Source organism: Electrona antarctica (assembly GCF_951216825.1).
Source record: "Electrona antarctica genome assembly, chromosome: 3".
NCBI lineage: Eukaryota > Metazoa > Chordata > Actinopteri > Myctophiformes > Myctophidae > Electrona > Electrona antarctica.
Genome location: NC_136808.1, coordinates 25,364,547 through 25,431,832, shown reverse-complemented (window position 1 = coordinate 25,431,832; position 67,286 = coordinate 25,364,547). Strand labels below are relative to the sequence as shown.

At 42.8% G+C, this 67,286-nt stretch overlaps 2 protein-coding genes across 3 annotated transcripts; one reads left to right on the top strand and one right to left on the bottom strand.

Moving 5' to 3' along the window:
* Positions 1-6,850: 6,850 nt before the first annotated feature.
* Positions 6,851-18,602, bottom strand: LOC306920931 (cilia- and flagella-associated protein 53-like). Its single transcript, XM_079497922.1, has 9 exons — positions 18,438-18,602; positions 17,884-18,057; positions 16,733-16,964; positions 15,112-15,183; positions 14,224-14,442; positions 12,769-12,985; positions 12,139-12,241; positions 9,222-9,460; positions 6,851-8,179 (listed from the first exon to the last, which is right to left on the bottom strand). The coding sequence occupies exons 2-8, from the start codon at positions 18,045-18,047 to the stop codon at positions 9,226-9,228; spliced, it is 1,242 nt and encodes a 413-aa protein (XP_079354048.1). The 5' UTR covers positions 18,048-18,057; positions 18,438-18,602; the 3' UTR covers positions 6,851-8,179; positions 9,222-9,225.
* Positions 18,603-26,149: 7,547 nt separating this feature from the next.
* shcbp1 (SHC SH2-domain binding protein 1) lies at positions 26,150-59,228 on the top strand. Of its 2 annotated transcripts, none has more exons than XM_079497724.1 (13): positions 26,150-26,510; positions 27,117-27,290; positions 27,835-27,950; positions 28,707-28,915; positions 33,335-33,430; positions 37,489-37,719; positions 41,278-41,455; positions 41,887-42,007; positions 47,304-47,435; positions 49,505-49,623; positions 54,549-54,635; positions 55,065-55,176; positions 57,751-59,228. In XM_079497724.1, exons 1-13 carry the CDS (start codon positions 26,381-26,383, stop codon positions 58,086-58,088), a joined length of 2,043 nt encoding a protein of 680 aa, XP_079353850.1. In that variant the 5' UTR covers positions 26,150-26,380; the 3' UTR covers positions 58,089-59,228. The 2 variants fall into 2 exon arrangements, with proteins under 2 accessions (XP_079353850.1, XP_079353849.1); XM_079497723.1 differs by having other exon boundaries at positions 57,748-59,228.
* Positions 59,229-67,286: the final 8,058 nt, after the last annotated feature.

Sequence of the window (67,286 nt, the reverse complement as noted above, 5' to 3'; positions counted from 1 at the left end):
ATCCTTAAATGTTATATTATATCACACCCGAGTCAGTTTTCTAAATATTCTCTATACGTTTGAAAACTTGAAACGAGACATTCTGCATAATGAGTATACTTGTTGGTACTTTAAGTACATTTTGATACCAATACTTTTGTACTTTTACTCGAGTACTTTTTCCATCACTTTTTCCAACCTCCCCCATCTCTCCCCCCATTTCCTGTCAGACTAGCGTAATCTATCAATAAAGGCAAAAGCCCCAAACAATTAAAACTGGGGCTCCTATAGGACCTGAGGCCGATTGTAAAAACACCTTCTGAATACTGAACTAAGTTTTCTGAGGAAAAATAAGAAAATAAGAAAGAAAGAAAGAAAATGTAAAAAAATGTTATGCTGCTAATATACTTATACATATAGCAACAAGAACCCCAAAAGGGGTTCCCGTCCTGAATGGGTTAAAAAAAGAAGAAAGAAAAAACTCCACTAACCGGATCCAGGTAGACGCCTGTGGGCAGCTTGCATATGTAACACTCGCCAGTGCCGGTCTTACCATATCTGCATCGAACCTGGTCCCCATCAGGATCAAAGGCGGTCAACATCATCTTGTATGACCTTGGGCAGTTAACAGGAAATCTATAACACACATGCAGTATGAACAGAAAGTAAGTTAACCTCTTAAACCAAAAAGTGTGCAGTGCAAGCATATTATTTATTTAGATCTACAGTAACATACCCCACTTCACATTCCCGTTGGATATCTGACATACTATACTTTTTAAAATTGGAAAGAAATTAAATACACATTGCGTGGCTCAATCTCCAAATTCAGTAAAGCATGGCAGCCTTTTCTATCTCATGTTGACCGCCTTACACTCGTGCCCTCGATTGAACCTGAATAGCTGTCACCTGACTAGCCAACCTGTCTTGTCTGGATGATGTTTGTGACCATGAACTGATTTGTATATTGACTATATTGGAGTTGTTATTTTATTTTATATATATATATATATATCTTCTTTTTTTCTTTTTTTTTATGTTCTTTGGTTGTCTTGATTTGAAATTTGTGTTGTTTTGTTGTTGTGTGTGTTTTTTGTATTTGTATTACTCTGTTTGTATTTCTCAATTTACTACTTACTATTTGTAAAAAACTAAAAATGAATAAACAGAACATTAAAAAAAAAGAGATCTACATATACAGTATAGGTAGTAAACTGACCTCAGGAATGGCAGACTGTTAATGACTGGAGAGCTGTTTGGTGTTCCAGTGTCAGACCTTGTTCCCAAATCCACCAGAGTCAGCAGTGACCACATACCAGAATACCTGGCATATCGAAACAACAGCCATTGTGAGTGACTTGCACTTGGAAGTGATACCAGTGGTGTAAAGTAACTAAGTACTTTTACTTAAGTACTGTACTTAAGTAGGCTACAAATTTGAGGTATTTAGAGTATTTCCAATTTCCAATGCTTTTACTTCTACTCCACTACATCTCAGAGCCAAAATGTGTACTTTTACTCCACTACAATTATTTGAAAACTTTGGAGATTTTAATTTTGATTAGAAAACATACATTAACCACTTCAACCCTATACATTTCGGCCATTTGAAAATAGCCCCAATTCATTTCCAATGGAAGTCACATGGTTTGTAGTCCACATTTTGGACTACAAGCTGTTGTATGGCGTTCGGCTGTTTTTCGACTGCCCCCCTCCCCCTCATACAATACAAATGTTGTGTCAAACCATGTGACTCCCATTGGAAATGCATTGGGGCAAGATGTGTCACACACACCTTTACAACAGACTGATGTATGCTTGTTGTATGAGATGTATAGCTCGCAATGCATTTCCAATGGGAGTCACATGGTTTGACACAACATTTGTGTTGTATGAGGGGGAGGGGGGCAGTCGAAACACAGCCAAAAGCCATACAACACAAATGTTGTGTCAAACCATGTGACTCCCATTGGAAATGCATTGCGAGCTTGCATCAGCTATACATCTCATACAACAAGCATGCATCAATGTTGTATGCTAGATGTAAAGGTGTGAGTCGGGCCTAAGCAAACTTATGTTGGACCAGTGAAGGTCATAATAAGTGGAATAAAACATAATTTGAGTAAAATAACTCACCTCATTTGAAAAGGTTCGTTACTTGAGACATCTGTTGATACGACGGTCGCACTTTCGGTGTATTTTTGTGTGTATTTTTTTGAAGTGCCATTGTCGATTCTGCCACTGTGAATAACGGATCTGTTGCCACAGTCACCACTGTAACATTTCAAGTTGTCGAGGCCAGAATTAATGGCACAATCATTAGGGTAACAATCATTTGTTACTTTAGTGCGAATCACCACCTGTGGAAGAAAGTCATACTATATGTAGTGAATATATACTTTACATGATACATGCTCTCCACATAACCAAACAAACAAATACAACCTTTTTATGTCCTTGGTCAGCAAGGACATAAAACGTTTTATTTGTTTGTTTGGAATGTACAGCAAGGCAAGGAATGTACAGCAAGGCAAGGAATGTACAGTAGGCCTACAGTCTTCTGTCTAACTAATGAACATGTAACCGGGGCAATAGTACACTGAGGCACGTTTTCCACCGAAATATAACCGTGGTTCTAGAACTGGTTCTGTTCTACATTCTTGGAACCCTTGGTGCTTTCACAGAACCGGCAGCTATCTTTTTTTTAACCGAACCGGCTCAACCTCGGTGGAAAATGGGCCTTCTTTGCTAGTAGTGTGTGTGTGTGTGCGTGTGTGAGTGCGTGCGCGTGCGATTGCGTATGCCCCCATGTGCGTTTACCCTAAACGCGTGCGTTGAATTTACGTTTACCGTAAACGCGCGTTCCTTGCGTGCGTTTTTTAAAATAGGACTGGCGGCCAAGCTACACCGGGCATGTGTGCGTTTGACGTAAGCGCACTGCGCGCATGAAGTACGCGTGCGAAATGCCCCGGCTACACCAGATATGTGGCGGGCGGCGGATTCGTGCGGGACCTTCCGGGAGGATATGTAGATACGCGCACATGGGGGCATACGCACGTAAAAAAATTAGAACCGATCCTATTTTTAGAGCACGCGTAGGATGGCCCGCGGTATCCGTGCGTCTGGTGTAGCTGGTATCATTGACATATATTGGTCCTATCCAAAAGAACAAACAAAGCCTTGTGTGTGATTGATTGATTGATTGATTGATTGATTGAGAATTATATTAAGTTTGTAGAGTGGGACTGGGTGATCCATGCCCGTTGGGGGGTGATCAGGTGTGATCATCATTATTGGCTAATAAAGGGCGAGGTCGCGCATCATTGTGATGTCTGAACATCATTGTGATGTCTGAACATCATTGTGATGTCTGAACATCATTGTGATGTCAGAACATCATTGTGATGTCAGAACATCATTGTGATGTCAGAACATCATTGTGATGGCCCAATTTTATGTGAACACCACGGTGTGGTCATACTGATACAAAAACAACACTTAGGACAACATAAAGACAAGTAAAACCAGACACAATGACATAGCGAAAGAAATAGATACGATGAAGAGAAAAGGAAAAAAAGGACATAGCAGTAATATGTCACAGGTTACCTATCAATATAAAAACAAAAGGAAAACAAAAACACCGTAGGCATTATGCATGGGCCGAAAGCCGAAACCCTTATTTAAATTAATTGTCTTTATCTAATAATACATTTTTGGTTAGGTTGTTCTGTGTGTGTTGTTCTTCCTTAATACATTTACTGTTCGTTGCTCAGCACCTGCCCAAACCTGGCCCAATAATTGGGGTAGGGATGAACTGCACACATCATGTGCATGCAGTACTCATAGCCCTCTTTTCCAGTTAATTGATCGCTCAACCTGCTCTGCCGGTCTCGCGCCTATAGTTGAATAGCCAGCACACACGAGACGCACACACGCACGCACGCACGCACGCACGCACGCACGCACGCACGCACGCACGCACGCACGCACGCACGCACGCACGCACGCACGCACGCACGCACGCACGCACGCACGCACGCACACATCCATTTTGAAATAGGACTAACGGCTGACGGCCAAGCTACACCAGGCTTTTCTCGCACAAAATGCGTGCGTTTACCCTAAACGCGTGCAAAAAACACACACGCGTCCCGCGCGTGTGTTTTTTAAAATAGGACTGGACCTAAATTAAACGCACGCGCGGGGGTAAACGTGGCCGTGTAGCGTGGCCGTTAGGTCCAGTCCTATTTTTAGGACTGGATTTTTAAGGTAAACGCGCAAGTTTTTTTGATTGATTGATTGAAAAATGTATTAACACTTAACAGTTTGCAGAATTACAGTACATTTCAAGCACAAACTCAATACAAAGGCTGTTAACTGTGAGTGGACGACCCAATTAAGCATTACACTTGTTTCCAATAGGGTCCACCATGTTCAATTCATCAAAAACATTTAGAGACGTACAAATAGACACTTCTATATAGACAAAGGACAGAACAGGAATTAATCATAAAGGAGGTAAAAAGGGAAAATAAACATATACAGTGAGGGAAAAAGGGGGGCGGGGGGGCGGTGGGGGGGATTCAGATTTTACGGGGGCCAGAAAAGCCTGGTGTAGCTTGGCCGTGAACAGTCATCAAAAGTATGGGTTTTCGGTGAAAATTCTCAGTTTTTGTCTTTAGTTAACTGTTGTTTAATCGACTTTTCAGTTTTTAAATGTCAGCTGACTACTTTGAAGGGCTTGCCGCCGCTTGCGCCAAGCTCGTTAGCTCGGTATGAACAAAGGTCGGCGACACACTCCCCGGAGATGCCCCGGGCCACCCCTGAGTTAAAACATATCTTCACGCCCCCCCCCCCCCCCCCCCCCCCCCCACCCTGTCTGTTGCAGGTTAAACTATAGGCTATACTAACTACTTTTTCACTGAAGGATACTCCCTTGAGTTGCAGCAACTCGTTTTCAAGGGGTTCCTCAGGGTACAACAAAACAATACAGCAACAAAAACAAACAAAAGACATTACACAAAGGCTCTTCCCCATCACAAACCCACCACAAACCCACTACATCAGTATACTCGAGTCGTAACCCCAGAGTTTCATTGGAGAAAAAAAAATACATTATACAACATTAATACAAGAAATAAGACATTCAATGCAAATAAACAAGTATGATGCCAATAGGATATAGTCTCAAGACAACACAAAAGAGCAATCAAAAACAAGAATAGCTAGATATAAGATGAACTAGTAATGCATTCTTGAAAGCATCAACAGAAGTAATTGATCTAAGAGACAAGGGCAGGACATTCCAGTCTGCTGGTGCTGTGAAATTAAAAGCACGCCTACCTATCTCTCTAGAGATTATGGGCAAATAAAATAAAGATGTTGAGTATGTCTTAGAGAATAAACATATGAGAATCGGTATGTGGGATAATTAAAATAAAAACATTTAAACACAAAAAGCAACCAATGGAATTGTCTCCTAGCTTGGCGTGATAACCAGTTCAATGACTCATACATAACACAATGGTGCGTACGGTATAAGCACACCTCAAAACAAACATATATATATATATATAATTATATATTAGTAAAGAGGTGTTCTCGTGAATTATGTCGCCATAGTCCAGTATAGGAAATAACAATTGTTGTGCAATTCGTTTTCTTGACTTGAAAGAAAAACAGTTAATTGATCTGTACATTATTTTAAGACTAATATTTACCCTAGTTCTAATTAAATCGATATGAGGCCTATAACTGATGTGATATCTGGAATTTTAGATGCAATTTGCAAAAGTATTAAAACAAAATGTACAGTATTCAAAATTAAATCCCATGACACACACAGAAATATGCAACGTATTATGAAATTAGGCACATATAGGCCATACCAATAGTATAATGCAGCCCAAGAATGCCACTCCATGGATCTCCCCTTATATGCCAACCGCATTCCACAGTCAACACATAAGAGTACTGTGACAGGCTATATCTTATCAGCCTGATTTATTGCAACTTAAAGAAGAAAATACTTGGCACGCCAGTTACAATAACACAATATCATCTGTGGGAAGTCTGTAGCCTGCAGGTCGATCACCTCGCAGAACGGAATGAAATGTATTCAAGGTGGAGTGCAGGTTAACCAGGCTAGCAAGTCTCATTGGTGACAGAACAAACAAAGCCTTGTGTGTGATTGATTGATTGATTGATTGAGAATTATATCAGGTTTGTAGAGTGGGACTGGGTACAGTTCAAGGAAAGTACAAGCAAACTGAGACCAATTTCATTGGTCTCAGTTTGCACTGCAATGCAAATTTACATTCATATAAATGCCCAAAATGTATTCCACATTGTGATGTCAGAACAAGCCAGCTCCATATATGGAGATCTAGGGGTCATCCATGCCCGTTGGGGGGTGATCAGGTGTGATCATCAATTATTGGCTAATAAAGGGCGAGGTCGCGCATCATTGTGATGTCAGAACATCATTGTGATGTCAGAACAGGCCAGCTCCATATGCAGATATGCTGCTCTGCCGGTCATGCATCAACAGTTTAAGCCTTTATTTTTGAGTGGTGTAAACCACTCCTACAACTGGCTTTGTTAGTTTACGTGTCTGTCTGTCTGCGCTCAAAAAATGAGCACGGTTGCTATGGTCACCCAGTTCACACGGGTGTTATTTCATTACGTCAGACATTACATCAGACCACAGCTGATCAGTCTATATAAGACCTTACACCACTCAGTTCACACGGGTGTGATTTTTTTAAATACTAAAATACTGACAGACAGACAGACAGACAGACAGACAGACGTGTGTTTCTTTGTTTTCTCTGGCCTCATTTGATGATAACAACATACTTCACATAAATACATATAATTATCTTTTAATTAGTACAGTAGTACACTTCAGGGAATTTAAACGTGAAACACCACAAATGAAACAATACACTGTGAAATAATTCACACAGATAGTCCAAAAACTAATAGTAATGAGACCTGTTTTTGACATCCTTTTTAATTCCTCTTATATGAGTATGGAAAATATTGAAATATTATCAGCAGTATATCAGAATTAGTACACAGATTGGAAAAATGAAAGCCTAGGATTGTTGGTTTATGATCCTTGGAACGTGGTGGAGTCACACTGCCACCTCCTGGCTATAACTAATAAAAGTAGTGCTTTTTTTGTCATACAGATTCTGTTACAGAGGGCACTACATTTAAATCAGGGAATCTAAGGGGGGGAAAGGGGTCAACCTCAAACGAATTGCAACAGAAACTCATTAAACTTTGTTTTGTTTCATAAATATGTTAGTAATAACATAGCAAAAGTCCTAAGAAATCCAAGTAGGGGATCATATTGAAAAATGCTGAAATAGGCACACAAATTTCACAATTTCCCATTGACGCCCATGTTAAAAACAAGGTTCACTTTTTGTTTTAAAGCCCTAAATATGACGACGTAAGATAAATATTTGTTAGTAATATTAGTGATTTGCTGGAGTTAGATGATTCTGCGGGAAAAATGTATATGTTTTCTAGGGCTAGGACTGGATTAAAAATAATCTAATTAATTAGACTTTGTAATTAATTAATTTCATGTTTAATACCATATCAATATTTGACCTGAGAAATTATACATTTGTTTTTCCCAATTAAAACATATTTTGGTAGCCTACACGAGTGAATCAATGAGTGAGGTTTTTTGAGGTGAGGTTCCTTTTGGTGTTTTAAGCATTATGTTATACTTTAGCTATTGAAAAATAGCAGATCTACAAGCTCATAGCCTGGCACCGAGTGCCACGCTACGAGCTTGTAGATCTGCTATTTTTGAAAAATCGTGAAAATGTAGTGCAAATCTTTGAATACATATTCTTTAACTCAAATCTTTGCTTCTGGGAGGGGTCCCTGCAGGAACAACATATTTTCAGATAGGGTCGGTGGCCAATTACATATAATTTCTGGGGTCCTTGACATAAAATATTGAGCACCACTGATACAGAAACATAAGTATTTCAGAAAACTGTCAGGATTTAGAAGACATTTTTTAAATTTCAGGCCTAAATGTATTTCCCATCATCAACTGGGCTAAGCAATGCGGCCTGATCGGTTTCTTCTCCTGTTGCGTGTACTGGCGGTTTGTTGTCTGTTTGGTTGGTTGTTGCACCAGTATTCTGATCGGTACGTGGGAAAGGTTCTGTAAAAAAAAAACAGAAAATGTACAAAACTATGGCACGCCATCTTTAAATATCGGTTCAATCTATTTGTGAGTTATGTGACTGAACTAGAACACTTAGAGAACCACTTTCACTCACAACACAACACAGTCACATACCAATGTATTTATTAATTTATTTTTGGTTCTTATATGACACAATCTATAAGACTTCTCCGTGGGGATTTTCAATAGAAAAGTGAGCTTGCAGATCTGCTATTTTCAAATGGCCGAAATTAAGCGTGTATTGTAATAATGATGAAAAACCAAGTAACTATAATAAGTAAAGATTTCAAATAAATGCAATGGAGTAAAAAAGTACAACATTTGGATCTGAGGTGGGAGCAGTAAAGTAAAAGTACTGGAAATAGTTAAAGCACCTAAAAACAGTAAACGCAGTTACTTTCCGCCATCGCTGCAGTGTTTTAGTCAAACTATAAATGTTCGTCGACTACCTTATTTACACTGACGAAAACTAAATGGAAACCACATGAAAACTAAGCTATGATCACTAAAAGTACTAAATATATCTTAAAAATAATAATAATAATAATGTAACCCATTTTTCACCCCCTCTGTCAATTATCTAATGTGATCCCGGGCTCTACACGCCCTCCACCAACCTGGGGAGAGCAACGGACTTGAACTCATGCTTCCTACATGCATGAGTGTCCAAGTCGCTCCTTTACACCTGACAGGGGGGAATTTCCCTGGTTGGACGTAGAGCGTGGAAGGAACACGTTTTTCCAACCAGTTCCTTTCCCCTCCATCAGGCGCCCCGGCAAGGCCAGGGGGAGGTAGTTTACAGACCAGGATTACTGTTTTGTGAGGGTACCTACACTAGGGGACACGGGAAGAACATGCAAACTCCACACAAGAAAGGCCCTTTCGCCAACCTTCGCCAAGGCCCGCCAAAATACATTGTGGTCGACAATGATATTTCGTCGACTACACGAACACTGAAACATTCCAGGTGAGTAAAATGACTATAAAATGACGCAAACTAAAATAAAAAATGCCTTACAAAATCAACACTGCACCGCTGAGCGTCTAAAGGGGTGGACAGACGTGACAGCGGAGGAGGAGGAGGAGGAGAGAGGCTGAGACAAGATGTCGTCCATCTTGTGGCGGTAGCGCTCCTGGACCAGAAGACCCTGCTGGTGTTCCGTCTCCGTCTGAGCCCGGTCGGCCTCCAGCAGACCCTGGCGGTGCTTCATCTGAGCCAGAAGATCTTGCTGGTACTGCTCACAGCTCTGCTTGTGACTGGCGGGGGGGGGGGGGGGGGGGGGGGCAAAGAAATAATGTCAAGGCCCATTATTTATTCGGCATTTGAGCCACGGACCACCATTTGATGAGATTCAACCTCTCAGACCCAAAACGAAAGAATATTTTGTTATCGATAACATTTTGTCCACAACAAGCAAAATAACAGTTATTTGATATTCTCTAATTGTGTAGAGTTCTTGAAAATTAAGTAATGCAGATGTTTAACAATATATTTTTTTTTACTCTTGAATCACAAAAAAACGAAAAATAGATAGGGGGACAAAATCAGTGAAAAATTAAGTTGGGAACTTCTCCTTTGGTCCACCCATTCCTAAGACATGTGAGAATGGTCCAGTGAAGAAAAATTAAATAAAAAAAGTCCATTGTGGGTGTATAGGATTTTCCTCTTTTCTCACTAAACGCGAGTGAAATTCACCCAAACACCTGCCTGTAGAAATAACCAGGAATGTGGGCAGGAAAACAAATATACCTTCTACGATGTCACTGAGCATCATGAAGGTACTGAAAGACCCACCCACCTCAGACATCAGCAACATTATGATGTCACAGAGCATCATGAAGGTACTGAAAGACCCGCCCACCTCAGACATCAGCAACATTATGATGTCACTGAGCATCATGAAGGTACTGAAAGACCCGCCCACCTCTGACATCAGCAACATTATGATGTCACTGAGCATCATGAAGGTACTGAAAGACCCGCCCACCTCAGACATCAGCAACATTATGATGTCACTGAGCATCATGAAGGTACTGAAAGACCCGCCCACCTCTGACATCAGCAACATTATGATGTCACTGAGCATCATGAAGGTACTGAAAGACCCGCCCACCTCTGACATCAGCAACATTATGATGTCACTGAGCATCATGAAGGTACTGAAAGACCCGCCCACCTCAGACATCAGCAACATTATGATGTCACTGCCGCCCACCTCTGACATCAGCAACATTATGATGTCACTGAGCATCATGAAGGTACAGAAAGACCCGCCCACCTCAGACATCAGCAACATTATGATGTCACTGAGCATCATGAAGGTACTGAAAGCCCCGCCCACCTCTGACATCAGCAACATTATGATGTCACTGATCATCATGAAGGTACTGAAAGACCCGCCCACCTCTGACATCAGCAATATTATGATGTCACTGAGCATCATGAAGGTACTGAAAGACCCGCCCACCTCAGACATCAGCAACATTATGATGTCACTGCCGCCCACCTCTGACATCAGCAACATTATGATGTCACTGAGCATCATGAAGGTACTGAAAGACCCGTTCACCTCAGACATCAGCAACATTATGATGTCACTGAGCATCATGAAGGTACTGAAAGACCCGCCCACCTCAGACATCAGCAACATTATGATGTCACTGAGCATCATGAAGGTACTGAAAGACCCGCCCACCTCAGACATCAGCAACATTATGATGTCACTGAGCATCATGAAGGTACTGAAAGACCCGCCCACCTCTGACATCAGCAACATTATGATGTCACTGAGCATCATGAAGGTACTGAAAGACCCGCCCACCTCTGACATCAGCAACATTATGATGTCACTGAGCATCATGAAGGTACTGAAAGACCCGCCCACCTCAGACATCAGCAACATTATGATGTCACTGAGCATCATGAAGGTACTGAAAGACCCGCCCACCTCTGACATCAGCAACATTATGATGTCACTGAGCATCATGAAGGTACTGAAAGACCCGCCCACCTCTGACATCAGCAACATTATGATGTCACTGAGCATCATGAAGGTACTGAAAGACCCGCCCACCTCAGACATCAGCAACATTATGATGTCACTGCCGCCCACCTCTGACATCAGCAACATTATGATGTCACTGAGCATCATGAAGGTACTGAAAGACCCGCCCACCTCAGACATCAGCAACATTGTGATGTCACTGAGCATCATGAAGGTACTGAAAGACCCGCCCACCTCAGACATCAGCAACATTATGATGTCACTGAGCATCATGAAGGTACTGAAAGACCCGCCCACCTCAGACATCAGCAACATTATGATGTCACTGAGCATCATGAAGGTACTGAAAGACCCGCCCACCTCTGACATCAGCAACATTATGATGTCACTGAGCATCATGAAGGTACTGAAAGACCCGCCCACCTCTGACATCAGCAACATTATGATGTCACTGAGCATCATGAAGGTACTGAAAGACCCGCCCACCTCTGACATCAGCAACATTATGATGTCACTGAGCATCATGAAGGTACTGAAAGACCCGCCCACCTCAGACATCAGCAACATTATGATGTCACTGAGCATCATGAAGGTACTGAAAGACCCGCCCACCTCTGACATCAGCAACATTATGAAAGTACTAAAATATAATCGTCCGGGTGAAAATCACCCGTGTTTAGTGTTAATTATTAAACATCTTTTTAACCCATTAAGGGCGAGAACCCCTTTTGGTGTTTTAAGCATTATGTTATACTTTAGCTATTGAAAAATAGCAGATCTACAAGATCATAGCGCGGCACCGAGTGCCGCGCTACGAGCTTGTAGATCTGCTATTTTTCAAAAATCGTGAAAATATGTGCAAATCTTTGAATATATATTTCCCAGTGAACGTTTTTTAACTCAAATCTTTGCTTCTGGTTTAAAACGTACCATCTCTTCTGTTCCTCGTCCAACACTTTGACCTCCTGGACAGTTCTGGTCAGCTCAGTCTTCTCTGCATCCAACTGCAGCTGCTGTTGCATGTTCTGATCCACTGACGCGCGCGCGCACACACACACACACACAGGATTGTTATGAAGAATAATAATACATACTACATACATACGTATGACACAACAATATACAGAAAAACATGACATACATATTTTGGACATAGTTCGAATGGTGATTAATCATGATTCATTATTTTTTAAGCTGTGATTATCCATCCAACCATCTTCAACCGCTTATCCGTAGTCAGGATGCGGGGGCAACAGCTCCACCAGAGAGCTCCAGACTTCCCTCTCCAGAGCAACATTAGTGACTTCCTCCTGGGGGATCCCGAGACGTTCCAAGGCCAGTGAGTCGATGTGATTCCTCCAAATGCGCCTTGGTCTGCCCCGGGGTCTCCTCCCAGTGGGACGTGCCTCGAGGACCTCCATAGGTAGACGCCCGAGAGGCATATAACCAGATGCCCGAACCACCTAAGCAGGCTCCTTTCCAGGTGAAGAAGCAGCGACGCTACTTTATCGTTTGACAGCCCTAAGTATTATTATTATCATATTAAGTTATCATAATTACATCGGTGTTGGATCTGAAGACGTCTCACATCCGTCACGTCTCTCATCAGCCTGCTCCTTGCTCGCCCCTCCAGATGTTTCCGCTCCGCTCTCTCTCTCCAGATGTCATGGAGCTGTTCTCCAACGCGGAGCTCCTCCTCCTGCTCATCTCTCCTCTGCTCGTCTCTCTCCTCCTGGAGGTAGTCGCGGTACTGTCTCTCCTCCTGCTGCCGCTGAAGCTGCGTGCACGCACCACACACGCACCACCACGCACCACACACCACGCACGCACCACCACGCACCACACACCACGCACCATGCACCACGCACGCTCCACCACGCACCACACACCACACACCACGCACGCCATTTAGGCATGTATTAGCACTTGCCGTAGCACTTGCCCTAGCCTTGACGACCTTACAGGCGTATGCAAAGGCTAAACTCATTTAATTTAGATACACTTCGACACTAACTCTGGGGGAGCCCGGGTTCGAACTGGCAACCTTGCATCCAGCCACTCTACCCCTGAGCCACCGCCGCTCATAGTTTCATTATACAGATATAGACAGATGTTAGGCTCTTAGGTTGCTTATGAATATCACTGTTGTGACGACACAGAGACACCTCCCTGACAATATCGCTGAGACAGTTTATTTATTTTTAGACCACAATGCTTATATGAGCCAATTTAAAATGAAACTTCTACGGCCCTGAGCGAGTGACATCAGGACTTTGGTAGAGATTTTACCGTCTGTCCGCTCCGCTGTAGTGCTGACATAATGAATTGACATTTTCCGGTAGAGTGTCTCAGCCCTGCGGTCGCTTCTCGCCTGAGGCGTCTTACTGGTGACTCTTCCTATGTATTTGATGTATTACCATGTGTTGTTCTTGCTTTCTGTAAATCGCTCTCGAGAGCGTCTGCTAAATGCCTAAATTGAAAGTTGTAAATTAGTCTCGCACACCTAGACTGTTGTTGCCTCCCGCAATTTTCAAATGTTTCCAGTCATACAGTCTGGAGCAACGGAATCTCTGATCATGAACAAAGCGATAACGCGGAAGTGAAGCAGCTCCCCACTTCCGTTTCGTCTTTTCAGTCGTGCAAATCTATCAAAAAAATATAAATCAAAATCATCTAAGCATACATAGCTCGCTGCTTGTCTAAATCACATTTTTAGATTTTGCATAAGTCTGCAAGGTCTTCGAGGCTAGGGCGAGTACCACAGGCTAAGGTGGAGTCTGAAGAGTCTGACTGTACCTCTGTGTAGTTTACATACTTTATGACTAATAAACTATTGTGTTATCCTTTCAGCCTTAAAGGATACTTTTAATTTTTTTTAATGTTTTTTGTCCATCCGTCCGTCCGTCCGTCCGTCCATCCGTCCGTCCACCCATCCATCCATCCATCCATCCACCCGTCCGTCCGTCCGTCCGTCCGTCCACCCACCCACCCACCCACCCACCCATCCATCGTCACCTTCCTGCGCGCGGCCTCCTGCTCCTCGTCGGTGTCCTGGGAGAAGAGCGTCTCCAGGAGACGGGCGTCAACGGCCAGCTGGTCGCGCAGCTCGCGGGACAGACGGCGCGTCTTCAGGCGGAGACATCCGTCCAGCTGTCTGCGACGAGCCTCCTGGTCCCTCTGCTTCTGGACGCCAGCCTGCTGCTGCTCCGCGCGCAGCGCCTCTGTCTCTGTCCTCTGTGATGACACAACACACACACTCTGTCTGTCCTCTGTGATGGACACAACACACACACACATTGTCTCTGTCTGTCCTCTGTGATGACACAACACACACACTCTGTCTGTCCTCTGCGATGGACACAACACACACACACATTGTCTCTGTCTGTCCTCTGTGATGGACACAACACACACACACATTGTCTCTGTCTGTCCTCTGTGATGGACACAACACACACACACATTGTCTCTGTCTGTCCTCTGTGATGGACACAACACACACACTGTCTCTCCTCTGCGATAGACACAACACACACACACACTGTCTGTCCTCTGTGACACAACACACACACACACTGTCTCTGTCTGTCCTCTGTGACACAACACACACACACACTGTCTCTGTCTGTCCTCTGTGACACAACACACACACACACTGTCTCTGTCTGTCCTCTGTGACACAACACACACACTGTCTCTGTCTGTCCTCTGCGACACACACACACACACACACACACACACACACACACACACACACACACACACACACACACACACACACACACACACACACACACACACACACACACACACACACACACACACACACACACACACACACACACACACACACACACACACACACACACACACACACACACACACACACTCTCTCTCTCTCACCACACGTTGTGCTTCCTGTTCTTTGAGCTGCTTGGCTTCCTGTCTCTGTTGCTCCGCCTCCTCCACCTGAGCCTGCACAGGTGAGCAGAAGAGTTCATTAACACACTACCCCCTGGAGGTGAGCCAGGGTCATTACAGGTCAAACTAATCCAGTGGTTTTCAACCCTTTTCATCCTATTTTTAATACATTATTTATGCAGCATTATTTATTTATCCTCTCAGACCCATCTGAGCCACGGACCACCATTTGATGACATTTATCCTCTCAGACCCATTTGAGCCACGGACCACCATTTGATGACATTTATCCTCTCAGACCCATTTGAGCCACGGACCACCATTTAATGACATTTAGCCTCTCAGACCCATTTGAGCCACGGAGCACCATTTGATGACATTTAGCCTCTCAGACCCATTTGAGCCACGGACCACCATTTGATGACATTTAGCCTCTCAGACCAATTTGAGCCACGGACCACCATTTGATGACATTTAGCCTCTCAGACCCATTTGAGCCACGGAGCACCATTTGATGACATTTAGCCTCTCAGACCCATTTGAGCCACGGACCACCATTTGATGACATTTAGCCTCTCAGACCCATTTGAGCCACGGACCACCATTTGATGACATTTAGCCTCTCAGACCCATCTGAGCCACGGACCACCATTTGATGACATTTAGCCTCTCAGACCCATCTGAGCCACGGACCACCATTTGATGACATTTAGCCTCTCAGACCCATCTGAGCCACGGACCACCATTTGATGACATTTAGCCTCTCAGACCCATTTGAGCCACAGAGCACCATTTGATGACATTTAGCCTCTCAGATCCATTTGAGCCACGGACCACCATTTGATGACATTTAGCCTCTCAGACCCAAAACTAAAGAATATTTTGTTCTCGTTGGATAACGTTTTTTATTTGTCCACAATTCCATGCTGTATTGATGTTGCTATACCATTAGGAGAGATAACAGGTTCAAAATAACAATTATTATTCTACATTCTCTAACTGGGTATTGTGTAAACTTCTTGTAAATTAATTAATGCAGATGTTTAACAATAATTTAAATGGAACGGTAAAAGGGTCCATTTCGTTTCATTTTACACCTTTTAGTTATCAACTCTCCATCAGCTGCTATTTTCTCTGCTTTTTGAAGTTACAATATAAAACAAAACTAACCCTTTCAACAAAAAAAAAGAAAAAGAAAAAATACAGTTAAAACTAAACTAAACTTTTAGGTTTTATGACCTCAATTACACCCACACAACCTGCACTTTGAATGTTCAGTGGATTTTCTGTGGTTTTCTCTGTGTGTTCTGAAGCCTTTTGAGCTGCAATGAAAACAGGCAAAATGCCCTCAACAGTGACATCTGCTGCGCGTCATCTGCTGGCGCATCATGTCATATATGGGATTTGTGGACTATCACAGTTCACAGGCAAATCAGAGCTCTTGTTTGAGCCAGAAATCCCCAGACCACAGAAAATCAACTGAATGTTAAAAGTTCTGTTTCTTTTGGTGCAATTGAGCTCAGAAAACCTAAAACAAATATGAAAAAATGTCACGATCTGTTTAAGTCACAAAAGAAAAAAAAATGAAAAAAGTGATAACGACCTGCAGGTGAGCCAGGTCCTCCTGGTTGCTCCGCCTCTGTCTCCGCCCCTCCTCCTGGCTCCGCCCCTCCTTGGCCAGCCGGTCCGCCTCCCACAGGCCGGCGTAGAGCTCCTCCTCTTCCTGCCGCTGGCGGTGCTCTTCCTGCGCGCTGCGCAGCTGCACGGCGCGCTCCACGCACACCTGGTCCTGACGGCGCTTGGTCTGCGTCGCGCGAAGCTCCTCGCTCTGCTCTCTGGAGCGGAAATGACAAAAAAAAATCACACCCGTGTGAAGTGAGGGGTGCTCTTATCATTATACATCATCATACATTATCTCATGAACAACTGAATTTATGTGATTGGGTTGGTTAAATTTACATCATATTTGGCGGACATTTGACCTAATTTCTCCTTTCATTGTCATTGGCAAATGTCGAGACGTGTGGGGGACAAAAGCTGTATATAGGAGGGGCTAGCACCCCTCAAAAATAATCATACCCGTGTAAAGTGAGGGGCGCTCTCATCATCATACATCATCATGACGTAAAATAGACACTATGCCTGTTTGCTGAGACACTATGATGTAAAATTCTCCATTCATTGTCAATGGGAATTTAATGTTTGTTTAAGACATGGTTTGTGGGGACAAAAGCTGGATGTAGGAGGGGCTAGCGCCCCTCAAAAAAACCCACGCGCGAAAACAAAAATAAAATGCATAGCAGAGTGGCGTCTGATCAGCTGGGACCCAAGAGGGTCGCCAAGGTGCGTTTCCTCCTCAAACATCACACACAACAAATTAGCGACACCCCTTCTGTGACGGACACGGAACTACCGCATTAAATGACTCCCCAAACCCCTTGCTACCACCAGATGGCAGCGTGATGTCGCCGTTTATTTTAAACGTCAGGCGTATAGGCATAGTTTTATGACTTTTTTATGGCACTCAGCTCACTTGGTGAGAAAAGACTACGTCGCTAATTGTGCGTGATTACGGGGAGCACAAGCCCTGTGTTCCTATTGGCTGGGCTTTTCAACAGCCACAACTCCAGTTCACAGCATGCTAAAGGCCCCAAAGTGCAGGGGAGCTCTTAGACGACCAATAGGGACGGGCTGAAATTACTTAAGCCTCTGTCTTCCTATTGGCTGGGTTTCCAAAAGGGACGCCCCCTATACCTGCACAGCTGCTCCATCTTGTCCTCCACCAGCTGCAGCCTCTCTCTCTCTCTCTGCTCCTTCAGAGTCCGTGCTCGCTCTCTCATCCGGGCCTGTCTCTCCAGAACTGTCTCCTGCTTGGCCTCCATTTCCCTCTGCAGGTCCTGCTCCTCTGTCTGTAGCATGAAGCGCAGTCTGGAAAGGGTTAATATTAGATTCATTATATTAGATTAACATAACGTTATATTATACTATAACCGCTCCTAAAGCTCTTCAACCAGCAGAATGACAACGCTCCAACTGATATTTCAAGGCAATTTATTATAGCCCAAGACAACGTGAAAAGCTGCAACACAAAACAAACAATATCCTTTTTAACACAATTAATTATTAATATGAAATATGAATCATGAATGTCCTCTTTGACAGTCGAGCTGTCCTTTTAAAGTGTCCATAATCATGAAAATACTCCACATTCACAATACACAATGAAACTTCCATTACATTCACATGTTCAAACAAACGATGAAATGACAATAGGCTACTGTTTACAAACAAAACAACATGTAACATACCGTGTTGCGCCTTCTGCCAATTATTTTAGGAGAGTTACGTTATCTGTATCTTATATTCTTTATTTTAAGGAGTCAAGGACTCTTTTTTTGTCGTAGGAAGAGCTCCTTGCACCACTGAAACTCTGTTCTGACTGAGCTTAGCTCACACAGGTGCAATCAATGCTGCTCAACACTAATCACATAGGACCATACCTGCATGCCCTTACAACAGGTCATAATGAAATGAGCAATAGAAGCCAAGGCACCACACACCATACAAATTCAATATGTTACCCAAAACAAAAATACATACAATGTTCACATATTACACATTTTTAGAAAGGTAAACAATAAAATAAAATATTACAAAATACCCATTGCTGGGACAGCTACATACTATATTATATCAGATCTTTTTTCACCCTGTGCCAATTGCCTAAACTGTAATCCTGGAGGGATCCAAACGTAATTCCGACGGAGCATTAGTCCGACATGCGGAAACAACGGTCGGACTAGCGCTCGAACATGCACTGCTCCCGTTGCTGCTCTGCCGACCTGGGGAGAGCCCCGAACTGAGCTCATGCTTCCTTCAATGCATGAGGAGAGAGCAGGCCGCTTCTTATCACCTGACAGGGGGGGAGTTTTACCGGCTGGACGTAGCATGTGGAAGGAACACGTTATTCCGAACAGTTCCTTTCCCGGCTGGCCAGGGAGAGGCAGTATAGACCAGGATTACTGCATGTTTTTTTTGTGAGGGTACCTACCCTAGGGGACATGGGGCGAACATGCAAACTCCACACAGAAAGGCCCTTTCGCCAACCCCGCCTCGGGTATGGGCACTGATGACGCGGAGGAGGGAACACGCCCCCAGCGCCCACAGCGTCCCCAGCAGGAATCGAACCCAGGACCTTCTAGCTGTGAGGCGACAGCACTACCGACTATGCCACCGTGCCGCCTATTTACTTATTTCTAACCTGATTCTCAGTAAAACAAAACAAAGAATACATGAACCACCGCACCGAGCGGTCGGTGTGAGATCGGCGGGGGAAAAAATGAGGGCGAGATGGATTATGGGCGATGGTACCTGTTAACCAGAGTAATCTAGTAAGAGAGTGGCGACATGGTTGACTCCCATTGTAACAATGGAATGCAGAAGTGCTCATTCTATCTCAATGGGATAGTTCCAGGCATAGGAGCAATGTTTGGAACTATAGCCCATAGGCACCCGCTTTGCGGCGAGATCAAAGCGTGTCGCTACTCTCCTACTCTACACTCTGCTGTTACCTTCCTCAGTGGTCATGTGGTCATGTGGCACTGACCTATCACGTCTCTCCTCAGTGGTCATGTGACAGCGCTCCAGGGCCAGCTGGGCGTGTCGGTCCACCGTCTCGCGGACGAACCTCTGGCCCGTGCTGCGCTCCCACTCGTTCTTCAGCTGCCACGCAGCCTGCTGCTTCCTGCAGAAGTCTGCCCCCTGGTGGCGGGAGGCCTCCTGTCGCCTCCTCTCTGCGAACAGGTGGTCTGGGGAGCGGGGCCGGGATGAGGTCACCGCTCTCGCCCGCTTTTTTATTAACACATTAAAAAGAAATGTTTTAATTAAAGGGATACTATAAGCAAGTCTCTGTGTGTGCATGTGTGTGCATGTGTGTGTGTGTGTGTGTGTGTGTGTGTGTGTGTGTGTGTGTGTGTGTGTGTGTGTGTGTGTGTGTGTGTGTGTGTGTGTGTGTGTGTGTGTACAAACACTCTCCCCCCCACCTCCTCTCTCTGAAAGGGAACACGGGGAGAACATGTGAGGGTACCTACCCTAGGGAACACGGGGAGAACATGTGAGGGTACCTACCCTAGGGAACACGGGGAGAACATGTGGGGGTATACCTATACCCTAGGGGACACGGGGAGAACATGCAGGGTACCTACCCTAGGGGACAGTGTGATCCAGGGACTCTCTGGGTTCCTTGAGGGGGTTTAAATGGACCCTTGCAGGTCTGTAACTCTGAGTGTACAAATGGAACCAAATGGACCATTACAGGTCTGTAACTCTGAGAGTGTACAAATGGAACCAAACGGACCCTTGTCTGGAACCAAATGGACCCTTACAGGTCTGCAACTCTCAGAGTGTACAAATGGACCCTTACAGATCTGTAAATCTGAGAATGTATGGAACTAAAAGGACCCTTACGGGTTTGTAACTGTCTGAGGGTAAGAAATGGAACCAAATACTCTCAGAATCTGGGGTTCCTTGGAATTGGTTAACAAACAAACAAACAAACAAACAAACAAACAAATTAAATGAAATGAAATGTTTCTTTATAAATAAACTCACCACAGCTCCAGAGTGAGGCGTTGGTCCAATGAATTCCTTCTGAAGCTTTGTCTTCTGATACGTGGACATGTTCAAATTAAACTCATTCATATACAAACTAAACTAAAACTAAACCGCAGAGGCAGAGCAACGCTCGGTCGGCAACGCTTTTAAGTTGCTGTGGCAACCGTCAAACAAGGACTTCATATCATCGCTCTGTTTACATCTCGCGGCCTCTGTCTCCCTCCAGTGGAAAACGTCGGTAACTGTAAAACTGTCAGAGTATCAAATTAAACCATTGACGACTGATTGCTTGTCTGATTGATTTAAGTATTTATTAACAGTTTGCAGAATGGGTGCATTCCCTGTGTGTGTGTGTGTGTGTGTGTGTGTGTGTGTGTGTGTGTGTGTGTGTGTGTGTGTGTGTGTGTGTGTGTGTGTGTGTGTGTGTGTGTGTGCGCGCGCGCCTGTGTGTCACAGTGCATAGTGCTTTTGTTTTGTTTTTTGTGGTTGTTTGTCACTCCTTTTATATCTTATTCAATGTATCGTCCCTCTTATTATTTAACTAATGTTGTGCACTAGCATAATCTCGCGTTACCAGACTGTTGCCTCTCGCAATCGAGACGCTAGCGCTAGCACGGATAAGATTTCCGGTTTGATTGATTGATTGATTGAAGAATTTATTAACAGTTTGCAGAATTACAGTACATTTCAAGCACAAACTCAATACAAAGGCTGTTAACTGTGAGTGGACGACCCAATTAAGCATTACACTTGTTTCCAATAGGGTCCACCATGTTCAAATCATCAAAACATTTAGAGACGTACAAATAGACACTTCTATAGACAGAACAGGAATTCATCATAAAGGAGGTAAAAAGGGAAAAGAAATATATACAGTGAGGGGAAAAAAGGAGGGGGGGGGGGGGATTCAGATTTTACGGGGGCCAGTTTCGAATTGCAGCCATCCGTAGGTGCCCTTTGAGAGCGGTTTTGAAGGAGTCAAGGGATTCGCATGTCTTAATGACAGTTGGTAGGGCGTTCCACATTTTGGTGGCATAGGAGCGAAAAGAATTTAGTCCCTTGTTTGTGCCGAATCTGGGTTGTACATGGTTCGTTGCACTCCCTCTGGTGTTGTGGGTGTGGACTTCGTTAACATTAAGGAAGTATCTAGACAGGTACATGGGTATCTTGGTGGTGTATCGAATCTTGTGGACCAGACCCATTGCAAGATGCTGTACTCTGTCGTCGACCCTAAGCCATTCCAGCCTGTCGAAGTGGGCAGGGGTGAGGTGGGTTCGGGGGGCTAGATCAAGTAGGAGCCTGACCAGTTTGTTTTGGGAAGTCTGGAGCCTGGTTTTAAGGGCCTTTGAGGTGCTGTGGTACCAGGAGGTGCATGCATAGTCAAAGAAACCCTGTACAAGGGCTCCTGTTAAGGTCTTCAAGGTGTTTTTGTTGACCAGTGAGGAGATCCTGTAGAGGAATCTTGATATGGTTGACTTTTTTGATTACGTTGGTGGCCATTTTATCACCGGAAAGATTAGCCTCCAGGATGGAACCTAGGTAGGTAATTTCATCTTTACGTGTGATAACATTGTCACCCACTCTAACCAAGAAGCCATTTGCCTTGCTGAGATTACTAATAGAGCCAAAGAGAATGGATTCAGTTTTTCCCAGGTGTAAAGATAGTTTGTTATCAGCGAGCCAGGTGCAGATTCTACCGAGTTCAGAGCTGAGGGCATTTTCAACCTGCAGTTTGTCCCTGTCCGAGACCAGCAGTGCTGAGTCATCTGCGAACAGGAACAAGTTGCAGTCACAAGCTGAAGTCATGTCGTTTACATATATTAGGAACAGTAGAGGCCCTAGTATGCTTCCTTGTGGAACGCCACAGCTCACTGGGAGGGGGGGGGACAGTGTTCCGTTCACTTCCACCATCTGTTCTCTCCCCTCCAGGTAGGATTGCATCCAGCTCACTGATGTGCTATCGAAACCAATTGCTTTTAGCTTGTTAACCAGTATGGAGTGGTTCACGGTGTCAAAAGCCTTTTGGAGGTCCAGCATGACCATGCCGCAGTATTTGCCAGCGTCCACCTCTTGTTTGATGTGGTCGCTCAAATAGAGAAGGCATGTGTCAGTGGAGTGGGATGTTCTGAAGCCAGATTGGAACTCGTACAATAATTTATTAGTGGCAAGATACTTTTCAACCTGTTCATAGACTATTTTTTCCATCACTTTCGAGATGGAACTAAGAATAGAAATAGGGCGGTAGTTGCCGGGGTCTAATTTACTCCCTTTCTTGTGCAAGGGGGTTACTTTGGCCAGTTTGAAATCTTGGGGGACCTGTCCCTGTTTGATGGAGAGGTTTACTATGTGGGTGATGATTGGAGCTATAGAGATGGCTGAGTCTCTGAGAAATTTGGAGGGAATGTTGTCATGGCCTGTGGCCTTGTGGGGTTGGAGGGCACTCAGTTTCTTAATTACCTCATCAGTTGTTACCATAACTAGTTTAAAATCGTCTTTACAAACACCTAGGTTTCTGTAGAAGGTTGTAATGTGCTCTACACCAAAGAGCCCAGAGTGGGAGGGCAGTTTGTTAACCAGAGTTGTTGCTATGTTTGTAAAGAAGATATTCAAGTAGTTGGCCACATCAAGGTTGTCAGTGATGAGAGTGTTGTCCGATTTGATGTTTATGTTCGAAAATCTGGTTTTTAGTTTCTGACCATAGCTTAGTTGATTGTTTAGTAGCTTCCAGAGCTCATGAGGATTGTTTTTGTTTTCCTGAGCTTTATCATTAATGAAGTTACTTTTAGCTGATTTGGTCATGGCAGTTACACTGTTTCGTAGCTTGATTCGTTGTGTATTTAGGTTGTTCAAACGAGCTTGGCGAACACTGTCGAAGCGCTTGGCTAGCTTTGACTTGCATTTTAGAAATTCAGAGCATTTTTTGTCTCTGGCTTTCATTGCAGCCAGTATGTCCGAATTCATCCATGGTTCCGAGCGGGTTTTGCCCCTGGTGGTTCTCAAAGGAGCCATGTTGTTCAGTACTGATGTAAATTTGGTTTTGAAGCCAAGCCAAGCTTCTTCGACAAGTGTGCTTTTAAGCTCATCGGACCAATCCAGATTCTCCAATACTTGGTTAAAAACCTCACTAGAGTAGGTTTTGAGGTCCCTTGATATGACTGTTTTGTGGCAGCCGGTCTTAAGTTTTTGTATTTTGCGGGTACAGAATATCATAAAATGATCACTAAGCCCACATACAATAACCCCTTTCTTGGAGATTCTGGATTTGTCCGAGGACAGAATGAGATCAATGACAGTTTGAGTAGAATCACACACTCTAGTGGGTTGGGTAATTAGCTGACTGACACTATGTAGATAACAGAACTTACTGAATGACTTAAACACAGGTGCTTCCTTACGTTGCATGTCTGTATTGTAGTCGCCAATCAGGATTTTCTCTACACATTCCTCCTCAGCTAAGCACCCCTCAAGTATATCATAGAACCCATGTTGGTCAGGCGGTCTGTAGACGGTGCCCACTAATACTGATTTAGCCTTTTTGAAAATTAATTCAACCCACACAGTTTCAATTTCATCATGCTGTAAGTCAGTACGAGTAACATATTCAGTGTCTTTGTGAATATACATACACACGCCACCACCATGCCTGTTTCTGTCGTTTCTGATCAAAGAATAGTTCTCTATTTCAACTTCTGGGTCTTTGGTTGACTCATCAAGTTTGGTTTCAGAGAAGCTAATGATGTTCGCCTTACCGCATTGAAACATATGCCTGATTTCAGCCATTTTGGGTCCAAGGCTGTTGACGTTCAGGTGAAAGATATGAAGTCCGTTGGCTCTGACTATGGTGCTTATTTCCTCCGTGGTGAAGTAGGGGAGCGGAGGGCCATTGTTGATGTCTGTAGAAGCCGCGGGTTGCCGTGGGGGGAGGGTGGGGGGTGCGTGGGGGTCGTCGTGGGGTGGCGGGAGTGGGGGATGGGGTCCCTCGTCCAGGTTTGTTGAGGACTCTGGTGGGGTTGATTGAGCCATGGTGTCGACTGGAGAAATAGCAGGTAAAGTATCACGGTGTGGCCGATTTGGTCCGTCTCCAGCCGCGTTGTCCCCCGTGGTTGGATGTGGAGATTCTTCACGCCTGTAGATGGTGGTGTTGTCCGTGTCTTGTGCCTCGACTGCCGCCGATGATAGATCACTCCTCCGCAACCTGCTGTTGTCTGGGACGCGCTCGGCTCTTGCGAATATAGTATCCACAATCGGGACGTCAGCGTGTATATTCAGCATGGGTGTGCAGGTTGGCTGGTGGTGAGGAAGGATGCCAGCGGTGTTGTTGTTGTTGGTCGTCGCCTGGCTGGTCGACATTGGTGTTGTTGTGTCGATGGTGATTCCTTTGTTCTCCCCGGTTACTTGTCCACTCCGGAGCAGTCTTGCCATTTGTCGTGTGTTCACGGGACCAGGGTTACTTTCAATGTCGCCAGACAGTAACAAAATAATGAGAAAGAAAGATCTCTTCCCTTTGCTAATCTGGAGCTTGTTTCTTTGGGCTAGTAGGGATTGAATAGCTCCTAAGCCGTATCCAGGCCGCTTTCCATTGTTCCCGTTTATTTCGTCACTGACCAGGTAAAAGTCGCTGTGAGAATCCGGTTGAAAATCCTCTTTTTCGGTTTTGTTTTTCTCCATTTCACCTCGATGTGATCCCCTTGGTATATTAAGATAGGAATCCGTACACCATAGGAGGAGAAAGAGAAAATGTGGGTTAGATTGCTAATGGCTGAATAGGAAAGACACACCCTCATTAGGAAAGACATGCCCTCATTAACATACGGTTCATGAAATACACCCTTGGGAAAAGCTGCTTGAAATACACATTTAAATGTGTATTTAAATGCGTATTTAAATTCATATTTAAATGTGAATTTAAATGTGAATTTAAATGTGAATTTAAATGTGTATTTAAATGTGTATTTAAATCATAAATGCATATTTAAATGCGTATTTAAATGTGTATTTAAATGCGCATTTATATGTGTACATAATTAAAACAAATAAATACATTTAATTATTGATTTATATATTTCTTTGAATATATATTTATTTATTTTTGCATTTATTTATTATTGTATGTATTCATTTATTTTTTAGATATGGCAGTTTTGGCTTAGAGTTTTGGCCCTCCATAAATCACAGGATGCGGGGCGTTACCATGCCTATGCTATGCTCGGACACAAACGGTCAGACAGTCAACGCTAGTGTCGCCCAGTGTCGCCCTTAGGTGTCGCCACTCTCTTACTAGATTACTCTGGCACTGACATCATCAGCGACGTCTGAAAAGGGAAAGCAGCGTCCCCGCTCATTGGCTCCCGAAGTCCCGACGTCTAAAAAGGGAAAGCAGCGTCCCCGCTCATTGGCTCCCGAAGTACCGATTGAACCGGGGGAAGATTTTTGAAAGTATTCGGGTGGAGCTGCTGTAGGCTGTACTGTCAGTGTAGCTTCCCTTCAAGCTTGTGCTTCACGGTTTGTTTGTTTGTTTGTGTGATCCAGCGAAATAATACACAAACAAACGGAAACAACACACGTTATAGTTTAGTAGTTTGTTTGTTAATCTCTTGTATTTGCTCCCATTTCCATTCGATCCCCCCGGGTCTGTTTCATGGCTCCGGAGACGATGGCGACCGAAGTGTTGGAGTTGTTTAACATGGACTCGTACGTGAACGTCGAGCTGGACACTGAAGACAGCGAGGCTGTGGTGGAAGAAGACGCACTAGTGGGAGGAGCGCAAGGTTTGTTTTACAATCCATTATTTTATTTTATTTTAAATATTTTTTATCCCACGATTTTCTAACCCATTTTCCACCCCTGTGTGACTGTCACTTATCTAATGTGATCCTGGGCTCTACACACCCTCCGCCAACCTGGGGAGAGGAACGGACTTGAACTCATGCTTCCTTTATAATCCATTATTATTATGATTATTATTACTACCGGTATACAGTTAGTTTACATGATTTTAGCTGGTTCTTTTTGGTACGTTGTTTACTTGACCAACACAACAACAACAACGTCTGTTGCATTTGCTGGTTGTTAACCTCATTACATCATGACGTCAGTTTTGTGACACGACGGTTGTACTTGTAAGTAACGTCGAGTTATTTTAGTTTTTTATGAAAATGGGGTGTTCTTGCATTCTCTGGAGGCACATGTTGTTTGTGTGTTGTCATATTCTATTTTATTCACTTTTTTTGAGGGGCCCCTCCTAACCTATGTCATGCTTTGAGGGTTTGTGTAAACACAAACATTGTCCTAACACAATTTACACAAACATTGTGTGTGTGTGTGTGTGTGTGTGTGTGTGTGTGTGTGTGTGTGTGTGTGTGTGTGTTATGCAGGAGAGGAGGAGGATGAAGACAGTGGAACAGACTACCTAAACGTTGAAACGCCAGGCACTCGGTTGCTAAGAGCCGAGCGCAATGTCGGCAGCAACTCCTCGCTGCCTGACGTCTTCCAGACAAACAACCTTCTTTTCTACGAGCGATTCAAGGCTTACCAAGACTATATGCTCGGTATGTACCGTACGGCCCTCTCATCGATTTGAAGCATTTGATTGAAGTATTTATAAACAGTTTGCAGCAGCAGTTGTATGGGTGCAATACATTTCACATGAAAGCACAACTCAATACAAAGGCTGTTACTGTGGACGACACACTGATAAAGCATTACACTTGTTTACAACAGGGTCCACCATTTTCAATTCATCAGAACATTACAGATATACACTTCTATATAACATCTCTAAATCGATCTGTAAGTTGTACTGTAAATAAGTGGTATTCACCCCTACAAATTAATCTGTATATTGGCTGTGGATCCTGATCTGAAAAGATGTGCCAGAGCATACAATATTTGTAATTGTTAAAAATAACCACTGCTATAATAATAATTTCAGCACGCAATTTCAAGGGCTCTTTGGAGATTTTTCATGGCACATTGTTTTCTCCCAGTAGTGCCTATAAGTGTGAAAGCGTGATAACTACCGGTAATTGTACTTGTGAGGCTGGTGCATGCATGTATGACTTATAGAAGGTAATGTGAGTGTTGCTTGTGCAGGTGATTGCAAGACATCAGAGGTGTGGGCCTTCATAAGTGAATACCTGGATAAGGTTGTGGAGCCATGCGACTGGCAAGCCCTGTGGTCTACGCAAGTCTTTGACATATTGGTAGAAGTGAGTGTGCATTCCAAACCAGTCATATCATGTAATACATCACATAAGCAACCTTCATTTGTGAGTGATAAGATAAAAGCACTGAGGCATAAGCTTGCACTGAATGGTCAGCTGCCATGTCTCCCCTACGGGTTATACCACTGGTTCCCAAACACACTTCATTGATTTCGAACCCGCGACACACAGTGACCAGCATAGGTGCATGGACCGCTCGACAGTGGCTCAGGCCCCGCTATGGTTCTTGAAGCGTATCCTATCCAGTATCCAGCCAGGCAGCTGGATACTGGTGTTGTGCAGTGTTGATTTCGACTACCTTTTTCCACTGACGAAAACTAAATGGAAACTAAATAAAAAACAGCTATGATGACTAAAACTAAGACTAAATATACCGACAATTTTGTCAACAAATAAAAACTAGACTAAAATGTTAGGAAGGGACTAGGAAGAGATCCAGTATAAGTCATTTTACACTTGGTTGCATGCTGAAAATGGCAGATCTACGAGCTCATGACGCGGCGCGTTGAGAGCTTGTAGTTCGGATATTTTCAGCATCTGTAAAAAAGTCATTACGAGGGCATCAAGGCCAGCCAAAATGCATTTTAGTTGACTAAATCAACTAGATTTAGTCGACTAAAATCTTATATTTAGTCGACTGAAACTAGACTAACACTAACACATTCCAAGAGACTAACGACTAAAACTAAAATCAAAATTTGCTGCCAAATTAAACAACACTGGTGTTTGTGTTGTCCTCAGGTTGAAGACGTGGACTACAAAGAACTGAAGGCCAGCGTGAAGCTGGCTCTGCCTCTCCAGTTCGAGGCCAGGGGCTGTGAGCTGAACGAGGAGTCCATGAGGGTGCTGCTGGACGCCACGCAACACAAGGTGGCGCTGCAGGAGCTACAGGTGGTCTACGACGAGTCCGGGGAGTTTGACCAGACGGCCCTCGCCATTGAACATCTCAGGTAGGGACTGGGGGGGGGGGGGGGGGTCCCTGGAACTACATAATTTTAGATGGGGGTCGGCGGCCAAATACAGTTTTGGGGGTCCTTGACATGAAAATGTTTGAACGAATGACATAGAACACATTTGTAGAATCGTCCTCGGGTCTAAATGGGTTGAGCCCAAACCACACCAAAGGGTCGGGTTTGGACAAAAGGGTTTTTAAGGTAGACCACACAATGAGTTGCATTGGTAAAAACAGTTAACTCGACCCTTTGGTGTGGTTTGGGCTTAAGGCTTCGTAATCAGTAGCAGTCAACATTCAGACTTAAGTATGTGTAGACGAACAATAATAGATCTATTATAGTGATGGTAAATCTATCATCAAATATAAAATCAAATGCATATTTATCAACATATTCAAAACCCCAAATTGAGTAATACAACATCAATTACGTTTACTTAATAAAATTACAATTTGTTTTCATTTAAATCCTCTCCATATCATGCAGTCTTATTTATTATTATGTGTTACCACTAGATGGCAATAGGTGTTCATGGTAGCATGGTTCTACAAGTTAAGTTGAAGTGGCTGGCCACAGTGCAGTGTGGTTTTTCACAGCACATTTTGATTTTAGTTTTAGTCATAGTCTTTTGAATGATTTTCCTTTAGTTTTAATCACATTTTAGTCACCTGGAATGTTCTAGTGTTAGTCCAGTTTTAGTCGACTAAATCTACAGTTGATTTAGTCGACTAAAATGTATTTTTAGTCGACTAAATCAGCGAGCCTTGAATCGTAATGACTGATTTTACAGTTGCTGAAAATAGCAGATCTACAAGCTCACAACGCGTCACGCTGCAAGCTTGTAGATCTGCTATTTTCAGCATGCAACCAAGTGTAAAATGACTTCTACTGGATCTCTTGTCCACTAGTCCCTCCATAACATTTAGTCTAGTATGTATTTGTTGACGAAATTGTCAATATTATATTTAGTCTTAGTTTTAGTCATCGTAGCTTACTTTTTATTTAGTTTCCATTTAGTTTTCTGCAGTGAAAAAAGGTAGTCGACGAACATTTTTCCTTCCATAGTTTTAGTCGACGAAATCAACACTGTGACAGTGCCTATTAAATCTAATAAGAATAAAAAGCCTCATCCTTTTGGTACATCATCACACACATTCAGTCTAATTGTGCAGCCAACAATTGCAGAAAAATCAGGGTTTTTTTTGTGTAAAATCTCTTTAACACCTCAATTATATATAAACAAGAACATCTACATTACAATAAGAAACCAGAGTATAGTGTCTCTCAGAGGATAGTGCTTTTCTTTTTCTAACCATTATTTTGCTGTGTAGTGGTTGTTGGTCATTGCATGGCTTCAAGGCTCAAGCTGATGTTTTTTTGGGAAGGGAACAGCAAGAAACACGATGGAGAATAGGATGGTGTTGTGTAGGAATGAGGGGCGTCAGACACACTCCCCCAATAGAACAAAAGGTTATCAAATCTAAAAGTTAACAGCATGACATTTCCTTCCCAACATTTGGGGCTTAAAGCTGCAATCCGCAAGTTATTGACAATGTTAATAAAGTGAATTGTCACCATCTTGTAATTTGACATAGTTGCAGACAATATACATGAACCATACAGTTGTAGTCTAGATAAAGTTCATATCAAAATTATCTGAAGGTCATACAACCTTGAGATACATTTTTGACTGACAGAAATAACAATAGTTTATATTTGGGGTCCCTGTCCCAAAGGGGCATCTAATGGGGGTTGCGGGCCTAATGCAGTGGTTCCCCAAACGTTTTAGCTCGAGACACAAAACAGAACTTTCATGTCTCCCAAATTCAAATGGTTTGGGAATCGCTTTTAGATCAATGCAGTAGAGGCCTGGGTTTCATTTGACAGAGACTGTGTGTGCGTGCGTGCGTGCGTGCGTGCGTGCGCGAGAGACGGTACTGACAGGCAGGCACCCGGAGGGTGGTGGACGTCCTGGACAAACAGGCTCGACTGCCTCTGCTTTCGACTTTCACTTTGACTTTCAATACCCTGCACTTTGTTTAACCCATTAAGACCATCCAGTCAGGGTGATGCCTTCTAAACCAGTGGTTCCCAAACTTTTTCATGCCAAGGACCCCAAATTGACACTAATTAGCCTGCGGACCCCCATTGGAAAAGATATTCCAGGGACCCCCATGAGAGAAGGTTTTTTATGGCTCTAGCAGTGACTTTCAACCCGTCTAATTTGAAGGACCCCCAGTTTAACGCATTAGTCTACCGACGGACCCCCATTTAATGGCATTTCTATCTCTGGGACCCCCAATTTATATTGTAAAATCAATGTTAATTTAACTCTGAGAGTGTACAAATGTAACCCAAATGGACCCGTTACGGTCCATTCGGTTCCATTTGTACAGTTACAGACCCATAAGGGTCCATTTGGTTCCAAACTATAATTTAGCTGGGGACCCCCTGGAACTCCCTCACTCAAGGACCCCTGGGGGTCCCCGGACCCCACTTTGGGAACCACTGTTCTAAACGACTACTTCTCAGACTTGTTAAATGATATGCGGACCCCCGTCTGAAAATGTTTTGTGCCCGGGACCCCCGCCCCCAGGATGAGAAGATTTATTTGAAAAAAATTATTCAACATTTTCGAGAAGGACAATTCTATATTTTTTGTGGTCCTTGACATGAAAATGTTTGAGATTGACTGACATAGAAACAGGTTATTCAGAAAACTGTTTAAATTTAGGAGGCATTTGTAGAATCGTCCTCGGGTCTAAATGGTCGAGACACTATCCTGTCAACTAGCCTTTATCTTCTCACATGCCTAAATGCATGCCTACTTTGCCTAGTCATGTCTGTTTTGGCCACAATTAATCGTGACATGAAAATATCGTCATATCGTCAGACTGCCATAATGTTTTCAACATTTATTTGAGCATTCTTTTATTTTGTTTCTGAAACGGCACTTGTAGGAGTTTCCCGTTCATTGAATTTAATTTAAGATGTCAGCACAAGGCTTACCTTATACCTTTAGGTACAAGACAGAGACTAGTGTTAACCTATTCTGAACAGGAACTCCTTTTGGTGTTTTAAGCATTATGTTATACTGATGTTATTATGATCTGCTATTTTTGAAAAATCGTGAAAATGTGGCGCAAATCTTTGAATATATATTCTTTCAGAGCGAACATTTTTAACTCAAATCTTTGCTTCTTGGGGGGATCCTTGGAACAACATATTTTTAGATGTGGGTCGGCGGCCAATTTCATATAATTTTTGGGGTCCTTGACATGAAATGTTGAGCCACTGAAACATACTCGTAATGCTCTCGTTAGCAGGGCAGATCATGAACATGAAGAGGAAAATAAATCAGAGGAGCTCCCTGTTTAGTGAACTGATCGGTGAGCTCCCTGTTTAGTGAACTGATCAGTGAGCTCCCTGTTTAGTGAACTGATCAGTGAGCTCCCAGCTTAGTGAACTGATCAGTTTTTCTGAAAAACCCTATGTTTCTATGTCAGTTGTTCCCAAAACATTTTCATGTCAAGGACCCCCAACATTATATGTAATAGGCTGCCGACCCCCATCTGACAATATGTTGTTCCAGGGACCCCCCAGAAGCAAAGATTTGAGTTAAAAATGTTTGCTCTGAAAGAATATATATTCAAAGATTTGCGCCACATTTTCACGATTTTTGAAAAAATAGCAAACCTACAAGCTCGTAGTGCGGCACTAGGTGCCGCGCTATGAGCTTGTAGATCTGCTATTTTTCAATAGCTAAAGTATAACATAATGCTTAAAACACAGGGTTTCCTGCCCAGACTGGATTAGGCCACGTATCCCCATTTTGATAGTGTTTATCTCTGGGACCCCAATCATCAGTGCAAATTTAACTCTTGTCCGTTTGGTTCCATTTGTACACTGAGTTACAGACGTCCATTTCATTCCTAAAGATCAATCTTATTTTTTTGGGGGCGGTCCCCAGATTATTTTCAAAAAATTATAAATAAATCAAATATAAACATTGTTTTTTGGGGGGGTTTGTTTGAGGGGCAACAGCCACTCCTATATGTCCAGCTTTTGGTGTATGTAACCCAAATGTTCTCCCAACACAAACATTATATGCCATTGACAATGAATGGACAATTTTGAGTGTTTGTGCAAACACAAACATTGTGTAACACAAACATTGATGACTAAGGTGAGGACGGTGATGGTAATCTGGTTTATAGACAAGACGAGGGTGTCACGAGACAAGACATGGCCAAAGGCTGGGTTCCCCAGCCAAAAAAAACGTTGAACGAACCCCTGTTCTAAAACCACGATATGACCATGATATATTTACATGGCAAGGAAGAGACCTTGGGTCTGCAGCAGCAGAGAAGATAAATGTCATCTATTTATTCTCTTCCATTTCCGTCTTCTCCGCAGGTTCTTCTGCAAGCACATCTGGAGGAAGTGGGACGAAGAGGACGAGGATGACGAGTTTGACTACTTTGTCCGCAGTCTGGAGCCTCGCCTCAGACTGTGAGTGCAGCACCTGTGTGTTTGTGTGGCTGACCTGAGGGGTAAAAGCACCTGTGTGTTTGTGTGGCTGACCTGAGGGGTAAAAGCACCTGTGTGTTTGTGTGGCTGACCTGAGGGGTAAAAGCACCTGTGTGTTTGTGTGGCTGACCTGAGGGGTAAAAGCACCTGTGTGTTTGTGTGGCTGACCTGAGGGGTAAAAGCTGCTACCATCTATCCTTATATAAAATCATTGCTGTCGGGAGGACACCTCATAACTCAATCTTTAAGGTTTTTTTTTGGCATACATCGGTGCTATTGAACACCCTTTACGTCTGCGTGTTGTTTCGAAAATATTGAACCAATGGAAAGTAGTAAAAAGTGCTTTGGACAAAACCTCTTAACTGCATTGGACCCTCAAAATGTCTGCTAAAGCAACTAACTCCACCACCTCTCCCCCTCTCATGGAAGTAATTGACAATATATAGGGGCAGCGGTGGCCTAAGGGTTAGAGGAGCGCCCTTGTTGCCGAAAGGTTGCCGGTTCGATTCCCCTGTTTCTATGTGCAGGGTGCCTGAAAATGAGCACCTGTGCTCAGCTACTTCCCTGGGTAAATAAAGGATTAGAATATATATATATATATATAAAGTCACAACACCAACTTTGACAAGGCTGTATTGCTTTGTTTTAAAAATATAAGGTTTTCTTTATTTCGTGAAAAGTTTATTCCTGAAAAGTGAACATTTTGGAGTTATGAGGTTTCCTTCCGACAGCATATATATATATATATATATATATATATATATATATGAGGGGTATATATATATATATATATATATATGAGGGGTATATATATATATATATATGAGTGTGTGTATATATATATATATATATATATATATATATATATATATATATATATATATATGAGTGCAGTCAAGTTGCTGCAGTTCAGCCCCGCTTGATTGACGTTTTTGACGTATCGTTTTTACCTCGTGGACCAAAAGCACAAGAATATAAAACTACACCCGAATGAGGCAGTTTAGTTAGAGCTGTCTGTAGTTGTATATGTTGACCACTTGAGGGCACTATGTCCTAGGAGAGCACACATTATGACGCTGCAAAGTTATTTTTCTTTTATTTATGTTTTCTTTGAGCATTTTTTTCAGATGTTTGGTGCTAGGAGGTCGTGGGGGGTGATGATGACATAATGCTTACTAAGGCTGGTGATCTTCTTCTGGATGTGAACTTCCCATATGCTCCGTTTGAGCCAAGTTCAAGTTCTCAGTCGCCATGACTGATTTCAATCATTTGGATTCTGGAGATGCCAGCATTTCTTCTAATTAACCCATTCTGGATGGGAACACCTTTTGGTGTTTTAAGCATTATGTTATAGTTTAGCTATTGAAAAATAGCAGATCTACAAGCTCATAGTGCGGCACCGAGTGCCGCGCTACGAGCTTGTAGATCTGGAACGACCTGGAACAACATATATAGAAACACTGATATAGAAACAGAGATTTTTCAGAAAACTGTCAGGATTTAAAAGACATTTGTAGAATCGAGGTCTAAACGGGTTAAGGCTAAGAGGCACCACATTAACCACCGTATTCTTATTCATCACTATTCGCCGGAAAATAGCAGACGCGTTGTTGTAGATCAGCTAATTCTCCCTCAAAAGATTTGGTGTAGGGAGAAAATAGAGATGACCTAGTACAGAGCCAAATGTCAAAGTGTTTCCACATGCTGAAGGTTTAAGTGGTTGTGAAAATGCATATTAACATGAATCCAACATATTACTGTAATTGAAACGCTAGTGTATAAAAAATCAACATGAATTTGTATTGTCTTATGAAGTGTCTATAAACATGTTTAATCTACAACACAATTTTATTACAATATGTAGTGTGGGGGTGGGGGGTCCCTGGCTGCTTCATCTCTCTCTCTCAAGGGGTCCTTGACCTAAAAACGTTGAAGACCCCTGCTGTAGGTACTGTGTGTGTGCTCAACACTGGGATTAGATTCTTCACCTTGCCTTCCTGTTCTCTTATACTTATGATCTTGTCTTTCTCTCATCACTTGTTTTTTCCACTTCCCTGAGCATTCTGTTCCCTCTGTGTCACTTTTCATTTAAATCTGTTTTTCTCATTTGACTACTATTTTGTCTTTTCCCTTTTTGACTTTTCCTGTCATAACCTTCTTCTGTGCTTGTCAGTTGTCACACTCTCCAGCCTCTCTCTCCACTGTGCTGAACGTGCTTGGTCCTCACTGCTAGGGCTGTGTCACAATCACCAAACTTTAGTTGACGATTAGTTGTCATAGAAATAATTGTGTGATTTTATGTCATTGTGTAACTTAACAGTTAATTACTAATCGAATTAATCGAAACGTCTCTGCTTTTGCATGTAAGTAACAGACAAGACAGTGCACTTTCCATTTGATTCTATTTCTCATACAAAGATGCCATTGCCTGGCCCTGTATCGCAATTTCGCAAATGGTCAAATAACTATTTGATTATGGAATATAATATGCCTTTTGTATTCTTTTTGTATATCGGCAAAGTGTAGATTTTTATCTTAGACATTGAGGGAAATTAAGATTCTCCATTTCTTTTTCAACGCGGCTTATCAACTAACCGGTGAATCAATCGACTTATCAATTAACTATTGATGCATTAATCGATAATTCGGAAATTCCCATTCCTAATTTGCACCTTTTTAGGCTTTGTAAGCAAAAATTGCAGGTCAGATATATGACAAATAACGCAAATATATACAAAGTCTACAGAAATGTTCCAAGAAATTAAAACATAATGTAGGCAGGCTTTATATTAAAACATTTTATAGCCAATGTATAAGCAGAGCTCATATAACGCATTGCGACACATTGTCAGCTTAGGTGAGCTGTTAACAGAGAAAATGCCTGCAAGGCGAGTGCTGGATATCAGGGCAAGGATAAAAACACCCGCACACCGTTTTATAGCTCCAAAGAACGTAGGACAGAGGCCAGATTCTACAAAATGTCTTCCAAATCATTACAAACCTATGTTTCTATGTCAGTGGTTCTCAAACTATTTCATGTCAAGGACACCCAAAATTATATGTAATTGGCCGCTGACACTCATCTGAAAATATGTTGTTCCAGGGACCCAACCCCCCAGAAGCAAAGATTTAAATAAAAAATGTTCGCTGTGAAAGAATATAATTATGTTCAAAAATGTGCACATGTTTTCACGATTCCACCCACAACGTTTCGACCCTTAGGTCTTCCTTCATTCAATTATGATTCGTTGAGCCTCCCAGTTTGAACGTTTGTCAAAATCTTTCATATTTGTTGCCCACACATGCCCCAAAATAGACACCAGTTTTGTGGACGACCACGTAGGAAATAATTATGGAAATGTGACATTTCTGTTAATTTCCTCCCAACTGTTTTTAATACGGATAAATGGAAACTATTCTAATGATTATGCAAAATACTTTGTGTTACCTGAAATAATTGCAGTTGATTAATAATTGTGACAAGCCTTCTTCACTGCTCCCGGTAAGGTTCTGAGTCGAGGGATGTCATTTGGAAGCTTGTTGCACACTGAAAATAGACCATCTGCAAGCTCGGAACACGTGTTTATGTTGGGACTCGGAGCTTGTAGATCGTCTATTTTCGGTTATTTTAATATTAAAGACTATTTGAAGTAGTCAAACTAGCAATAGAATCCATGTTTAGAACGAAGCATCTTCGATAAACGTAATGATCCCAGATATTTCATAAAAGCAACTGTTAACACTTTTATTTTTTTCTAATGACGTGTTTAGCGTACTTCAAATAGTCTTTCCATTATACATTCTAGCCATTTGAAAATAGCCGATCTGCCATTTTCAAAAGATTTTTATACATTTGAAAATTTGTGAAATGGGACATTCTGCATAGTGAGTACTTTCTACTTTTAAGTATATTTTGATGCAGATACTTTGGTACTTTTTACTCAAGTACATTTTGAATTCCCAACTTTTACTTGTAACAAAGTAGTTCTACGTATTGATACTTTTTACTTGGAGTAAAACAAAAGTACTTTTTTCCCCAGGTACTATGACATCCTGGAGGACCGTGTGCCCACAGGCCTGGTGGCGGAGTACCACTCGCTGCTGTCGCGCTGCTCGCAGCGCTTCCACCAGTTCTCGTCGCTGCGCAACGACCTCAACAGCGACTCTGAGTCAGAGCTGGACAACGTGTCCATGGTGGAGGGCCTCCGGCTCTACGAGGAGATGGAGACACTCCGACGCAAGCTGCGCATCATCGAGAACCCGCTGATACGGTAAGGGTGAAAGAGCTGCGCGTCATCGAGAACCCGCTGATACGGTAAGGGTGAAAGAGCTGCGCATCATCGAGAACCCGCTGATACGGTAAGGGTGAAAGAGCTGCGCATCATCGAGAACCCGCTGATACGGTAAGGGTGAAAGAGCTGCACATCATCGAGAACCCGCTGATACGGTAAGGGTGAAAGAGCTGCGCATCATCGAGAACCCGCTGATACGGTAAGGGTGAAAGAGCTGCGCGTCATCGAGAACCCGCTGATACGGTAAGGGTGAAAGAGCTGCGTGCGTGTCAGGGGGGCGCCCGCTGGCCTAGTGGTCCATTGGCTAGATATTTATCAAATCCACATGCGGTACCCACTTTCACTTGAATATAAATAGCAGATCTACAAGCTCACAACATGTCACGATGCCCCGTGTTGTGAGCAAAATTATTGGAAAAACACAAAATGATGGAGATGCAAGGTTTCTGCTGGACAACGTTCCGCCACAAGGAATGTAATTACCTTCTGCTCCTGGCGGATTGATCCGTCAGATAAGCTTTATTATTGATATCAAACCGGATCGCTGATTTATATTTTTTCATTATTATTTTGGCTTGGCCTTTCCTTCTTTAGCGATCCTAGACCGGGTTGCGCAACCTCGCCCCCGCCCGCATCCCATTATACAGGCTGACTAAAAGCTGAATAACTCGAAATCTACGGAGCTCTCCGTGGTTTGGATAAAACGTGCGATGTTCGGAGGTCTTTGCTGATAATCCGGTGGTCTAGATGGAAACATTGGCACTTTCTAGAGCAAGGATGGCTATAGTTTAGCTGTTAATCCACCATCATTTATTGATAAATTGTGCTAGAATTCACGCCAGCATTTTTCCCTGTTCAGCTCTTATTTTGAAGAGCCACATTTCCAGACCGGAAGGGATGAACTTGTTAGGGTGTGTGAAGATGCAAGATCTCTTCCTTGTTTACCGTCCGGTCTAATGGAAGGCATCACAGAGTCTGTTTTGACCAAAAATGCCATCTGGCACAAGGAATAGGAGATGCAGGCGATCGAAAGAAACATAATGGGTGTTTATGGGCACGATGATCATGATGGCGCGATCCTGTGTTATTGACAGCACCAGCTAGCAACCCCATGCTAACATGAGTAGCATTATGACTTGATCAATCAAAAGCACTATACAAGCCCAATTGTCGTAGAGCTACGGCAATGGCGTTAAGCGTAACATTGATTAATTGCCTTTAATGTACGTAGATTAATGGCAATGGCAGACTTTGTGTTAATGTTATCTTTTTTTGTTCTCTTTATTTGTATTACATCCAGTGCTGTTATTATTATTAATATTGTGTCTTATTGTATTGTTGGTACAGTCTTGCAGAACATGTCACGCATGTTTAGTTGCTTTGAACCCTGTTGGATCTAAGATTCAAGAGGGTTAGGGTCATCTTCACCCCAGAATAGCGATGCTAAGGATTTTGAGTGGTTAAAATGCCATGCGGTCAAGATAGACCTAACAGCGGTAACAAACTGACTGAGCAGCAAAAGTCTGTATTCTGGTGGATACATGAAGGGCGAGGTTACACCCCCCGGAACCTCTTGAAAATAGAGAGGAGGAGGAGTAGTTGAATCATGCAAGAGAGAGAGCTTTTTTTTTTACCGAGGCCATTGGCCTCGACCCCTGTCTGTCCCAGAGTCGGAGAAGCAGCTCATAACCATAGACGTCTGAATGCAAATCAGACCATTTACTACCGCCAAGGAAAACTTACAAGACTAAGATCAAAGTCAACGTCAATTATTTATCCCACCAGTTGTGAAACTTTTTGACGTCAAGGTTCCATAGCAGTTCCTTAACTCAGAGTTATGGAACTGTATGGGTCCAGTTAAAACCCCCTAGGGTCCCTGGACCCCACTTTTTTTTTTAGAAGTTTGCCCTTCAATGTCCCATGCGGACGATATTAACATATTAGCAGACACGGTCTGCATTGTTCCACGTACCCTTTGGAAACACCCATTTCACCTCGAGTTACCTCAATTACCGTACTTCAAGACTTATACGAGTTGTATTACTCAAAAACATGACTCATGTCTCATGACTCTTATAGTATTTAAGTGCTACCTTAGACTGTTCTAAGACTTCTCATTGTTGCTATTTCAGTAAATTGTTGCTAGGACACATGTGAAAACCACTAGCAAATTAAAAGCAATAATGGTTAATAAAAAAATAATGATGATAAAATAATAATAAAATATGAGTACGGGCACTTTTTTCTTGCCTAGCTAGTTAGCGAACTAAGAGCTGTTTCTCCGATAGTTTTTGGGTTTCCATGGTAACGGTAAAAAACCCACGGGCTGGAATGTCAGTGGTGTTACTGCTTGAAGAATGAAAGTGTCTAATGACTACCTCTTTTTGACTAATATGCTTGTGCTGTATCTCGTGTGTGTGTGTGTGTGTGTGTGTGTCTCGTACTATACCTCTACCAGCAGAGGTGGAAACGTAATTAAGTACATTTACTCCACTGCGGTTATTTGAAAACGTTGGTTACACGTTACTTTGACGATTTTTGATTATGATTATTATTGAAACATTTACCACTAGTTCTATGTTATACTCGGGGGGGGGGGGGGGGGGGGATCCGAAAATTGGCGATCTACAAGCTCATAATGCGTCGTCGCATCGTGACTCGTTGTGTACTTGTAGTCTGTAGATCGTCGTCAATTTCTTTGAGTACTAATACTTGTTTTGCACTTGTACTCAAGTCAAATAGCTGATAAAACTAAGGCTTAATATATTGACAATTTTGTCAGCAAATAAAAATGCTGAAAATAGCCGATCTACAAGCGGCTATTTTCAGCATGCAACCAAGTCTAAAATCAGCCATTGCGACGCCAGCAAGGCACGCCAAAATACATTTTAGTCGACTAAATCTACGGTTGATTTAGTCGAAACATTTTGGTTTGTAGTACTAAAATATGACACTACAACTAAATGAAATTTCATTCCAAAGACTACGAAACTAAAAGATCTAAAATGTTGCTGTCATAAAATCAACACTTCCACCACTGTCTGTCTTGTCTGTCGATGCCACCAGGCATAGACATATATAAAGGCTAGATGGCTCAAGGCGGAGTCTCTGACGTAGTTCACCCGGCGGCCATCTTGCTTCGGGACTACAGTACAGTATGTTCAATGGGCAGCTCAAACAAAAACAGTCATAACTCGCTCAAATCTTGTCGGAGTTATGAACGGGTTGGTTTATTACAAACGTTGTCAACGTCGCTATGATTCAGGACGCTTATCTGCTTAATTTTGTTGTTTTATATGAACTTCGTATAAAAGCATACACGTATGCAGACGTCTCTGACGTTTATAACAAACCAAACCGTTTGAAAATCGGTTGAAAATTGAGAAAGTTATGGCTATTTAAAAAGTACATGCCCCATAGACACAATGTTATGCTGCCCCGAGGTAAGTTGGCCGCCACGTAGCTACGTCGCTCTCCATTGGCCAGAGCGCGGGTGAGCCATCTAGCTTTCTTATATATATATATCTATGCCACCAGGTATGTGCTGGGCTACCAGGGCAGCAACAGGCAGCAGTTCGTCCAGACGCGTGGGCCCAGGGCGTCCGGGGGCCACGTGGTGCACGTGGTCACGGCCTCCACCACCGCAGGCCAGCTGCTGTGTCTGCTCCAGGACAGACTGCAGCCGCTCTGCTCCGACGAGCACACCGAAATACAGGTAAGCACAGGACTGTGGGGGCACCCGCTGGCCTAGCGGGCACCCAGAAATACTGTGGGGTGCCTGCTAGGCCAACAGTATTTCTGGGCGCCCCACAGTATTTCTGGGCGCCCTACAGTATTTTCAAATTAATTGCCCAGTCTTAAGTGTGCAGATGAACCACTGCTAGATTCGGCATGTACTGGCGAGATGAAAAGGCTGGTGGTTAGCAGTAAAGACTCATTCATAGTCTGGATTTTTGGTGGTGAGGTGACCACCAATTAGAGTAATATTTTCTCCATCCATAGACGCATACAAAACAGAAAAAAAACACGGCACGCCATCTTTAACATAAAGAGGTTTTTACAAGTGATGAAGAGATGATGAAGTCACTGGAACGTCCTCGTAAGTAACCCCCTGACACCACCACGTGTGTTGTGTTCCATGTTTAGTTCCACAGTGACCCAGTGCTGGCCATAGGTGCGTGTTACCAGGGCGACACGGTCATTATCCTGCCAGGACATTACTGCGTCTCCAGCTCCATCTTCTTACCAGACTCCATCACAATAGAAGGTATGTGTGACTTTCAGTCTCTTAACCCATTAACACATTGAGACCTAATAAGTTCGATTCTACAAATGTCTTCTAAATTATGACCGTTTTCAGTGGTTCTCAAACTATTTCATGTCAAGGACCCCCCAAAATTATATGTAATAGGCCTCCGACCCCCATCTGAAAATATGTTGTTCCAGGGACCTCCCAGAAGCAAATTTGAGTGAAAAATGTCCGCTCTGAAAGAATATATGTTCCAAATGTGCGCCACATTTTCACGATTTTTCAAAAAATAGCAGACCTACAAGCTCGTAGCGCGGCACTCGGTGCCTCGCTACGAGCTTGTAGATCTGCTATTTTTCAATAGCTTTTAGATCTGCTATTTTTCAATAGCTTTTCAATAGCTAAAGCATAAAAGCATAACATAATGCTTAAAACACCAAAAAGGGTTCCCGTTCAGAATGGGTCAACACATTGAGACCTGAGACCAGCTTCTCTTCAAATGTCTTGAGTTTTCTGAAAGATTTGTGTTAAAACCGTTCCCTGGGAAAGAATTCAAAGATCGACACTAAAGTGGTTAAACGCTGAGGCGACACAGATGCGTTGCAGGTCTTAGTGGATTAAGACCTGAGGCTGATTCTTCGGGTTTCATGAAACCTCTTCTCTCCATATTTTAACTTTTCTGTTTTCTTCGGGAAATTAACGCCTTACTTTGATCACAAACATGCGACGTGTTTTGTGCTTCTGGATCTGCTACTTTTGCTACTTTTTTTTAAATTTGACTCCTGAAAAGTAACAGTTCACCAACGCTATACCAAAAACTATTTTGGAGTTTTCCACCCGACAGACTGAAATGACACCGATGCGTTCCTGCTTTTAATGGCTTAAAGAACCGTGTCATCCGATTTTCAACCCATCTTCATAATTGGTCCTCACTAATGCTCGCTCCGTGGGCACATCCATCCAGAAAAAATGTGTGTCCACACGAGAAAAAAAAACAGCCCAAAAAGGACACGCTGCCTGTAGTGTATATGCCCGGTCTGTGTGTCGCTTTTAGTAAACTAGACAGACAACTAGTAAGAATCACTAGAAGTGAATGCCCTAGCTAGCCATACCCTAGGTGGGGTTGGCGAAAGGGCCTTTCTGTGTGGAGTTTGCATGTTCTCCCCGTGGGAGGGTAGGTACCCTTACAAAAAACATGCAGTAATCCTGGTCTCTTAACTGCCTCCCCCTGGCCAGCGGTCGTGCTATGGCGTCATCGGTTCAGGAAATATGCATATTTGGTTGTAAACATTGGAGGCGCAAGTTTTGCATATTTCTTCACTCTCGGGGGCCCGTTTAAAAATGTGCGTATTCGGTCACTCAAAACATGCCGGCTTGGTGTGGATTAGAATGTCCTTCTAATGTGTGAGGGGGCTGCAATTTGTCACGGCAGTTTTTAAATATCCCTTTTTAATTTGAAGAAAATTGTATTCTCATTAGTGTCTTACTCCTAGTGTGCAGGGGCCCCTTGCAATACCCTCATGGCCCCTCAGCGCACCCTGGCCCACAGGTTGGGAATGGCTGATTTAAAGCAGTGGTTCCCACATTTTTTTTGCCTGTAACCCAAAACAGATATGAGATATTCGCCCAAGACCCAAACTAGTGAAAATGGCAGATCTACAAGCTAACAACGCGGCGTGACGCGACGCGGTGTTAGCTTGTAGATCTGCTTTTTTTCCCACTACTTCTTAAACATTTGTTTTCTCATTTTTGGAATTCTTAGATTTGTCTGAAAATCACCTTTTTAGCTTTTTTGGGGGAAATGTTTTTTTTTTGTAATAATAATAATAATTAAAAACAAATCCAGTGTTTGGTAAACAGTGATTTATAAGGGATTAGGTGATAAATAAACAGCTATAGTACCAATGTGGAACTAAGTTCAGCTAGTCCAACTTGGAGCTCATTTTTGCATTAATCCCCTTTTTTTGTGTGGCGTCGAATTTAATGTCTGTCACACTCATATAAATTGTAATTGGAGACCATCTCCTTGCCCCCCCCCCCCCCCCCCCCCACAGAGTGTGATATCAGAGAACTGAGAAGTGCTGTGAGTTGAGATAAAGAGGGGGGGTGACGGGAGAGGAGCAGCTCAATTAGTTCTCTGCTGCCAACATTACCACAATGAAACACTACTGAAGAAACCTTTGATACCTGGCCACGCATAAGCACGCACGCACGCACACACACACACTGCAGCAGCACCACTGCATGCAAGTGTGCAATGCATTCATAATTGCGAACGCAATGAGCGATTACTATGGACGCCTGCCTGGCTTGTCTGTCATGCTGTAACACCACCCGCCCGCCACCAGAGCTGTAACTAACACACACACACACACACACACGCACACAAAAACTTTAAAAAAAAATAAAAAAAGAGAATAAAAAAAGGTCTGTGCGTTCACGCAACTTACTTGTATATATCTATGCTCGAAACATGCTCCTGTCCTCAAGGATGCATACACACTTACACAACGGAAATGTATATATTTGTATTACAACTGTACATTACAACTGCATTAAAATGCATATACCGTACCTAAGTATACAGTACTGTATATCATCGTTGTCGGGCTCTCTTCTCCATGTTTTCTTAAATGAACGTCGTACTTGGTCACGCTGCAGTGTCACACAAACAAGCGTCAAAAGTAGCAGATCTGCAAGCTCGAAACGAGGCACAAAGACACGTTTTGATTTGCTTTTTTGTATTATCCTGAAAAGTAACAATTTTGGATCCGACTGAGACAATATACTAGAGTTAAAGGTATATTCAGTGATTTCACTTAATTCAAATATCACTTATTTTTTGGTTTTGTTGTGGTAATCCTTCCTACTATAGAGTGTGCTGACCATATACAGAGTTCCTCCCTGTCCCCAGTTAATAGTTCAATGTTGAAAATGAGTGGTTTTCCCCTTTTTAAAGTTGCTCATCTGTTGTCTCTCTGGCGGGCACAAAGAAATGCTCATAAATATACATGGACTGGACATGCCTGAAGTTGGCATGTCATTAGTGAATTTGAAATGTGTTGGCAAGATTTACACCAACAGACTACATGTCATTGACTCGATACGAGTTTAATTAACTCTCTAAAAGAGTTTAATGAATCTCCCTAGTAAAGTTAATTAAACTCATTAGTTATTTAACAGATTGACAAATGAGCACAAAGTCCGCTTTTTTTTTTTTCTCCACAAAATGAAGCCGGTTTATCAGTGAACATTTTAAGCCAGACAAGAACTTGAATAGAGGTTCTATGTTCTCCCTCGCTCTCTGTCTTTCTCGTCTCCCTTTCTCACAAACGCACAACCGATAAAAGGTACATATTTTGTGTATCTGAAACGTTTGCATGGCTTCAATGTGGATTAATCTGATCAACAGTGACTAAAACATTCCTGGAGTTATTCCAAAGTCAACGTTTTGTCTTTAAATTAACCCTCATTTATTTCAGACTAGCCTGGTTCACTGTATATTACACTGGAGACCATTAGGTGATAAATAAACAGCTATAGTACCAATGTGGAACTAAGTTCAGCTAGTCCAACTTGGAGCTCATTTTTGCATTAATCCCCTTTTTTTGTGTGGCGTCGAATTTAATGTCTGTCACACTCATATAAATTGTAATTGGAGACCATCTCCTTGCCCCCCCCCCCCCCCCCCCCCACAGAGTGTGATATCAGAGAACTGAGAAGTGCTGTGAGTTGAGATAAAGAGGGGGGGTGACGGGAGAGGAGCAGCTCAATTAGTTCTCTGCTGCCAACATTACCACAATGAAACACTACTGAAGAAACCTTTGATACCTGGCCACGCATAAGCACGCACGCACGCACACACACACACTGCAGCAGCACCACTGCATGCAAGTGTGCAATGCATTCATAATTGCGAACGCAATGAGCGATTACTATGGACGCCTGCCTGGCTTGTCTGTCATGCTGTAACACCACCCGCCCGCCACCAGAGCTGTAACTAACACACACACACACACACACACGCACACAAAAACTTTAAAAAAAAATAAAAAAAGAGAATAAAAAAAGGTCTGTGCGTTCACGCAACTTACTTGTATATATCTATGCTCGAAACATGCTCCTGTCCTCAAGGATGCATACACACTTACACAACGGAAATGTATATATTTGTATTACAACTGTACATTACAACTGCATTAAAATGCATATACCGTACCTAAGTATACAGTACTGTATATCATCGTTGTCGGGCTCTCTTCTCCATGTTTTCTTAAATGAACGTCGTACTTGGTCACGCTGCAGTGTCACACAAACAAGCGTCAAAAGTAGCAGATCTGCAAGCTCGAAACGAGGCACAAAGACACGTTTTGATTTGCTTTTTTGTATTATCCTGAAAAGTAACAATTTTGGATCCGACTGAGACAATATACTAGAGTTAAAGGTATATTCAGTGATTTCACTTAATTCAAATATCACTTATTTTTTGGTTTTGTTGTGGTAATCCTTCCTACTATAGAGTGTGCTGACCATATACAGAGTTCCTCCCTGTCCCCAGTTAATAGTTCAATGTTGAAAATGAGTGGTTTTCCCCTTTTTAAAGTTGCTCATCTGTTGTCTCTCTGGCGGGCACAAAGAAATGCTCATAAATATACATGGACTGGACATGCCTGAAGTTGGCATGTCATTAGTGAATTTGAAATGTGTTGGCAAGATTTACACCAACAGACTACATGTCATTGACTCGATACGAGTTTAATTAACTCTCTAAAAGAGTTTAATGAATCTCCCTAGTAAAGTTAATTAAACTCATTAGTTATTTAACAGATTGACAAATGAGCACAAAGTCCGCTTTTTTTTTTTTCTCCACAAAATGAAGCCGGTTTATCAGTGAACATTTTAAGCCAGACAAGAACTTGAATAGAGGTTCTATGTTCTCCCTCGCTCTCTGTCTTTCTCGTCTCCCTTTCTCACAAACGCACAACCGATAAAAGGTACATATTTTGTGTATCTGAAACGTTTGCATGGCTTCAATGTGGATTAATCTGATCAACAGTGACTAAAACATTCCTGGAGTTATTCCAAAGTCAACGTTTTGTCTTTAAATTAACCCTCATTTATTTCAGACTAGCCTGGTTCACTGTATATTACACTGTATATTACAGTGAACCAGGGAGAAAAACACAGCTGAAATCTTTGTTTTGAATAGGTGTTCCTTTGCGCTGGTTTAAGGAACGGCTAGAAGCTGTTTCAGCCGATCAGATTGCTTCCTTGAAACGAGCTGTTGTATAATGTGTCATTCTGTCTGGTCAAGGGTTCGGGCTGAGTGACGAAGTGGTGATCGAGAAGAAGAACAAAGGAGATTCGTTTGTGGAGTCCATGGGAGCCAACGTCAAGATCTCCAACATCAAGTTCATTGAGCATGACGCCATCGAAGGCATTCTGTGTGAGTCTACTGGCCACTAATTTATCACAACACGCATTTGAACTCGCAGCCAAGGACAAACATCCCACAGCGTTGTGGTCTCGTACATTTGTGCTATTATGAATTGTATGAAAATTATTAACAAACATTAACAAAAAAAAAACATAACAAAAAATATGTTTCGGGGAACTGGAACGAATGGCATAGACTGGCATATTTGCAGATACCATCATTCATTTTAGGCAGTATCGGCAGCTTTTCCGATACTGGTATTGGTATCGGAAACGACTCTAAAAAAGGATACTGCTGGGTACCGTAAAGATTAGTGCTGCATTATTCTTGCTCAAAATGTGAATCTCGATTTTCATCCACAAGAATTGAGATCTCGATTCTATTTTGTTTCCATGAAAATATTTATTGTCTTTAGTCCGTAACTTTGCTGAACATTACTACATTCAAAATGTGGCACCTGGAGCCAACTACTGTGGCTTTAAACAGACAACATCGACAACAAGTGCTTGACTTAAACCTCTCTCGTGTAGCAAAAACATAAGAGTAACTAAATGGAATGGGATCAACTGGACCCAATCTAAAAGGTCTTTGCTACTGTGGGTGTTGTTATGACCATGACCTACGGGGGTACCACCAGACGCCACAAAAAAACAAGGGAGATGTAGTTAAAAAAGCAAAAGTGATGCATATTAAATATCTAAAACAGAAGCTAAACTGGTGGGATGTGTAAACTGCTTGCAAATGTATGTTTAAAGCCGTGGTAGATGTATCGCTCATTTCATTGCTTCATAAAAGATGACTGGGGTGGGCGAGTGGGCAATTTACGCCCCCAAACAACACCTCAGTAGGCTGCACAAAACGGAATGAGTCACCGAAAAGTTCTGTCACCTAGCATTTAGAGAGACTGAATTACTATTAAATTATAGACATTTTCAAGTGCAAGCCCCGTCATTGTCTCATGCTGTAGTGTGGAGGAGGAGGACGTGGGCTTTTAGTTGCACATAAAAGCACATTAGTTTGAACATTATTTGAGTTAAGTTTGTTTGCTGTTGTTGTAGTCAATTTGAAATGTCTAAATAATTTGCGCAGGACCTACTGTGCTTCTTTCTATGAGAATTAATCATTTGTAGGCCAGGTCATCTTTGTAATGAAAACCAAACATGCATTGATAATAGTTGCATATTGAAGTCTATTTTATTCACATTTAGTTTTCTTGTAGCCTATTACAGTGCAATAGCTATTTCTCAATTGACATGGGTCTATATCGGCGTGTGACTTGGGATTTTGGGATGTGTGACACATTGCAATACATCCTCACTTTCGGACAGAAATCTTTTATATACATTTTTTTTTGTAAATCACCCTACTTTTCAGTGGTCTTCAACCCTTTTTCATGTCGAGGTCCAATATTTATTCAGCATTTGAGCCATGGAGCACCGTTTGATGACATTTAACCTGCCAGACCCAAAACTAAAGAATATGTCCCCATTTCCATGATGGTGCCATAGGAGAGAGAACAGGCAAACGTTGATCAAAATAACAGTTCTTCTACATTCTCTAATTGTGTAGACTTCTTGTAAATTAAATTAAGTAATGCAGACGTTTTGACTGAGCTTGTACGGTTGCCATGTTTAGAATTTGAATCCTGAAAAGTAACAGTTTTCCAACGACAAACGATATCCATCTATACAAAGATATATGAATAACATTTTAAATGTTCTATATCAGTATTTCTGCCAATACAGAGGACTGTAGGGTATACAACAAATATTGTTAGGGTATAAAAATATACCCTAACAATATTGACATTTTAACCACTTTGAACCTGGTGTCCTTTATTTGGGTATTATTATTATTATTTACACACATTTTCAAAAATGGTAGTCACTAGCTTGTGTATTATATCTACAGTTTTTGCTATGAATCCCCTTGAGTAAGTACCTACCTACCTGCTGGTACGGCTTTGAGATTTTGACTTGCTCATTGGTGTGCCTCGTGCACCGCTGCTCTAATGAATATGAATGTTTTAGACGTCGAGTAAGATCTCCTCTCCCTCTCCCTCTTCCTCTCCTCTCCAGGCGTGCGTCAGGGGAGACTGGAGATGGAGAACTGCGTGCTGCAGTGTGACACCACCGGTGTGATCGTCCGCAGCTCGGCACAACTCGCCATGAGCATGTGTGATATCTACGGCTCCAAGGTGACTGTTTGACCCATTTGGTTTAACCCATTTAGACCTGACGTCGAAATAAAAAAACAGACTTCTAAATCTTTTTTTTTTGTTATGTTTTTTGCGGCTTTCGCCTTCATTTTATATTTTTTATAGAGAGACAGACAGTAGGTTGACAGGAAATGGGGGAGAGAGATGGGGGAGTCACATGCAGTAAAGGCCATCGGGATCGGGAGTCAAACCCGCGGCACACTGCCGGATTCGGACTACCGGCCAAGGTGCCTGGACCGCTGAGCTACGGCCCAGGCCGACTTCTAAATCATGACAGTTTTCTGAAAAACCTATGTTTCTATGTCGGTCATTCTCAAACATTTTCATGTCAAGGCGCGCTATGAGCTTGTAGATCTGCTATTTTTCAATAGCTTAAAGTATAGCATAATGCTTAAAACACCAAAAGGGGTTCCCGTTCAGAATGGGTAAAAAAGAAAAAAAAACGGGAGGGAAATCTGTTTTTGCTTCTGGGGATCGAAGAACCTGGAATCGGTTCTATCGTATTTGGAACTGTTTCTGGAACCGTTTTGCCATCATAATTTTGTCGGATCTGGCGTGTGGACTTGACGTCTGCTATACAATTACTATACCAGTGGTTCTCAGATGATTTACTTTCACTCTGAGAAAGTCACAGTGTACAGTTCCATTTGTACTCTCTCAGAGTTACAGACGTGTAAGGGTCCATTTGGTTCCATTTGTACTCTCAGAGTTACAGACGTGTAAGGGTCCATTTGGTTCCATTTGTACTCTCTCAGAGTTACAGACCTGTGAGGGTCCATTTGGTTCCATTTGTACTCTCTCAGAGTTACAGACGTGTAAGGGTCCATTTGTACTCTCTCAGAGTTACAGACGTGTTGGTCCATTTGGTTCCATTTGTACTCTGAGTTCCAGTACAGACGTGTAAGGGTCCATTTGGTTCTATTTGTACTCTCTGAGTTACAGTACAGACGTGTAAGGGTCCATTTGGTTCCATTTGTACTCTCTCAGAGTTACAGACCTGTGAGGGTCCATTTGGTTCCATTTGTACCCTCTCAGAGTTACAGACCTGTGAGGGTCCATTTGGTTCTATTTGTACTCTCTCAGAGTTACAGACGTGTAAGGGTCCATTTGGTTCCATGTGTACTCTCTCAGAGTTACAGACGTGTAAAGTTCCATTTGTACTCTCAGAGTTACAGACCTGTGAGGGTCCATTTGGTTCTATTTGTACCCTCTCAGAGTTACAGACGTGTAAAGTTCCATTTGTACTCTCAGAGTTACAGACCCGTGAGGGTCCATTTGGTTCTATTTGTACTCTCTCAGAGTTACAGACGTGTAAGGGTCCATTTGGTTCTATTTGTACCCTCTCAGAGTTACAGACGTGTAAAGTTCCATTTGTACTCTCAGAGTTACAGACCTGTGAGGGTCCATTTGGTTCTATTTGTACTCAGAGTTACAGACGTGTAAGGGTCCATTTGGAATCCCGTATATGTACTGCACGGTGTTCTCTCAGCCCGGCTTCAAGTTCATTCTGTCGGCAGTGAAGCCTAGCAAATATGCGGTGGTTTGGAAGAGACACAACTTAAGACGACTTCCAAGGAGGAACAAGACAACCTCTGAAATCTCTGTCTTGTGTCACCGTTCATAAACACAACCTATCACTAGAAATGGGAAATGCCTCCATATATGTCTGTCACACAAATTCCCCACAGCGTGTCGCGGTCTCAATATCGAGATATTCATTTAACATCTGTTCCACTTCCAGCAGTGCTGCTGGCACCAGTGTTGTTGGCTCCACACTGCTTGGATGGAAGTTTATAAATAAGCTGCCAAATGACCCCAACGAGCCGTCTATTTCTCCGGCCCCAACCCCTGCGCTACCGCACACACACACACACTCGCACGCACGTGCACGGCACAGAGGAGAGCCGACCACTGCAGAAACTGTGTATATGAAAATGCTAAAAATTGATTTTGTCTTTGGATCTCCCAACAAGGGTGTCCTGTGGGAGTCCCATTTTGGACTGAGGCCGATTCTAAAAACGCCTTCTAAATCATGACCTAAATTTTCTGAAGAACTTCAAATATTTGTAACTGTACATACTGTACAGAACCCCAAGAGGGGTTCCTGTCCAGAAGGGTTATAACGCCAAAAGGGGTTCCCGCCCAGAATGGGTTAATGCAACAACTACGTGACATAATTCACTATTCATCAGTTTGTTTAGAAACGAGCTGCGACACAGTCCAGCAAAGCGTTTCTCTCTCCAATTCTCCATGTGTCCCCCTCACGCCAGTCTGTCTCCATGTGTCCCCCTCACGCCATTCTGTCTCCATGTGTCCCCCTCACGCCAGTCTGTCTCCATGTGTCCCCCTCACGCCAGTCTGTCTCCATTTGTCCCCCTCACACCAGTCTGTCTCCATGTGTCCCCCTCACGCCAGTCTGTCTCCATGTGTCCCCCTCACGCCAGTCTGTCTCCATGTGTCCCCCTCACGCCAGTCTGTCTCCATGTGTCCCCCTCACGCCAGTCTGTCTCCATGTGTCCCCCTCACGCCAGTCTGTCTCCATGTGTCCCCCTCACGCCAGTCTGTCTCCATGTGTCCCCCTCACGCCAGTCTGTCTCCATGTGTCCCCCTCACGCCAGTCTGTCTCCATGTGTCCCCCTCACGCCAGTCTGTCTCCATGTATCCCCCTCACGCCAGTCTGTCTCCATGTGTCCCCCTCACGCCAGTCTGTCTCCATGTGTCCCCCTCACGCCAGTCTGTCTCCATGTGTCCCCCTCACGCCAGTCTGTCTCCATGTGTCCCCCTCACGCCAGTCTGTCTCCATGTGTCCCCCTCACGCCAGTCTGTCTCCATGTATCCCCCTCACGCCAGTCTGTTTCCATGTGTCCCCCTCACGCCAGTCTGTTTCCATTTGTCCCCCTCATTTCCATATCGAGGACGAGCGACTTCTGCGCAAGCCGTGAGCACGAGCCACTGTAGTATGAAATGACTTTTTAGAGACTAAATAAAATGGAGTTGGAGACGGACCCCTCCCGAACAGATTATTATTATTTTTTCTGCTTTTAAAATGGTATGCATTGGCCTTTAAAGGGGAGACTACATTAGTGTGGTTACCCTGAGGGGAAAAAAGACTATAGTAATTTATTTATTCTGTATAAACGTTTTTAGTGTCCCTGTGACATCATGTGGGTCAATGCATCATCATCATACTGTACTTGCAGGATGCAAGACTCGAAGCTTGAAATTGTCTGTGCAACCACATTTGCAATTTCCCATAAATGTGCCTTCCTAGTTAATTACTATCAACTTGCCTTAAAAGTTTTTGTGTACGAGGACACTCCAATATTGCTAATGTGACAATATTGTATTATGACTATCTTCAATATTTTGTTTTTGGTAAAAAAAATAATAATTAAATGGCCGATCTACAAGATCACAACGTGTTGCAACTCGGTGCATTTTGAGCTTGTAGTTTGGCTAGGAAACGGCTTTCGTAAGCAAAACGGCCACATTATCACACCCCACTGGGTGCTTGTCAATGCACATGGGGCATTCTGTACATGAAAATGTACAGTGCAATGCACTGACTTCACATGAACTGTATGTGCACAGATCAGAAAATGTCTAATGATAAAAGACACAAAATAAAAAAAAAGTGACATGTCAGACAGGAATTGAATAGGGAGAATGCTTAAAATATGCATTTAACCCATTGAAACCGGGAAAGCGTCTGTGTCACTTTAGATTTTAGCTATATTTTGTATATAAATTAGGTTGGCTATTCAAAAAGAGCAGATATACAAGCTTATAGTGTGTCACTGGTGCCATGCTGTGTATGTGTGTACTAGGGCATTAAGCAACTAGTCGACTATTCAACTAGTCTACTAGTAAATCCACTAGTCGACCTTGTTGGTACTAGAAGAGAAAAAACAACGTTTTTTTTCTGATTTTGTAGGCTTCAAGATCCGGTAGATTATAGTCACCAATGTACAGTTTTGTACAAATATATATATATATATATATTTATTTACATACAGCACTACAGTGTGTAATGGTAGTGTATGTGTGTACACTACAGTGTGTAATGGTAGTGTATGTGTGTACACTACAGTGTGTAATGGTAGTGTATGTGTGTACACTACAGTGTAATGGTAGTGTATGTGTGTACACTACAGTGTAGTGTATGTGTGTACACTACAGTGTGTAATGGTAGTGCATGTGTGTACACTACAGTGTGTAATGGTAGTGCATGTGTGTACACTACAGTGTGTAATGGTAGTGCATGTGTGTACACTACAGTGTGTAATGGTAGTGTATGTGTGTACACTACAGTGTGTAATGGTAGTGTATGTGTGTTGGTGCAGGGTGTAATGGTAGTGTATGTGTGTTGGTGCAGGGTGTACACTACAGTGTGTAATGGTAGTGTGTGTGTTGGTGCGGGCGTGGAGGTGTATCCTGTGTGTAATGGTAGTGTATGTGTGTTGGTGCAGGGTGCGGGCGTGGAGGTGTATCCTGGGAGTGTTGTGTAATGGTAGTGTGTGTGTTGGTGCAGGGTGCGGGCGTGGAGGTGTATCCTGTGTGTAATGGTAGTGTGTGTGTTGGTGCAGGGTGCAGGCGTGGAGGTGTATCCTGGGAGTGTTGTGTAATGGTAGTGTGTGTGTGTTGGTGCAGGGTGCAGGCGTGGAGGTGTATCCTGGGAGTGTTGTGTAATGGTAGTGTGTGTGTGTTGGTGCAGGGTGCAGGCGTGGAGGTGTATCCTGGGAGTGTTGTGTAATGGTAGTGTGTGTGTGTGTTGGTGCAGGGTGCAGGCGTGGAGGTGTATCCTGGGAGTGTTGTGTAATGGTAGTGTGTGTGTTGGTGCAGGGTGCAGGCGTGGAGGTGTATCCTGGGAGTGTTGTGTAATGGTAGTGTGTGTGTTGGTGCAGGGTGCAGGCGTGGAGGTGTATCCTGGGAGTGTTTGCAGTCTAGTAGGGAACGGCATCCACCACTGTAAAGAAGGAATACTGATCAAGGTGACAACGCACACACACACACACACACACACACACACACACACACACACACACACCAGTCTACAAGCTCACAACGCGTCGTGCTGCAACGCATTGTGATCTTGTAGATCTGCTATTTTCAGCATGCAACCAAGTGTAAAATTACTTATACTGGATCTCTTGTCCACTAGTCCCTTCCTAACGTTTTAGTCTAGATTTTATCTGTTGACGAAATTGTCGGTATATTTAGTCTCAGTTTTAGTCATCATAGCTTAGTTTTCATTTAGTTTCCATTTAGTTTTCTTCAGTGGAAAAAAGGTAGTCGACGAAAATTTTTCGTCTTAGTTTTAGTCGACGAAAACAACACTGACACACACAGTCACACACACACACTTTGGTGGCCTTCTCTAATCCGATCTAACACCGTCTGTTGTGCCGTGTCGCTCTCAGGACTTTGCCGACGTGCTGGACGTAATGCCTCGCATCACCATGGAGAACAACGTCATCCACAACAACGAGGGCTACGGCGTGATCCTGGTCAAGCGCAACGGCGCCGCAGAAGGTGAGAGAACCTGTCCCCTCCGCACATCGGCCCCAAAAAGCCCCGATTCTGTACCGTAAAGGCATATTATACAACGGGTCGTTTCGAGGAAGCAATCTGATTGGTTGAAACAGCCTTCTAGCCGTGGTTCAAACGAGCACCACTCCACACCTAATCAAAACAAAGAATTCAGCTGCTCTGTTCTCCCAGAGCGCAGCAAACGCGGTGGCTATGCTAGCTAGTTTCTTGGGACATTTGTGGTCGTAGTGACTACATCTGTCATTAAAAAAATATGTTTTTTACATTTTCTTAGTTTTAAGGGTAACTGTTGTATAATTGCAATATTACACCCGAGGGGGTATATTACACTTCTAGCATCGCAGGCGTGCATTAATGACGTTAAACCACCCCCTCGAGTGTAATATTGCTTCATTCATAGTCCAGTTTTCGGTGAAGAGGTGACCACCGAAACGGTCGTTAGTGAAAAAAACAGATGTGTTGTGTGAGCGGTGACCACGTTGACGTCACGTTGTAAAATGGTAAATGGTGCATTTATATAGCGCCTTTATCCAAGGTGCTTTACATAGATTGTGCATTACATTCACCCATTCATACACCGATGGCAGCGGAAACCATGCAAGGCACCAACTAGCACATCGGGAGCAATTAGGGGTTCAGTGTCTTGCTCAAGGACACTTCGACAGTAACTCTGGGGGAGCTCGGGTTCGAACTGGCGTTCGAACTGACGTTGTAGTTTTCGGTGGTCACCTCTTCACCCAAAACTAGACTATGAATAAGCCCTATTAACACATTAATGCCCAGCCCTCTAGGCGAGATTGTGGTGCTAGTGACCAGAGAAATCCGCGAAATAAGCAGAGAAGGAGGGTCACTTCGCCCAAGCCGGATCTGTAGTGTAGGCATAGGGTAAGGACGGACCATCGCCATGTAGGCCGTTTCTACAATGGATAGCGGTTTCGAGTGGAAATCAACCCATAATCACCAGTAGGTTACTTATCAAGACTATCTTCTCGACCTACTGCACATGCTGGGAGCCTACTGACAAACCCTCATAACCTAAGCTAAACCTAACCGCAAACGCAGAGCAGCGCAGTCACTTCCGTGTTTCCTAATCGCAACCAGTAAGCTCGATAAGATCGTCTTGATAAGTAACCTACTGATGATTATCGATTGATCACATTCGAAGCGGGTGCAATTTGGATGGCCTATGGATGCTAGCAGCGGAAGCTAACGGAGGCTAAAAATAAGGTAAATTAATATTACAAAAAAATAGAAAATCTAATCTCGTGTTTCTCGCAGATGGCTAAAATGGGATTAATAACTTAATAACGAAAATGTTCGCTTAAAAATATAAGCAGTGAATTGACACTGATTTTGTGCCTAACTTGTGCCTAACCTAATAAAAATAAAGAAAAAAGCAGATCTACAAGCTCACAGATATAAAATATGGTTAAAGTGGTGATTGTGACGCTATATTAACTTAATTTTGCTGGGGACCGCCTGGTACCCTCCCAGGGACCCCTGGAAGTCCGTGGACCCCATTTTGAGAACTGCCTTAATATGTGTGAACCAGGGCTTTATCTGACAATCATTTAAGCGATTCACCTATGTATTTTATTTTTATTCTTAAATGAATCTGTGATTAATTTAACAATATGATTGTTAAATTAGGAAATAACATACATGTGTACTAAAGATATTATTATTTAATGTTATAAGTACACTATGTAATATTTATATATTAAATATTTTACCCATTAATACTAATACTACTAATATTTTTAATTAACTAATATAATTAATTAATCGAGTTTCAAAGACTCTCTCTTGGTCCATATGATTTTGTGGATTGTGAGGCACTTACTTTTTTTGGTTAGAGTAGAGCTGGAACCAATTCAAGTAAAAACATATTCATGAATCCCCCAATCTTCCATAAAACTCATACGTAGTGGTATTTGCACAGATATTTGCATACACAAGATTAGTGAATGAGGCCCACAGAGAGCTCTTAATCAGATTTTGTTTTGCTTCATTGCAACTTAAAAGGTAGATGTTTACGATTCTGTTTTAAACAGAATACTAAACAGTAAACATTACTTTTTATGAATTAATTCTCTTCAACATCTAGCTCAGTGGCTCTCAAAGTTGGGTCCTTGGGGAGCTTCCAGTAACAAAATGTAATACAGCATCACAATCATTAGAACCACTTGATCCATTTTACATGTTGGATATTCAAAAATAGCAGTTGTACAAGCTTCTCAGTGCGGCACAAAGAATCTTTGAAAAAATGTTTTTGGAAAACATTTAATAATTCTGTTTATTTATTTTTACATTAAGCATCTTCTCTTCCAGGGGGTCACTGCCATGGCACAAAACATTTTCAGATGGTGGTCTGTGGTCAAACATATCATGTTGGGTGTCACTGCCGGGATGAAAAAGTTTGAGAACCACGGATCTAGCTAAACATGAGTGGAGCAGATTCATCAGTTTGCTTATAGTTTGAAACTTGAAATAATAAATAAAAATAATGATTTGTACTTTTCCCCACCTCTTCTCTGGACGACTCCGCAAAAGTAGAAGCTAAACCGGCAACCCAAGACATGTTCGAAGCAGCCCCTGCAGAAAATCCACCAGCTGTCACGACAGAAGAATGTCCCTCCAAGACGTCTTCCACTCTGATGTCCTCAGACCCCTCCACCTCCTCCATCTCAGCCGGCTGCAGCACGCCTGAACTCCCGTCCGGGTCCACGGCGAGCCGGAAGCTGCAACTGGTCCGACAGCTGAGCCGCAACAAGGAGCCCGTCTCCACGCAGGCCGACGAGGGTCTGATGGAGCGTCAGGAGATGTTCGTCTCCATCAAGGGCAACGAGTTCAAACGCAACGGCTTGGCCAACTTTGGAACGTTCCTCTATTGATGGATGGAGGATGAAACGGGACTTGTTGTTGGTGAGGTCCTTGCAACACGGGGAGCAGTTGGTTTGATTCTTTTTTGCATTATTTTAAAACTGCTTTTTTTGTGTGTCATGAGTACATCCGCACAGAACACAAATATTTTATTTCCAAAATGAGGCAAATCTTTCCACCGCAAATACAATAATTAATCTATACCGACGAGGCTTCACAAAATGAATAGTTTGATGTGAAATATTCACAGAGGTATTTTCAGATCATTTATTTGTCACACTCCTCGTGGGTAAGGACCTGCATGCTTGATTTTTTACTTGGTTGTGCGCCCGTGTTGCGCACTGAAAATGGCAGATCAGCAATCTCACAACACATCCCAGCGACGCGCGTTGTGAGCTTATAGATCGGCTATTTTCAGTGCGCAACAGTATTGCTCAGGCTTTGATGTCTGTCAGTGGAGTCACATGCTGTGAATGGATTCCCTGTCTTACATGCACAAACACACTTTGATTTGAATTCTCTAGGCTCTCGACTAAAAACGTTGGCTGCACTGGCTAGTTGGGTATATATTATTTAACTATAGATCTTTTAATTCGGGATGTTCCATACTCCCATTGTTATGTCTTAGTTTCGGTTCTGAGTTATTGTATATTAATTGCCGTCCGATATGTTGTTCCGATCTGATATTTTGACTCTTTGTGTACAGGAGGGGGGGAGGGGCTGTAGCTGATACAGATTCATCGAAATGCACCTTGATGTCTATTTCGGGACAACCATTTATTTTAAGAGGGGGTTTTTTAACGCAACTTTCTTCGATGAGATACACTTGTAGTTTTTAAAATATATTTTTTTCAGCTCTCGCCCAGTTTGGGTATAATAAACTGAACTACACTTAAAATGGCTGCCTGTTTCCACAAGTGCAATTGAGTTGTCTCACTATAGTCACTGTTCTGGGTGATGTTTATCCACGCTGTGTGGCACGATGTGTTTTGCGTGATGGAGATTTATGATTGTTAAGAATTGCACATTTACTTCTGTTTTCCTACTGTATGTTCTCGTTCCACAATGGTTTTGTTCTCTCACTCTTATGGGCTTTTTTTCCCTGTGTGAACATTACTGGCCAGGTATGAATAAAATGTACTAAAAACCAATTGAAAATGTTCTCCTTAGTTTGGCCCTGGATGTCGTGCTCTGCTATTGTTGAACCACAAACCTTTTGATGGTCACTTGTGCTGCAGGAGAAGGTGCATATTTCATCTGAATGATTGACAGGGTTCACAATCAATGATGCAAATAATACTCTGTCGTCACAGCAGCAGGACATGGGTTGTAGAGTACAGTATCTGGATGGCCATAACCAACATTATGTTGGTTATTGCCATAAAAGGCAGCACAATTTGCTGCAGAGGCTCATATCACACAGCACGACAAGGGGTGAGAGACACCATCCCACACTGGATTTGTTATAAAGAATCAAATACGGTATACATACGTATGTTAAATATATTTATCAGCCTTCTGACATTTATCTTACCATTCCCAACAACAATATAAAAACATGGCATATTTTGGACATGGTTTAATGGTGCTTTCTTTGAAGGCCGGGCGGTAGATGTGGTAGGACGGTGGCAACTGGTGAGTGCCAGCTAAATGTGCAACATGAGCAGAGAAGAGGTCTTGTTGATTTTGGCTGAAAGTGAAAGTACTCAAACCCCCGGCTCTGCTGAGGCCTACTAGAGATGCGATCAGTGTTTTGATTAGCGGGAGCTTTTTATTTTATTATTTTGTTTTATTATTATGCTTACTTCATCTCATAGCTAGGCTAGCAAAAGAGCTATAAAACGTTCGATTAATGCTAATTAATCAAATTTCGTTATCTCGGGCATGGCTACCTGTGCAAGGTAGATTAATCTCGTTATCTCAGACGTGGTGTCCAAACGGTTAATCATGATTAATTAATATACATTTTAAGCTGTGATTTATCTGATAAAAATGTGTAATCATTTGACAGCCCATATATATATATATATATATATATATATATATATATATATATATATTGCCTGCGGGTGTCAATGTTGAGGGGTTTTGCCTGTCAAGCATCGCCTCTGCTCTGTCGGTTTTCACTCTGTCCCAGATGGGCTACACGATGTGCGTGGTTTTGAGGTTATTATTCTGTGAGGTTAAGGTTAGGTTTAGGGGCCTGGGCCTAAAGGGAGAGGAGGAGAGGGGCTGGGATTAATGGACATTGACATCAAAGTCCCTATAGGGGCCAATCGCAGCACCTTTCTGATGCAAATTATTCAGAAAACCACAGAAAATCCACTGCATGTTCAAAGTTCCTTTTTTGGGGGTGTAATTGATGTCAGGAAATAAAAGTGGGTAGAATGAACTGAATGGTCATTCTTATACTGTACACTACATTCTCTCTACGTTAAATTAACCACTTTCATCTTTTTTTTGCGTGCCATAGGCGAATGTGCAAAAAAGAATAAGCTATTTTTCTATTGGGGCTGCAGTGGTTATACTGTTCCTCATTTCAGTGGGGGACCCCCTAGGCCTAAAACCCTATACTGTATTAATCAATGTCAATTCAAATTATTATAGTCTTATTTTATTTGGAGATCAGTTGTGCAACTTACAGTTTCTTTAATCAATATTTATGGAATAATTGATTAAATTCAATCATCTAGATTCGGTCTAGTTTGTAAATGGGCCCCTACTTCAAAAATGAGATTATAATCAATGTCTAATGGATGGAGGTCATCAGGTGGTCCCCAACCTTCTTAACCACAACGACACTCTCCAGTTGGCAGGTCAGCAATGATTGGCCAAATCACGGCCCTCTCATCCAGGCTTCCAGCTATTGTCCTCTCTCTTATCTGCCTACAGTACATTATACGGATTATAGACTGACTACTCTAGGCCAGCGAATTTAGGTCTATACATAAACCACACGTCTAACATCCGACTATAACTCACTGGGCTCTCAGGGACCTCTTTGAGAACCACTTGTCTCTCAAATGCTGTGTCGTTCAATGGAAGCGCTGAAAATACTACTACAGGTGTCGTCCGTCCCGTCCCCCCCTAGGGCCCCTACACACACACGCACGCACACACACACAAACACATGCGTTTTGTCTTGCAGTCACATACATTTGTCCTATACTGTAAATCAAATTAGTCGACTCAGTGGTTAAAAGAAATACAGCACTTGTGGCAAGAACATGAAAGATGTGCTTACAGCCCAACTTTCACATACACATTAGAATAGTGTTTGTGGTGTTTGCGATGGAATGGAATGCCTTGTGAGCTTGCAAGTCGGCACAGTTCCGCACGACACCGTCGTACGACAAGGTATAAAATAGGGCTTTAAAGTGATTAACTTCACATGATTTATTTCTCCAGCATTAAGAAGCAGCTGTTCCACTGAGCCGGTGTGATTAATGACATCATTGTTCTCAGCGTGAGTCGGTGTTTGCTCGGCTGCGCGACTCACCTTGTGAGCTTCCGTTTAACTGCCCTGACTAGATCAATGTTCTCTCCACAAACGCAAAAGTGAATTAAATATAGTTGCACATATGAATTGTAGCAGAGAGAGATGAGCAGAGCACGATCTGCCCAGCGGAACACGGACCTGAATACCGGCCTACGTGATATATATTGGAAGTTGTATTATTCATTTTGATTTTGATTTTTTTTTCTGCGTTCAGAGTCAAATACTGTACGAAACCCAAAACTACGAGTCCAAACCTCAATACGTTATAAATGAGTAATTGCTAACCTGAGGGGCACATTGTGAGCTTGTGAATGTTTCGGCTTAAACAGCTTACATTTAGAGGGAGAAAACGTACAGTATAGACCCGTGAAGGACCCCAGGGCAGCGGAGACCGTGTTTAGGTATAGAACCATGAGGCCTGGAAGATAAAGAGGTGCTCGGTTCGATCCTGCATGGCTCCGACTCCGAGCATCAGGTTGAAATGTCCTTGAGCAAGACCCTATAACTGCTCTCCACTGTTCAATAGTTTCCTGTCCCTGCTAATATTTAAAATGGACACCTGAGGTTGATGTTCTCGTGGCATCATGCCCATTTTCACTCCAGACCTTGTCAGTTTGTTCAGTTGCTGACCGGTAAACATACTTTACCTCATGCGCTCTGTTTTGGCTTTTTATCAACATATTCCACGCCTGCTGCCTGCATGCCTGCCTGCCAACCAGCCAAACCTATACAGCCCCTCCATTCCTATAATTTTTCATTTTTTTTATTTTTATTTTGAATAAATAACCTTTGCTTGTTAACCTGGTTCTGAGTTCTGCTTTTGGGTCCTGTAATATATACAACACCCTAACACGTTCTAGATTTTGATTAATTTTACAAAACATACAGTGCATAAACCACTTCAGTCGTACACACCGGCTATTTGACAATAGCAGATCTACAAGCTCACAATGTTGTGAGTTTACAGTAGGGGGTGCATACGTTGGTTAGACAGTAGATCTTTACTTTTTTACTCAAGTACATTTTTAATGCCAGACCTTTACTTGTAACAAAGTAGTTACACATCGTGGTAAACCAAGGTCTGGTCATGAATGTGACTCTAGAAAGCAGGCTGTGGCTCGGTTCAAAAGCGCAGTGCGTGTTATAAAGAGGAACGAGCAGACCTTGAGAGCAAACTCAATGGCCAGAAAGCTGCAGCAAAAGAATGTCTTTGATTTCTGGAAAGAAGTCAATAAATAGTAAAATACCGTTGCCCTCTAATATTGACGGGATCACAGGGAGTGCAAATATTGCAGGATTATGGAAGAGACACTACAAAGACCTTTTTAATTGTGTTAAAAGTGTTTCCCATGATAATGTGGTTATTAGACCTGATGAAGTCAGAAAAGCTATAGAGAAACTAGCTCTAAATAAGTCCTGTGGACCTGATCAGATAACTGCTGAACACTTGAGATATTCCAGCCACAGAGTCTGTGTTTTACTTGCTCTGTGCTTCTCTGGAATGATGATGCATGGAATACTTCCTGACTATACTGTATATCAGTTCTGTTGGTCCCAGTAGTCAAGGAGAAAACAGGGAATATCTCCAGTATTGCCAACTACAGGCCTATTGCCTTGGCTAGTGTGTTGTCAAAGGTCTTAGAGAGAGTACTACTTGAGAAGATGCAAGAGTATACCACTGATGAGCAATTTGGATTTAAAAGTAAACATGGCACAGACATGTGTGTATATGCTCTCAAAGAGGCTGTCAGCAAGTACAGTAAACATAACTCCACCATGTTCACGTGCTTCCTGGATGCTTCTCGAGTTCTTTGCCCGTATTAACCATGGGAAACTGTTTGCTAAGCTACGAGAGAGAGGGGTTCCTTCTTATTTAATACGTATTTTACATTTTTGGTACTCCCATCAATACACCTGTGCTTTTTAATTTATATATGGACGAACTCTCTACAAATGTCAGAAAGTGTAAGACTGGCTGTATGGTGGGAGAGAGGCTCGTTAACCATCTAATGTCTAAGTGTAGACTGGCTGTATGGTGGGAGAGAGGCTCGTTAACCATCTAATGTCTAAGTGTAGACTGGCTGTATGGTGGGAGAGAGGCTCGTTAACCATCTAATGTCTAAGTGTAGACTGGCTGTATGGTGGGAGAGAGGCTCGTTAACCATCTAATGTCTACGTGTAGACTGGCTGTATGGTGGGAGAGAGGCTCGTTAACCATCTAATGTCTACGTGTAGACTGGCTGTATGGTGGGAGAGAGGCTTGTTAACCATCTAATGTCTACATGTAGACTGGCTGTATGGTGGGAGACAGGCTCGTTAACCATCTAATGTCTACGTGTAGACTGGCTGTATGGTGGGAGAGAGGCTCGTTAACCATCTAATGTCTAAGTGTAAGACTGGCTGTATGGTGGGAGAGAGGCTCGTTAACCATCTAATGTATGCGGATGACCTGGTCATCATGTCTCCCTGCTCTACTGGCCTACAGCAGCTGCTGAATGTGTGCTCTGATTATGGACCGCTGTTTGATATCAAGTTTAATCCTAAAAAGAGTGTAGTCATGATCATGAAAACTAAGGAGGATCGGAAGGCAACATTCCCCTCTTTTTATCTGGCCAACAAGGTGCTCAATGTTGCAGACGGGGTCAGATATCTTGGTCACATAATTTAGGGATGACCACAGTGATGATGATGATGTACAGAGACAGTATTGTAAATTGTATGCACAAGCCAATGTTATCTCGAAAATTCTATATGTGTACTGATGATGTCAAGATAGCCCTTTTTAAAGCTTACTGTACACCACTGTATTTATACTGCCCGCTTGTGGTGCAGCTACAGTAAAGGTAAATATAATAAGTTGCGGGTGGCATATGATGATGCTCTCAGAATCCTGCTGAGGCTCCCGAGGTGGACAAGTGCCAGCCATCTGTTTGTAAACAGTGGTGTTCCTACTCTGGATGCTGTTCTTAGGAATCTAATGTACAGTTTTATGACGAGGTTGAATGACTCAAACAATGAAATCATAATGACTTTGGCCATGCCCAAGAAGAGCAGCATCAGGTACTCCTCCTGGAGAGAGTGTCTGTATGTTTTTTAGATTTTTGTGTTATTGTTGCTGGTTTTCAATTTCTGTCTTAAGGCTCATTCATAGTCTGGATTTTCGGTGGTGAGCTGACCACCGGAGCTGAAATAACGTTGAGCGGTGGTGAGTAAAAACAGAGAGAAGGGCTAGGGCGGTGGCGGTGGTTTGCTCTTCACCGCGGCTCGTGACATCATGTTTTCACCGAAAATCGCTTTATTGTCCCCTGTATTGTTGATTGTTATGGAGCATGTAGTCTGAAATAAAGATTGATTAATATTGATTACGACTGTAGGTCACATTTACTATGAAACCTGTATCTCTCGTCCGGCAGTTAGTTAGTTAGTTACCCCATGCCTCCATATATGGTCACGCCTCGTGACATCACGCTTCCATATATGGTCACGCCTTGTGACATCACGCCTCCATATATCATCACGCCTCGTGACACGTCATGCCACCATATATGGCCATATCCATATATGAAGATCACGACACTGACCTCAACTAACCCTGGATAGTCATACATGAAGAAGACTGGATCATCACCTACATATGCATATATGGAGCCGGCCAGCAACTCTACATCTGACCTCAAGCCCTTAGATCTCCATATATGGAGTTGACCTGTTCTGACATTCCATATGTTGATCCCTCCCCACCCGACGCCCCTTCCTTCCTGTTCTGACATTCCATATGTTGATCTGATCTCATCAAACCCTGTACACTCAAGACACGCTCCATATATGGCCAGTACAGAATTCATTCCATATGTTGATCTGACCCCCCCATGCCAAAGTGCCAGAGCTCGCCCAGCAGTCTGCTGTCACCCAGACGGATGCGTGCACGCGACCTCGGGGCATCTTACTGGTACTTTTACTTAAGTAAATGTGAGCACTTCTTCCACCACTGCTTTATAGCTGCCCGTTATATCTGTGAGACTGCACCGGATATTTGTACGTCTCTAAATGTTTTGATGAATTGAACCCTATTGTAAACAAGTGTAATGCTTTATGGTGTCGTCCACAGTTAACAGTTTTTGCATTGAGTTGCGCTTGAAATGTACTGTACCTGCAAACTGTTTGTTAATAAATACTAGTGAATGTTCAGAAACAAATGGAGGGTTTCTAAGTCACAGAGCAGCTCGTTTCTGGTGGTTTTCTTGAGGGGAAAGACAAGAGAAAGAAAGGCATTTCAAGACCATTACTCTTCCTTCAATAAGTGTGGCAGAGGAGAGCAATGGCCACCGGCAACAGCTAGGGACAATTGCCTTTGTGTGTGTGTGTGTGTGTGTGTGTGTGTGTGTGTGTGTGTGTGTGTGTGTGTGTGTGTGTGTGTGTGTGCGTGTGTGCGTGTGTGCGTGCGTGCGTGCGTGCGTGCGTGCGTAGCCTTGGTTTTGGCTATCTATGCCCTTGTGACATTGTCTCTCTGCCAACCATTGTCCGCCTTGCCCCATATTTGCTCTCTGCTTCATTCCGGGCCAAATAATATTTCTTACTCTAATATCTTGCTACTGGTTGCATTAAAAAAAAGTAAAGTAGCAGATTCACATTGTTGTGAATTTGTAGATCTGCTATTTTTGCTATTGTCATATGAGGAAGTATATCTATGCTGTCGGGTAGAAACCAGCAAGGTCCAAAATATTAACTTTTCAGAGGAAAAAAACAAGAGAAAAGGTTTCATTGTTCGATAGGCTATTGAATGTGTCATTATTTATCACTTTACCCAAATACAGCTCAAGCGGAGTAGGTTTCTGACCATTCATTTATTTTTTCGTCTGACTTTGTCATTCTAATCTAATCAATGATGGAAACAACAACTATCTCCTAAGGACAGTTTGAGGATCCAATGGTGTTAGTAAGTAAAAGTCAGAAGCGGTTTTCTTTTTTTTTTAAATAATTTTTATCCCACGATTTTGTAACCCATTTTTCACCCCTGTGTCAATTATCTAATGTGATCCTGGGCTCTACACACCCTCCACCAACCTAGTCCCCATATATGGGGGACATGGGGAGAGCAACGGACTTGAACTCATGCTTCCTTCATGCCTGAGTGTCCAAGTTGCTCCTTTACACCTGACAGGGGGGAGTTTCCCTGGTTGGAGGTAGCGCGTGGAAGGAACACGTTATTCCAACCAGTTCCTTTCTCCTCCATCAGGCGCCCCGGCTGGCCAGGGGGAGGCAGTTTAGAGACCAGGATTACTGCATGTTTTTGTGAGGGTACCACTACCTACCCTAGGGGACACGGGGAGAACATGCAAACTCCACACAGAAAGGCCCTTTCGCCAACCCCGTCTCGGGTATGGGAACTGATGACGCGGAGGAGGAAACACGCCGCCAGCACCCACAGCGTCCCCAGTGGGAATCAAACCCAGGACCTTCTAGCTAGAAGCGCTTTTCAATACATTTCAGTGATGATACAAATCTAGATACAAAGATACAAGAAGCAACATGCAATTGTGTGACGTCCTCAAGGTACACACAATGACACCGTAATAATAACATAAATATAAGCCTTTCAGCATTGTCCACATCAGCCTGACATAATAGAGAGGAGGCGGAGTTGTGTTCTGTGGTTAAACATGTTCAGGAAAATATAGATGCTGATAGCTCTTCTAGGATTCTATATGAC

What these genes read in the sequence shown, in the direction of transcription:
- shcbp1 (XM_079497723.1), top strand. Translation starts at nt 26,381, where the DNA reads ATGGCTCCGGAGACGATGGCGACCGAAGTGTTGGAGTTGTTTAACATG. An exon ending in GTGATATCTACGGCTCCAAG is followed by an intron (nt 49,624 to 54,548) that starts GTGACTGTTTGA and finishes GTGTTGGTGCAG; the next exon opens with GGTGCAGGCGTGGAGGTGTA. An exon ending in AAGAAGGAATACTGATCAAG is followed by an intron (nt 54,636 to 55,064) that starts GTGACAACGCAC and finishes TGTCGCTCTCAG; the next exon opens with GACTTTGCCGACGTGCTGGA.
- LOC306920931 (XM_079497922.1), bottom strand. Translation starts at nt 18,047, where the DNA reads ATGCTACAGACAGAGGAGCAGGACCTGCAGAGGGAAATGGAGGCCAAG. An exon ending in AGGACCTGGCTCACCTGCAG is followed by an intron (nt 15,184 to 16,732) that starts GTCGTTATCACT and finishes TCACCTGTGCAG; the next exon opens with GCTCAGGTGGAGGAGGCGGA. An exon ending in GACGAGGAACAGAAGAGATG is followed by an intron (nt 9,461 to 12,138) that starts GTACGTTTTAAA and finishes CCCCCCCGCCAG; the next exon opens with TCACAAGCAGAGCTGTGAGC.